At 36.8% G+C, this 70,525-nt stretch overlaps 1 protein-coding gene across 1 annotated transcript; it reads right to left on the minus strand.

Moving 5' to 3' along the window:
* Window positions 1-1,236: 1,236 nt before the first annotated feature.
* LOC131586061 (1-phosphatidylinositol 4,5-bisphosphate phosphodiesterase zeta-1-like) lies at window positions 1,237-49,398 on the minus strand. Its single transcript, XM_058852799.1, has 13 exons — window positions 49,244-49,398; window positions 48,081-48,231; window positions 43,369-43,603; window positions 36,667-36,868; window positions 34,959-35,103; window positions 32,964-33,119; window positions 25,527-25,754; window positions 23,233-23,389; window positions 21,190-21,306; window positions 12,089-12,261; window positions 9,057-9,189; window positions 7,364-7,513; window positions 1,237-3,934 (listed from the first exon to the last, which is right to left on the minus strand). Exons 1-13 carry the CDS (start codon window positions 49,396-49,398, stop codon window positions 3,852-3,854), a joined length of 2,085 nt encoding a protein of 694 aa, XP_058708782.1. The 3' UTR covers window positions 1,237-3,851.
* Between the last annotated feature and the right edge of the window lie 21,127 nt (window positions 49,399-70,525).

Below are 70,525 nucleotides of genomic sequence, written 5' to 3' on the forward strand. Positions count from 1 at the left end.
TGGTTAATAGCTTACTATTCTGGATGGAAGTTTAAAGCAATTATCACAAAGTTGGATTAATCATCATCCTATTTGAAGTGCTTTGCCTGTCAAATAGATTAACAAACTTGTATTTTTTTTTCTATTTCACTAGATATTATTGCAGATTGTATATGACAGAGTCCCAGAGCTCCAAGGCCGTGTACTGAAGCTTGTTGTGAAAAGCAAAGGAACATTTGTGGAACATTCAGCTGAGCAGTGTCCAGTTCAATGAAGAAAAGTGGTACTCCCTGGGAAACAGTGTAATTTAAATGCTCTCCGAGATGATTCAATTATTTGCCCACTCACTAATGTTTCTTTATCCCATTTCCCACGGTACATTTTGTCTCAGTTGCCCTTGAGAATAGGCAGTCATCTGCTGAGCACATATCCTAACATTTCATAATGCTGTTGTCTTAAATGTGCTACCATGTTCCTGCCACAGATTCCTGACAGCGTGAGTTTAAGGAATCACGTGCTAAGGACTTGTAGCAATATGCAGAAGTTCTTATGACAGCAATGAAGGGCTTGGTTTTGTTAATATTAAATAGTACAGTAAAAATACTAAATTCTCAGTGTGTGGGGCCGCATTCTTTGCCCATTAATTCCACTGATGGTGTTGAAACAATGCTGGTAATGATGTAATTTATCATCATTGCATGTGATGAGTTCACCAGAGGACCATGGGATGGTTCCCTGACAATACATTTCCCTACAGATGTCCAGCAAATTTCACATTAAATCTTATCCAATCAATACTTTGGGTTTTTTAAAGAATGTTAGAAGTTTTGATACAATGTCACATTTAATCCAGGACATTAATTTGTCAACAATATGTATCATTGTTTTTTTATTCTGACATCCAAGAGGCAGATATAACTGGTCATTTGTGTGAAGAGAGGAGGGAGAAGCTGATGTTCATGAATAAAGAGATTATATTGAGTGTGAGCTTTCAGGGGGGATTTATTTAAGCTCATGATGCCACAGATATTTGTTCAGCAGTCTTCCCACATTGCACTCCTATGCTGCATAAGGGGTTCAAGTCAATACATGCATTGAATAGATTTAGAGTATTTATATATTAAATAATGAACATGAGTGGTTCCTTTAAGTTCACAGATGCTAATTATGGGCCCTGTTTTTCTCTAATTTGAGGAAGCACTTAAACACCTCTTTAAGCATTTGGCATATGAGCAGCCACAATGAGCTGTCCATTACTGCCAGACTCGTGCACACACCCACTGACCATGTAAATAAACCTTTCCAGGGCCAGGGGCACAGTTTTAAGGCACAGGAGATGTGTTGATTTGTGGTCTGATCTGCTGTAAATTTTAAGTTCCCTTATACTGGGCAGATCTGACATTTGTCCTACCAGGTGGAAAAGTGGTCAACAGAGGGGTAATAATCCCAGAAGTGAAGATAATTGCCTTCTTCTCCCAAAGGACACCCACAGCAGTCGTCAGAATAGAAAGTTGTATAAAGCTCCTGAAGTGGGACTTGGAGTGTTAGGAAATAAAATAAGCTGGAGTTTTTCTCAGCATCAAACAAATGGACTTGATCAGGTTTTATCTAAAAATACTTTCCCTAGTCAAACTGATGTACTAAGCTCCTCCTCAGTAAGGGGAGGTCAGGGGAACTCTGTTTGGATATTAATATTATTCATCTATTCAGAGCTGTGAGAAACTGTAAAATATTCGCCACATGCAAAGGATATTGGCTGGCACACAGAATATCATCACTACAAAGATCAGGACACCAAACATTTTTGTACTATAGGGTCTCATGGGAGACAAATCAAGTGCCTTGTCATTCAAGCACAGAAAACACACTGAGACCAGCTTACAAAGTTATGGAATCACCTGACCTTACATTCCAATATTGATTTTAGATTCCTCTTAGTCTACTGTCTCAGTTTCCTTATTAAAACTATAATGCAATTTTCTAACAGTGTTATTTCCTGTGACATTTTCTAACACTTGTTTACCACATGCCCTGATTTTCCATCTTAGAGCAACATTTAATGAAACAGCATTAGAATAACAATAAAGAAAAAGAGCATTAAAATCTATCATCAGAACTGTCTGTAAACTTAAGCAATATTATTTGGTATTAAAGAAACTTGTTGATATAACATCCTTTTTTTAAAAAAAATCATATTTGAGTGACAAATCTGCCATTAGTTGTGTAACTGTAGTCCTGTGGAAGGTCAACAATGCTTCAGTTCTGAAAGGAAGATGGGAAAATTGTGTCTTATGGGTAAGATCTACACTGATGTTAAGCAAGTAGTTGTCCTCCTAGATTTCACACACATAATCAACCCTTGATTTTTCTAAAACTCTCCAGTTCTCCTCGGAATACTGTGTTTCCAACTTCCTGAGTTCCCGGTAAGATGTATCCTGAGCTCCCTGCTCCTATGAGGAATATGGTTCTTTACAAACTCTCCATGAATTTTTTTATCTTGCTTTAGCAGCAGAACATTCAAGACTAAGCTAAGGAAAGGTACCAATACTAGCATATGATTTTTTTATGATTTTAATTTTTTTCTGAAAACTGTTTTTTCAGGTAAGAAAATGACAGTAGGCACTAAAGAGGAATAATTCAGTCAGAGCCCACTTTTTCCAAATTTAAAGGGAACATTGTATGTATAATTTTTCCTGTCCCCTTGAAAAGCTACAATGGTAAGAGATGTTGTTCAATACAAATAAAAATGCCAAATTCACATGCTTATATCCTAAAAAATTAGCATGATCTCTTATATGTATTGGATTATTATTCTCACTCAATAATTAATCATAAATTTGAAATTAGCTTCAACTGACATTAACTCAATTTTTAAAATATTCAAAAGCATTCAGTGTTTATTAATTGTTTCTAAACATTCATAGAATAATTGAATCACAGAATGGCTTGGGTTGGAAGGGATTTTAAAGATCATCTCATTCCAACCCCATGCCATGGCCAGAGACACTTTGTAGGTTGCTCAGAGCCCCATCCTACTGGTTTTGAACTCTTCCAGGGATGAGGAGTCCACAACTTCTCTGGAAACCTGTGCCAGTGCCTCACCACCCTCACAGTAAATAATTTCTTCCTTATACCCAGTTAAACTTACAGTTTAATTTACAGTTAAATGTAAATTACAGTTTAATCTTTCAGTTTAAAGCCATCCACCCTTTTCCAATCGCTACATACCCTTCTACTGGAAGGTTCTATAAGGTTTCCCTGGAGCCTTTTCTTCTCTAGGCTGAACAGCTCCAACTCTCTCAACCTTTCCTCACAGCAGAGGTGCTCCACACCTCTGATCATTTTCATGACCCTCCTCTAGACTCTCTCCAAAAGATCAACCTCTTTCTTGTGTTGGAGGCCCCAAAGCTAAATGCAACTTCCCAAGTGGGACCTCCTGAGAGCAGACTAGGAGGGTAAAATCACCTCCCTCAACGCTGATTTTGATAGCAGATGTGGGCTATGTTTCCACTTTTTCCATCAGTGGGAACTTCCCCAACCTGCCCTGACTTCCCAAGTGAGGGATCGCGGCTCAGGCCAGTTTCCTCAGGACCTGTGGATGTTTCTCATCACGTCCCATGGACCTGTGCACCTCAAGGCTCCTTAGGTTTTCTCAGACCCAGTCTTCTCCTACAGAAAAACAGCAGTAGGGCCAAGGACAGCAGCCCTTATTTGGGATACCCCCTCCATAATATTCCCTCTGGCTTCACAAAATCATTGTGAATGTGCCTCTCTGGGAATCAGGCCACTGGGGCTGTTGCGAAGCCAGAGATGTTATTTTATTGGAGCAGGGGGCAATCCTCCAGAATGATTTCTTGTGCAGAAAGATATCACTAATAGTACCAGATATGAACAAACAAAGAAGCAGGTTCCAGCTTGATGCCTTCTTTGGATATCAATGGAATGTTACGGTAACCTGTAAATATAATGACACCTTTATTAGCGTATAAACCACAAGCACAAATATTATGATGGAGTGTTTTTATGATCACCAATGCAAACAAGGCATAATTTATGATTCTGTAAGTAGCTCTTTAAAATAAAATGAAATTATACTAGAACTGAATATCATTTGTGCTGGTTTTTCTCATTTATATATATATAGTATTTCAATTCTGGTATTTTTGGTGTCAGAGTGAAAAAGCCCAGTGTTTTGCAGGATGTGATATTTTTTCAAATGGAAGACTTTCAGCCCAGTGATATTTAAACATGGGCAAACTTACATTGTAACATCCCAGGTTATGTGCTGCACACATTGTTTTGAGAGCAAATGAAAGAACTTGTGAATCAGCAGTGATAGCACCTACAGAACGGTGCTGCAGCAGCCATGCACTGTGCAGCTGAGGCAGAAAAAAGTGAAGTGTAAGACTTCCTACCATGACTTCTTAAATGTTAATTTCATATGAGTAATTCACTTTATCAGAGATAAGTCATGCCATCATGAAGCTACGTGTTCATCTGGTTATTGAAGCATTTGGAAAAGCCATAGTTCTCAATTTCAAACATAATTCACTTACCTGCTTAGAAAACAAAACAACTTTTTCTTAAAAATCCCGGCCTGTACTGCTTTATATGACTAAATGTCCCTTATTTAATAACAAGTGACAATGTCACTTATGGTTAAAAAAAATTCTGTGTTTTTTCTATGTATATATGTAAATAATTCCAGCTATTTAAGTAAGTCTGTTTTGTAGAAGTATCCATGTTCTGAACTGCAGTTTTCAAAATCCCTCTTTAGCTGTGTGTGGATGCCTGTGGAGTCTTTGGGAGCCACATTTACCTGGGTTTGGAATTTCTTGCTTCTTTCATACAGAATCATAGAATTGTTTAGATTGGAAAAGAGCTCTAAGATCATCAAGTCCAGCCTTTGACTGAACACCTCCTTGTGAACCAGGGCATGGCACTGAGTGCCACATCCAATTGTTTCTTGAGCACCTTCAGAGATGGTGGTTCCACCTCCTGTCTGAGCAGCTCTTTCTAATAATGGACAACCCTACCAGTGACAAAATTCTCCCTGATGTCCAACTGAACCTTCCCTGGCACAGCTTGAGCCATTTCCCCTTGTTCTGTCACACTACACATAAGTTCCTCTGGTATTTAAGGTTCAGATTCTAGGCAGCAAATATTAAAGCTGGTTGTAGGCAATTTACATTTGAGATCAGTTTTTAAGGCATGCACACAATATGTGGAAGGCTTGGTTGATTTCCTATCCAAAGATACACTTCAAAGACTAAGACTAATTTCTGAAGACTTGTGTTCTAGCCCCTACCTACAGAAGATTCTACAAAGTTTCCTGAGAGAAGTAAAACTTCTTTTTTGTTATTGAAATTGCCCCAATTTGCATTAAATGATTAACTACTCTTGGATCCCATGATAATAGAGTTAAAAATTGAGTTCCTGTCCTGTATTAGTATTCACCATGGCAGATTCATTGGCACAGGGACTGTAAGAGAGGACTCCCCCCTCCTATTTGCCTTTAACCACCCAGGTAGAGAATTTTTCTCAATTTCAGCCCCTCTGAGTATAGCTACAGAATCACTACATGGAAAATCAAATTCTGCTGCAGCTGGACAGCGAGCATTCCTCCCCAGTGGAGTCTACAGGTAGTTGGGAGTCTGCTGCTGGGGAAAGGAAGGCAGTGTGGATATAGATTTGAATCCTTTCAAAAGAAAATGCAGAGGAGGGAGGAAATGGCACAACTTTGCCCCTCTGGCTGTCAAAGAAAATAAAAGATGTAAGCACTGCTCAGCTTTTGGAAGCAACTTGCCCTCAGGGAAACCTCAGGGATATGAATCCTAGGGACCTGGGGACAGTCCTGTAGTACAGATTTAAGCAATTGGAATGCTGAAGACTAAGACTGAAATCCATGCTCACTCTCCAGCATATTAGGCAGTTCTTGCCTTGTCTTCTGCTTGTTGTGACTCCCTCTGCAAGAACATTATTTTCCTATTTCACTGTTTAGAGAGTACTTGGGTACCTAAAGCAAAACCATCGTTCCAGACCTGCTTTCAGAGATCTCAATGTTAAGCATTGCAATGAATGTAATAAATTGTAATAAATGTTGAAATTATTTATCACTTTACCTCTTAGAAGCATTTTATTTATGGCCTCTGGGCATTCTGATAGCAAATTACTTTTTTTATATTGTGTTAAGTGGGGATTGGGGCAATTTGTTTGGCATCATTTATAATTTTTGTACCTAGACTCACTCCCTAGAATTTTAATTATTGCACTGAAAATGTTTCCTCAGAAATCTACTGCTCTTACTTTTCCAAAATATGAATCCCTCATTTGTAACCAAAATTATAAAGACATTAAGCCTCACTGAAAATTTGTATCTAAAAAAGCCTCAATCAATAATTTTGCAAGTACTTGTAAGCAGCAGTGCCTGATATTTGAATTTGTCTCAGATATTGTGAATTGTTAGGTTGAGTGTTCTTTCATTATCCTGAAGTATACAAATAAAAGGAAACGAAAAGGTTATCAGTGTAAAAATTCATGTTGTAGAAAAACAACTGAGCTCTAAGAGTAATGTCATTTTTCTTGTATAACTCCTCAGCCTCAACTAAGAATCACAAGCAGCTTTATGACTTCCAAACATGAGGGAAAAAAAATGCACCATTTAAAATCCTGTTAAGCTTAATAAAAAAGGTGTGGTGCCTGTTGCCAGCTCCAGTGTTTTGCCTTGCCGTCTTTATTCACTAATAAAAGCTGTTTGTTTTGTCAGAAATGGCTTTGGAAAGCCAGTGTAGTAAACAGCCATTTTACATAAGCCTTTCTCCTTGGCCTATTGGCTTCTGTGTCTGCTCTTTATGAGCAGCCTTTTCATTACAAAAGTTCCAGGAACTCTACTGGCTTAACAAAAGAAACTCCAGCAAGAAAAATACCATGAATATTTTGCCCTATTTTTAACCATTGTGCTCCACTCTGAAAAGTTGCAGATAGGTTACCTGAGGGGGTTTTGGTGGTTGATTTTGTTTTAATTTGGTATTGGGTTTTGAACTTATCTAAGTGCACAAAACCACTGTCTTCATAGCAGCTCTGACTAGTCTCACTTCTTGCAATGAATTAAAATACCACCTGAGCAGTTTCCATCTAGAATGGAACACTGCAGTGGGAAGAATCACCTGCCATTAATATTGTTCTGATTTCAACATCATGGATTTGCATTCAGAGAATATGTTTATTTCAAAAACAGAGAGTGCCATTTATTCATTTTGTTACAAAATCGTGCTCTAGAAAATAAACATAGTGCTGAAGTCTCTCAATGCTACAGTAACAAAAAAAGCCTGGAATGTTGCAGATTTTTTTGAGCTGTTATAGGTGGTTGACATAAAAATATTACCTGTATTCAGGCTCATCACAGGTAAAGTGTACTGGCCAAGGAATTCGTTGTTACACAGAGAAATCTCATCCTGAACGCAGAAGCGTATCATTGCCAGTTCTGGAACTTGGATGTTAAAAGAGAATGTTTCATTCCATTTAGGGCTCAAAGCTAATTAAAGGAGAAAAGAAACAGGATTAAAATATGATTTCTTTTTTTTCTACTCTAAAACTAAGCTGCTATCACTAGTTTGAACTGGTAAAGAGTTTCTTTTACCCTAGGTATCTGTGCCCATTTAAACAAATAACTAAACTCCCACTGACTGTAGTGGGGCAAAAGCCTAAGATAGTTGGTGTCATCCCTTAAAAGAGAGAAAAATGAGACAAGGATAGCCAGGTTAAGAACTTCTGCTCAGCTTAAATTTTCCTATAACCATACCAGTTTCATGCTTTTGCCAAAGTTTCTCCTTTCACAGTGTTGGAAATGAATAAATTCAGGTAGTAAAACGTTCACTTGACCAGAAATACAAAAAGAGAATGTGGAACAGGAGGGGTTTCCCTGGTCTTTAGCAATGTTCATACAGGGAAAAGAAATTCAGGGGCTGATTTTAAACAGCAGCTATCTATAAAAAAGAAAAAGGAAGCATAGAAGACAGAGGCACAGACAAAATGAGATCACAGAAAGCTTGTAGTCTGAGACATCAAGAAGATCTGTATTATAAAGATAAGGGAGTGCTCAAAGACAGCTACAAAGAGTACACACTTCACCTGTCAAGCAATTAAGGGATTACTCCTACCAGAGACTTCAAATGAGACGAGTGATGAAGTTACAGCAATTTCTTAAGAAAACCTCGTCATTAAGTTAAGTGGTTAAGGCTGGGATAGGGTTAACTTTCTTCATGTCAACCCCTATGGTGCTGCATTTTGGATTTTTGACTCAAACAGCACTGACTACACCCCAGTGTTTGAGCTATTGCTGAACAGGGCTTCCACAGTGTCGAGATTTCTGTCTTTCTCACTGCAGAGCAGCCTCCCCATCCCAGTGAGGGGGCTGGGGGTACCCAGGAAGTTGGGAGGAGGCACAAGTGGTACAGCTGACCCCAGCTGGCCAAGGGGATGTTCCTTACAAATGGTGTCATGCTCACAGCTGGGGGGAAGGAGGAAGGGAGGGCATTCAGAATTGCAGTGTCTGTCTTCCCAAGTAACCTCAGAGCTCCAAAATGAAGCCTTGTTTCCCTGGGAATGGCTCTACACCTGCCTGCCCATGGGAAGTGGTGAATGAATTCCTTATTTTGCTTTGCTTGTGTGGGCAGCTTTTGCTTTATCTATCAAACTGTCTTCTTCTCTACCCGAGGGTTTTCTCATTTTGGCCTTTCCAGCCCTCTTCCCATCCAACTAGAGGACAACAAGCAAGCAGCTCTTTGGAGCTGAGCTGCTGTCCAGGATGAGCCCACAGCAGTGTGAAAAAAAATAAATTCCACCTTCCTTTAGAAAGGGGGAGTGCTCCCAGCTGTGTGTTTGTGCTTCCTTAATCTACCAGTCTAGAAAAATGGCACACACAGCATGAACTTCTGCTACAGATTTTGTGCCAGGAAATCCTAGTCTAGAGAGAAATAATTGCATTTTCTATAACTCCTTGGGATGCAAAGTTGGTGTTTCCTTATAAAATGTTGTTGTGCTTTGTTCACAGCCTCGAGGAGCAGACTGATGCTCACCATTGCTTCTTACAATACTAGATTTCTTTCTTGTTTGGTCCTCTGGTACACCATAGATTTCTATCTGCACTATGGGGTCAGCTTTGTTTGTCCTTGAGATGCTGCTGGGTGGTAATTGATGGCCACTGATCAGCTGGAAAATTAAAGTTATATTGAAATAACTGTAAGAACGAACTAATTCACCACAGCCATATAGTCACCATAATAGAAATAGCTTTCAAAAGAAATTACTTTAAGTATATGCCAGTCATAAACTGGTGTAATAAACACAGTGGAATCAAGAATATGGTGCTTCCTATCTAATTTACTTATATATATATATATAATTTTTTTTAGAAATATTGTGGTTTAGGAGCATGTTTTAACTAGATCAGATTGGTCTGAGCCCAGTCCAAACTGACCTTGAATGGTTAGAGGGATGGGATACACATAACCTCTCTGGGCTGCCTGTGCCAGTGTTTCACCACCCTCTTTATAAATAAATAAATATATAGATAAATAAATAACTGAAATAATATTTTAAACAATAATTTTCAGGTTTTTTTATTCAATAGCTATACATAAAAATTATATTTTGCTACTGTACAAAATAATCCTATTGGAATCAGCCTACAGTGATTTTTACATTTTCTGCTATCGAGCTCATGAATTCCAATCTGTGTGGAGTGGATCAGCATCAAGACCCACCGTGACATCAGCATTGTGCTACAGGGTATATGTAGCAGACTGCCTCACCTGTGCCTCATCTCTTGCACAGTGTTCCTTAGTATTAGACAAAAACTCTTCATTCAGTGAGCTTCCTGATGTGTTTTGACCAAAATTTCCAAAAACAGGAAATTTTGTCTCAGACTGCCCTGTAATCTGGCACCCAGACTAAGACAGGATTTATGAAAGTCACAACTTTGTCTGCTTTTTATCTATATTTCAGGGTAGCTAGGAAAGAGTCAACATCTGTGCAGTAATCAGCCTTTTAGGAATCAGTATATAACATGTATTGAGAGAGATATACAAGCCTGAAAGCCCAGGTGAAAGATATGACTCCTGACCCTGGTCTCAGGCCTAAGCATCATAAGAGATTCTTATTCCCCTGTCAACCACCCCAAAAATCAAAACCCACAAATCCCACACTTTGCTTTGATATTTTCCAGTGCTTGTAGCACCTTGCCCCAAGAGAAGTTCTAGCCTGAAATACTGAAGAGCAGTGGCTTGGCAAACACTGATGCTCTTTCTTCCTAAGGAATTGCTGCTGCCTTCACCAGGAATCTTTGCAATCACTGATGGGCTGCCCACTAAGGACATGGGAGATTCCTTGCCATTTCCTGAGGGCCATTGCCAAGGCCTGCATGACCCACTGCTAGACCTAGCCTAAGCCTCCCCTGGCATGGGAAAAGAGTGAGTTCTTTCAAGCACACCGTGACCCAAAGCCATAAATCAAATCAATTTTTGACATCCAAGGTGAAGCAGACATACAGAGTGATGTAAAAATTTAGGAAGCACCTTGAACATCCCTATTTCTGCTTCAAAGGCTCTATGCCTCTTGATGGGAATTGTGGCACATTGGGTTAAGGATAAGGAATTCAGTAACATCAGGCCCTATGTGATTTTTCTATTCTTCATTCGTTCATTCATTCATTCGTTCAGAGAGATTTGCCCTTTAGATGTTTTCTATCTTTGCTTTCTGTTGTCATTTCTGCATTCATCTGGTTAGTAACTTTTTCAGCAGAAGCTGCTTTTCCTTTGACTCCTGCTCCAAATTGCTTTTGTCTTCAACCACAATTTCCTGGTTTTTGCTGCTGGCTATGAATGGGGCTCTCTGTGCCCTTCATTCCCTCAGCCAGTGGGATGCCATTGCCTCTCTGCAGCCCGCACTATCCAGCCTGAAGTCTCAGTCTAAAGTCCTCAATCTTAAACACAGCCTTTCTCTTCTCCAGCTCCTTCCAAACTCAGACACTTCCTCTGCATTGACAATGGTTTTGTCTGTCTCCTGCATTACAATTCAGGGTTTCTCCTCATCCTAATTCCAGCTTCATACAAATTAGGGCTAAAATAAGTGATGTATTTGCCTGGCTGCCTGAAATCATCCAGCAATGTCTATTCACAATTGGTATGCTCACTGTCAGGACACTAGAATGTTCTTGATTAGGTGCGTGCATTATGTAAGTATTTTATAATTGTCACTAACTATTGTTTTATCTCTGCTATTTATTACTCTGAAAGAAACAAAATAGCAATTACACACTAATTATATGCTAATTAAATAGCATTTATGCAAGTGGTATTCTGTGTAATCAGAAATATTACTTTTTCATTGGGAAAAGGGACTTTTCTAATTAGTGAACAATTATAACAAATCTACTTGACCTCAAAATAAAGGCCTTATCTAATCATTTATTTGTAAATGGCATGCATTTCAAGTATTTTTGGGAAGTCAATCACATTATAATTTGGGAGAAGTAGAAATAATTCAAAGACTTACTAATTCATCCCTCCTTTCACCCTTATTTATACCATTTAAGGATTATAAATAGTCTTTTATATATGCATAGAAAGATAATGAGACTTAAAAGAAGCATAAAGCTTCCTATCTTATCTTTAAAAATTTCCATTTGTCAATTAACATTATAATAGTACAGGTGGTATTATTGATAGTGAAAGAAATAACACCCAAAGTGCACATTTGAATTCTGTGTTTTCAGTTCAGCTTCCACATGCACAATTGTCTGGCCCCTTTTTCAGCTACATTATTTATATTTATTTGTACAGCATCCTTAAAAATCATGTATTTTTACAGTCTCCTGGAGGCTCTGAACCCCTACATATTTTTAGCAAGCATAAGTGAAATACAGATGGGAAAGCACCCAAGCAGCAGTTGATACTCTGTGAGAGTTTTACCATCTTGTTCAAAACATTAGTTCCCAACAAACAGGAATAGGAATAAAATGGGGAAAAAAATTAGATAATAATTGCATCTGAAATACATAAAATTTGCTTTCCCATTTTCATGGAACAAAACAACACTTCAGTCATCTTACCCTTATTGACAGAGACATTGGTTTGCTGTATCCTCCCACATTTCGGGGTGTAAATGTGGTATTGCGATCCCTCAAGAATACAGGTTTCAGCACATAGCCACAACCACCATTGTCCAGGAATTTTCCATCTTGCAATTCCATTTGTGTTCCCGGTGTTTGGAAGTTTAAGGCCACTGTAAAATTATATCAGTATTGATTTTAGTGAATTAGATTTGATAACATTTTATAAAAAAAAGTTAAAAAAAATTTCAAATGAGCTTAAGATATCTACATCTTTCAATTCATATGTAGGATCCTGTTATTTCCCTTAAATTAAGTGATACTCAATAACGAATTATTTGTGCACAAAAACAGTACACTCTTTAGAACTGCACCCTCTTTTAAGAACTAATCTATAGATCTTTTTTACATTGCTATACCTCTCTTCCCTTTTCTTTCTAAATTAGACCTTGGAGAATATGAAATAAGAGATCCTTCTCTCTGCAAGAACTGAATTCACATCCAAGTTTCTCTACAGCAGCAAGACCCTGCACTCCAAACCTGCTATCAAAGATCTGGTGCAGAAGTCAAAACCTCAGGATTGTATCTAACCTTAGTTATGGTGCAGAATTCATCACAAAAACATCTCACCCAGAAGATTAAGAAGCTTTAGTTTAGTTAGAATACTCAGTGAAAATACATATAAATTTATAGAACTAGAAGCAATTTTAAAAGTGTTCTTAAATTTATGTGAGCACACACTCTCTTGGAGCTTAATCCTCAAGTACTGGTGATTATTCTAAGAATACACCTGACAGATTTTTTCCTTTCCTTGGCAGTTCAAAACATTTTCAGTTTGCTGCAGCACCAATAATAAAATATCACACTTCTCATCAACAGGATATTGTAATTCATGAGATAAAGCCAACATTGAAATAGACCTGTTTAATGAAATTTCCCCCTATTCCAGTGCATTGGAGCTTCTTGTCACATTCCAAATAGAAAATGCAGAAGTCAAATCAGCAATGAATTATGACATTATGAACCCATGACATGTGTTAAACAGAGAATGATAAGAAGTCATTTACTTAAAAGGATGGTTTGGTAGGAATGAAAAAAGAAGACTTTAAGCAGTTCAAGTGACTCATAATAATTCATAAAGAGGACCTTATTACATTTTCCTGGGAGATAATATGAATGTATTGAATGAACATTTGACATAATGCAAAAATCCTTATTGCAAGTGGAAAACACAGAAAATTGTTTTCACTGCAAAAATTACTCATTCCTTCACTGCTTTGATGATCATTTTAAAATATTCTGAAGCAAACAACACAAATAGGAATGAAGCAGCTGGTACAATGGACCTGATATTTATAATATGATATATAAACACATGTTTTTGGTGGGGTTACTTCTGAAGAGCTCTGGTTCCGTAGTCTCAAAACCAATGAATGGGTGGAATACATGAAGTGCTCCCAGAGTGCATCATCTGTTTAATCTGAAAGAAATCCCATCTGTGCTAGCTAAAATTGCTCTGCATCATGAACCAACATGCAGCAAGTAGGAATAACTGGAAACCTTGTCTAGAAAAACCTCAAACAAAACGAAAAAAGCCTCCAAAACAAAACACAACATGCACTCCTGCTTTGATCTAAGTGTTAATGTAAAGACATGATTTTATGTTAATATACACAGGAATTTTGTTTTACCTTTAACAACAGAAACCAAACTTCAGAGTGTTCATATTGCCCATTGCCCACCATTGCCTTTTTTAAACAGGGTTGGTATTTTCTTGGTATGGTTTTGGCAGCGGTTCAAAATTTTCTCTTTATGACTCAACCCATCATCCAGAAACAGCCCCAAATTTGGTGCTATATGATGCTTGTATATTTTAATGCACTGAATCAAGCTGTGCAGAGGATGCTACAGGAGCTGCAACCCTGTGGCCCCTGGAAGTCTGAACTACAGATAAGCCAGGATCTCTCACTCCTCAGGTGAGTCCTAGGCCACACTTTCAGGATACGTGGGTTTAAAAGTGCAACTGAAATTAGGCACATCGAACAGTCAGCTTCAAATAGCAGCTTCCACATGATGAACCAAATTACATGACTGCACATAATGAGACTATTGCTAAATTTACCAAGCTTTATAGGCGACTAAGCAGGAAAATCTGATGTAACAACAGCAACAAGCAAACGAGAATACTTTATATTTTATCACATTAGGAAAATTACTTTTGCAACACAAGTGAAGGGCAATGTTATTATGGGTTGATATCTCTAAACATCAGCACTGTGTTTTCACTTAATTTAATTTGACCTTAAGAACAAGTTAAGAAACGCATGGAACAGTAGTTTTAATTTACTTACTGGTTTCTTTGTATTGCAAGTTTTAAGGTGATTAAGCAAATGTGAGATTTTGTGTCATATTCTCTGAGATGCAAACCTCTACTAAAACTGTTTACAGGGCTCATAGCTGCTTGGAGCCTCCCAGGGCACTACTTTATGGTGCATTGATGTACAATTTTTCTTTTTAAACAGGTGCAGTATAGCCCTAACACTTCTTGAGAAATGGCAAGGATCATAAACTAAAAGCTATGCCCAGCAGCTTGGGCTGAGCAATATCTTTCTGCAAACAATCCTGAACTTCTACCCAGTGTTTCATTTTAGCTTTGGTGAATTCAAGAGCAGAACTGTTCAATAATATTCTTTGTACTTTTGTTTTATGAAACAGTATAAATATAATGCATGTATGAAGAGAGATTTAAACTGACAGTTTATTTTGGAAAGAAACCCAAATGAGCTTGCAATGAAACCATCTGAGCAGTACATAATCTTAATGCATGGTTTTCATGGGGAAGTAAAGGCATCTGAAGTTGAACACGGTGTACATTAAATTTTCTCCTCAGTCCTTTCATTAAGCACCAGAAGAATTTTAATATTGACATCAAAATCAAAGCAGCACAGCAAAACATGGGCTTGGGGAACAACCTGAGCAAAGCAATTCTTCACTGTGATTCCTGCACCTAAAACAGATTTAACTATTCCTAGAACCATGAGGCTAAATCCCCTTCAGATCAGAGTATTGAATACTCAAATCATCTTGCAAAGTACCAAAGCTGCCATGGCAGTCCCAGTAAGCCCCAGGTGTAAATAACTTCATATGGCAAATTGAGGTTAGGAAATAGACTAGCTCCAAAAAATGAGCCAATCCATAATACACAGAAGAATATTATTTTTGACCCCAAACCTCTGTATCACAAGCAGTTAACTGAAGTCAGTTCCACCACTAATTGCAGAACTAAAGACACTCTAAATATTCATACACAGCACCTTCTATAGGTGCCACCATTCAAGACATAATTGATTTGTGGACTAAAAGCAAAAGCTTTGTAAAACCAAAATGAGAATTGTGACTGTGATTTGAAGGCATTGAGGAAAACTGCACATCTTTTGATCCTGCCTCTCATTAATATTCCCAGTGGGACTTTTAAATTGTAATTTTTTATTTTTTGTTCTTTGCTTGCTGGTTCTATCAGCTACATCACAACCATAAGGTTTAATGCATTTTCCCATTTAAATGGGAAGATTTTAAAATAGATAAGGACACATTTGTCACCATTTTTTCTTGAAATGGGTTACTTAATTGCATTTTATGCCATTTAAAAATGCATCTCAAAATGTATCAATTTTATGCCCTTTCAAAAAAACTCATATTCAGAAAGCACTCACAGTGCCAATGTTCCTATCCCCATGGTTTACCTCACTCATTTGAATCTAAAGAGATGTAATAGATCACACTTTTATCAGCCTTCTTGTCTTGCTCTCAGCTCTTTCCAGTTGTCTGTGCTCTTAAAGTGGGCCACTCACAATGAATGCAACGAAAATCTGTGCCTCAGATATCCCAAATCTGAGCTGAATTCCACCCAGCCTGGGAAATGCTATTGCAAACAGGAGCGTATCCTAATGCTCTGGAATGTTGCCATTGCTTATGAGATGATCAATGTGATTGGATTTGAAGCCACTGCTTTCATTCCACACCAGCACTCCAAGCTGGGCACAGACTGTCTAGGCTTTCTTCTCACATGCAGGTCACAGCTGCACTCAATCCTTCACTGCCCAAATTTACAGAAATATTTCAGAAGTCCAGGAAAGATGGAGCGAGACTATTTACAGGGGCATAACAGGACAGGGGGGAAGAGCTTCAAAGTGAAAGAGAATAAACCCGTGAAGAGGTGAGACCCCACACAAACTTTATGAGCAAGGACTTTGGTCTACTAGACCAAAAATAAAGAAAAAAAACCTCTTTTTTTTCTACCAGAAAAAAAATAAAATATATAATGATTGATTTTCCTACAACACAGAGCAAGCTTATATGGACAATATACATTTTGGCATAAAAAGTATCACCTCTCTTCCTGGCAAAAAAAAAAAAAATCAGTAAAACTGTATTTTTTCTCTTCCCTAACAGACTCCAAATTGTATTAATCTTAATGATAACTTCTGGCTTTATTTTTCACCTACACATTTTGAAATGGTTGTTTTCACTCTACAGAAGCTTGATTTATGGCTTACAATGTGAGGGATTCTGCCATAGGAAGAGGGACTGCTCCTCTGAGAGCTGAATAAATGCATAACTGCATGACATAACATCCTTAAAATGTGCAGTCAGTCTTTTTTGTATGGTCTTTGGGCCAGTTTAATACTGTGGCTCTAAAGACACTGTCATTAGAAATGTGAAGAATCCAGTCACACAGTTCATAACTGCTGACATTGCTCCTACTTCATTACAAGTGGTCCTACTGGAAAAGAGATGTCAGGTGATTAAGAGTCCTCCATTGTCCAAGTAAATCTGCAAAGGGTTTAAGTAGAGATCCTCTCTTGTGAGATTCTCATGGGAAAAGTACCTAAAGCATTTCTGATAAATTATCAGATCTAAAAATCTAAATTGATTTTTGCTGTCTAATTAATGTGTCAGTCTGAAAGTCACACTTCAGTGTAAGTCTGAGTATTTTTGGTTGTCATTTGACCAATTTTACACCTGAAATGTTTCCAATATAATTTTTAAAATTTACTTAACTTGTGATTCTTGGCAGAAAAGTGAATATTATCAGCTTCCCTCTCCTGTTTTAGTCTGGAGTCACTGACAGGTTTTAGAACAAGATCAGCAACTACTTCAGAAACAATTGTGTTCCTGCAATTTTTTCCCATCTTCCTTTAAAATTTATTAGACTTCACATAAATTATTTACTATTCTATTGGTTGTCTGCAGTGAAGACAGCTGGAAAAACTGATAAAATGGAATTTCAGTGTTTCTTTGCTTTAAAGTGAAATTCCAGTATCTATGACACACACCAAAAACTGCCTAAAAAGAAGCAGAATAGCCCAAGAGATTTTTCATAAACCTGGCAGTAGAAGCATTTCTGCAGAAGAGACATAAAACCTTCATTCAAAACCACTCCCAGCATTTGGAGCCATTCCAAAGGAAAGTTGAGTGCATTTGGAGAGCTTCAGATGTTGAATCATATTATCCCACCTATCTTGCAGGTGTCTACACCTGAATTAGCAGTACCACTTCACTCTTTGTGAAGACTAAATCAGTGAAATTCAAGGGAAAACATTAAAAAAAAATTAGTCCTCTAGGTTTCACTTCCTAAGGAGGCATTTCTGGACTATTAAAACCAGTAGAAGAGAGCAATAATATAGTTATTGACACAGAACCCAAGCAGGGTCGGGTTTGAGTCATTTTAATTTCCACAGGTGAGGCATACCAAGATCAAAATTAGTTGGTTTCTTTTCCCTTGGTTGCTTCAGAGGTTAAAATCAGAACTAGTTAGAGAGCTCCTTATCACTCCTCTTTTCATGCATCATTTTTTACCATATTTTGTCATATTATTGCACACAAGACTGAACCACAAAACAGATGTGACAAAATTGCCAAGCTGCATTTCAGTGTCACAGTCCAAAATAAAACCTACAGAAAGTAAAAAACCCATCATACAAGTACAACTTTCACAGCAGCATATAAATTTATGCACACCCCAAAAAGCACATATGAGATATTCTGAAATAAAATTCTGAACCTACAACACCATGGTTTTCTCCTGTAAGTTATGGCATGTTTTGGTCATTCCTGCAGAGTGCTTTGGTACATGTAGAACATTTCCAAATGCCACATTCAAAAGGTTATTTAAGTCTTTTTTTATTATGATTTTCACCAAGGCTTTCTTTCATTTTGGATTTTTGTTGTTTTTTTCAGTCTATATAAAACAACTGATATCAGTTTATTTAAATAAATGTCCTGAATTTTATTTCCCTGCATAAATCTTTCCATTTCATTTTATTTCCTAAATAAAAAGGAGACATGGATACATCAAACCAGTTCTTTCCAGTGCCTCACTGCAGTTGTATGCAGGAGGCATACTAATTTTCACAGACTATGAAAAGTGAGGGTTTTTCTCCATAAGACCTCTTTTTTCCCAAAACCTCCTGTTCTTATGAGTCTCAATTTTCAGAGAATGGACAGGGAGTACACAGTGATATCCAAAAGCTATTTTGTGGAAACTCTGTACTTTTTACTGAGCTTTTTAACTTGCCTTCCTCTGGAAATTAGGTTTACACAATTACATGTCTTGTCCTCAGCCCCAAAAAGTCTTGAGCCTGTTGGACCATTTCATCCTGCTTTAGCTGAGTGCCAGGCTGCTCCAAGTTAATATGTTCCAAGCAATTCAGAGAAAATTGCTGGCAAGGTACAGAAGAAAGCACTGTTTTGAGTCAGTCACTAAGGGAAGTGAAGGAGTAACTCAGTTCTCATAATTACAAGATGCAGAGGCCTGGAAGGCAGTGTTATGTGTAGGTTTGAACAAAACCTAATATATTTTCTTTGCCCAGCCAGAAAGGTTATGGATGTTAAAGGAATGTAAGCTTGCAGGTGTGGGGAGGAGAAGGGAGTTAAGAAGGGGAATAGGTGGCAAAGAGAAATCCAAGAGTCCTTTGAAGAGTTTCAGGGAATTGCAAAAGGGATCTAGAGGATTCACTTCTGTGCATGGGGTGTAAAGCACAAAGGCAGGCAGACAGGAGGGGTGTGTGAATTATACAGACATGGGACAGATATAAAAATCAAAAGTCTGTGTTAAATCAGTGAAAGGACATCAGCAGAAGATTCACTGAGATACCCTCACTTTGGGAGTTGCATTGTGAAGAGCTGCTATATTTCTGCCAAACAGCTATCTAAAGCAGATTAGGGAATTAATAGATCTAACATAGCTTGGAAATAATGTATGTGGAGAATTGTTTTTAATCAGCCTATTCCCATGTGAAAAATAGAGGGGTTTTTAAGTGAAGATGCAAATGAAGTGACCAAGAGGGCAAATCTAACCACTTCCTGCAGATTTTTAATTCTTCCAGGAAGGGGCCCAAACCCCCTATGCACCAAAAGTCATATGTTTTGCATATTAATGTTAGACTGACTTCTCATTAAGGCACACTCTGAGTAAACAGCCAGTGTAGTAATTTTGAAAGATTTTGGCGCTGTCTGTGATCTAACAAATGGTTATCCTTTGCAGAGATAAGTGTGGAGATTCGCAGGCTAGAAAGAAAACTAGTAAATTGCAGTATGATAAGACTGGGAGATTAATTCAATTTTAAATTAAGGACCTCTGGCGAGTGCTTTCTCTAAGAATGAAACAAACTTCCTAGTTTTTAATGGCAATGTATAGTTTAGATAGCAATGATAGCACACAGGGAGGGCAGCACCCCAGGTAAATAATCCAGACATGGCACTAAGTGTGGATGAACCACAAGGACACAACATAATCAAACCAATTTCACACAGTATGGTGATGAGAAGATACTTGGATAGTCCAGCACAAGTCCAAATCTGTACTGCAAATAAGCATTTATGAGGACATAGAAGCAAGTCAAATTTATACTAAATAGTAATTTTTGTACTCCTTATGTAGTTACGTAAAATAACAGTCAGGATGGAGAAAGTAACTTGTCACAGAAGATATATGGAGAGCTGAGAAAGGAAACAAGTGGAAAAGGAAGCCTGGAACAAGGGTGACATAAGCTCCAGGGCCCTACAGACAGAATGAAATCTGTGCCTGTCCTTGGATGAGTGTGTATTTCAACATAACAAGGTGAATCCACACCTTTCACCTCTCAAAACGGAGAGCCTAAGGCAAAGTGCCCCGCTCACCCCACAGTCTCCCTCAGGTGGCCTTGGCAAAGACTCAAAGACAGAATATATACCTGGGTACAAAACCTATTCTGCTCTACTTTACCTAGGGCTGAAGAAAATTTAGCAGGCAAACATAGAAATATGTTCTGGAACTGAGAATCTTTTAAACTGAAGAATAAACACGTGAAGGTAAAATTGTCTCTAAAGCCATTAAAAAGGACAAAATGCTTACAGGTGAGAGGTTTTCCAAAGCCTGCTGGGTACAGAAGTCATGCCATGCTTATTTTGAAAAAATTCAAATAAATAACTTTCAATGAAGAAGCAGAAGTTACCACTTTTTTTGTTGCCCAGGAAACGAATATGTTTTGTACTGGAAATTAAAATTCTACATGTATGTTCATCTGAATAAAGACTGGAGACTCCCAGCAGCTCCCAGCTGTCTCTGGATGTTGTGCTGACCAGGAATGTTTGAGTGCTGCCTTGTGTAGCATATCCTGTTCTGGGAATTTTTGGCACTACTATCAATTGTTGTGCTCACATCTGCACCTAAGCAAGTCACAGAGTGCCACTGAAAACCCACAGACCCTTCAGAAGAAACTTGCATTGCTGAGTAATGGAAACTTAAAAATGCTGAGCTTGTTATTAGTGATTTTCTTAATATCCAATTCAAAGAGGTAGTTTAAAGAGATTAATAAAATAGAATAAATGGAATATCTGGGATAGGAAACAGCTATTTAACACAAAGTGATATTTACAATTACTAGTGAGAAAAAACTGGTGGGATATGTGGGTTGAAGGAAAATTTTATATAACAAAAAATTAAAATAATGCCACTGGGGGAAAATACGTAACCTACATAACACCAGAATACTATAGGAAGCAAGAAACTCCTTTATCTGTAAAGCCTAGAATGCAATAGTTTCTGCAAGGATACATACCCATCTGACACCCTACATTCCAGAACTCCTGAGGATTATAATTTGACGAGCTCATTCTTGTTCCCTTGGGGTAAATTCTTGTAATAAATCTTGTAGTATGTGAAATAAACTCTTTAGCTGATAAACAGAAGGATAAAATCTTGGTAAGAAAACCTTTGTTATTAAAGAAATCCTATTTGAACAAATAATAAAAATACAGTAATTTGATCCAGCAATTTTTTTACACAATATTATGCCAATTTATTCTATTTTAACATCATTTTATTTTGAAATATATTCATTTGTTCATTTAATAATTAATTTTTAAACCTTAATATTTTGTGTGTATTTGAATCTGACAGTATTCCTGTATAAAGAAATATATATTCCTTTGTAAGAAGTTCATTATCCAAAAACCATCCCTTCACTGAAATATTCTGTTTCTTCACCTTTTTGCAGGGTAAGCTTATGATTTCTACACTAAAGCCCACTGTATTCTCATGGGAAACTGAGACACAGGAAACTGCACAAAAGTTTCCCCCTTCTATAATAGCTCAAAATGAAAAAAAAAGGGGAAAAAAATCATCTTTAGATGATCTTGGCTTGTTTGTTGTTTGGAGGTTTAAATAAAATGGCTAAATAATATTAGGACCAGGGAAGAGCACGTTTTCAAAAGCCACTGAAATTCTTGTTATATAAGCCTCAGAAGATAACTATCATGTACATTGTTTTTCCTTCTGCTGGCAGTGTTCCCTCCTTTCTCATATGTAAGCATTGACTGCAGGGATGTGGGAAACTTCAGATGACTTCTATCTGCACGATTCCTTTTTAGTGATTAAACAAAAATCTACATTTCCAGGGTCATCTCTCTGATCTCCATTTTCCTCTCACCTCATTTTTTGTTTGTTTAGCGGTTTTGTTTGGTAGAGTTTGGTTTGCTTTGTTGTTTGGGGGTGGTTTTATTGAGGGGGAGGAGAGGTTCTAGAGCTACTTTTCTATCTCCTAGAGTGCTGGAGGAACCAGAGAGAGGACTCAGTGGCTGGAAAATCCTACTTTGTGACACTGTTCAGCATCATTCACCTCGCCAGCTGCTGCCCTGAAAACTAAAACCTGATAATGTTTTCATAGCTTTAGTTACTTTCCCATGGAAGTTCTATAAACAGAAGTTGTTTATCACATTCCTTCTAAGAAACATCTTTTGATGGACGTTTCACACGACCAGTGTGCTTGGGAAGGTGTAACTTAATTATCCAATCCCTGGTCATTGTTGAGAATCTATAAATACTGGGGTCAGAAAATAAAGTTCCTTCTTTCCTGTTCTACCACTGGAAAGTGTTCATGTGAATCATTTTGTGTCCTTTAGCAACAGCCAGCCACTGAATCACCTCCACAAAGTGAGTGGGCATGTGGCAGCCTTCATTGTCATTGTCACTGTCATGCTCGGTGATCTCTGCTTTTAACGCTCCCTCGGGGCTCTCTGCAGGCAGCTGGAGCTCAAACAGCAGAGGCTGCACCAAATGGAGCTGCTCCAGCCCAGAATGGTTTGGATAATTCAGTTTGGCTGGGATGGAAGGTCTGGTCCAGTGGAGCAAGCTGCCTGCTCTGGGGTTTATCCATCCCATTAATGAGGACTCTCTTATCTGCACTTGTCACCAAAGCCAGGCGACTGCCGAGCCAACTCCGCTCAGTTCTCAGCCCAGACATGGGGTGGGGAGGGAGGTGGTGAAATTTATTCCACGCTTTTTCAAGTGCTGACTGCAATTCCTAAATTACTTGATGCAGAAAACAATGAATCGAAAGGCAGACGTACATTTTTTAGACTGTGTTAATATTTGTTCTTATAAAAATACACGGAATTAAAGCAAAGTTGAATTTCAGTTTTCCTCCCAAAGCCAACAGAAATAAAAATATTATGCAAAGGACATATCTAAAACAGTGTTATACAAAGAACCAAATAAAATCAGACAGCAGGTGTTTCATAAAATTTTAACCCTTCAATGCCTAAGCAGTGAAGCAATCATAGCACCAATGTAACTTTTAACTGATTGACTCCAAAGAAATTACCTGAAGATCTTAAAAGTTTTCGTGCTGCACTCTCTCCAATTGAATTATTTTCATAACACTGCTGATGCTGCAGGGAATGCTCAAAGCTCACAAACTTCTGAGATTTGGTATAAACCACGAGGTCTGACAATGCAAGGGCAATCTTTCCCTTTCTCACCTAAACATCATCAGATGAATAATGGAATAAAAAAGTCACAATGATGAGTATTTCATTATTATTAATATTAATAATTCAGAGAAACAATCATTTTGGATGCATAAAGCATGAAAAAACGTCTCAGTTAATGAATCTAATAAATATGACCTTTAATAGTGAGATCTGATCTGCTGAGAGAAAATTGAGGTTATTGTGCCCACGTTTATCACAGTAATCATAGGGTGAGTGGAGAAATCCTTCCTAGCAGAATGTTCTTCTCGATAGCTTTACAGTTTTCCTGCTCCTAAGAGTGGTTTGCAAATAATATAATTTTTCATGGCTTTTAATGTTGCTCCTTAAAAATATACCTCCAACTTTCTATTCATAAATATATAAAGTACTAGAAAAGACCAACAGAATAAACTCATCTATAAAATGTAGAATAACAGGAAAATATTACATTGCGCCAAGAAAATTAATCAAAGGCCTATTCCTTTAAGCATTGCCCTGAAGTTAGGAAAACTCTTTTCTTCTTGATTAAGGTTGAAAGTTCTCTCACCAAAATCTTAATTTAGTCTTGCTCAATTACCAAAATAAGCCAAAGTGACTGAAATTTTACCAGGATCTTCTCTCTTACAGAGAAGCACTGTGTGACCACTTCATTTTCCTCAGCATAACTTCTGAGCTAATTGGGGGCAGTAGCCAGCAGAGAGCTGCTGATGCTAATCATGTTTACATTCCATTAAAGCTTTTGAAGGCAAATTCTCATCCCACAAAATAATAGAGATTGCCTGCTCATGGCTCTTAAACTATGCAACGTTCAAGTGCATTAATTATTCTGGGGCTATGTCCCATGAGGACACCAGGAGTCTACTGCCATGGAAATCCTGAAAAATACAACTCTGGAGGCAGGCAAAGCCAGCAGCATCACTGGGGTATCTTGGCTGTGGATTCAAATGCTCTCCCACCCTCCCATAAAGCAATACAGTGGGACATCAAGGCAAATATTCCAACAGAGTGGGACCCTGGAAACCACTTTCTCTTCTGCCTGGGAAACATGAGCAGATCCTTTTTGTTGCTGCTGTTTAAGAGTCTGTGGAATTCATTCTAGTCTGTTACATGGTCCTACAAATATTCTTGAAACCTATTGTCTAGAGAGCTGGTCCTTCCTGGTCAGAGTCCATCCTTCCTCAGAATTTTTCCTTACTATTTCTCCATGTCAGTTGGAATGAGAAAGAAGAAAAAAACTTTCAAATCATATAAAAAAAAAGAGACACTGCTTCTCAGCGAGAGTGCTGGGCTCTGAGGAGCACTGCTGGTTTAGCCACATTCAGGCAATCAGAGCATGATGTGCAAGAGTGACTGGGTACACCAGGTGCTGCCTGACATCCTAAAAAAGCTGAACAAGGCAGTTTCAACCTTGATGAAGCAACAGATTTTCCGTGGTAGAGAATTATAGTTGGTTAAAAAAACTAAGTTCAATTTGACTTTCAAACACCAAATTTTTACACTTTTTTCAGAAATAAAGTTAAGTCTCTGCATGATAAATCTAAAAACACCTCTTCAGCTCCAGGTGCTGAAAAATGTTCCAGCACAACCAGGAATGTGCACCTAATTTAATGCAAAAAAATCCAGAACTGAAGAAAATAGGAGACTTTATCTATCTTAAAAATAGACTGGAAGACCTGGGGAAGAAATGGTTAACTCTGCCTGTTGTCATCAGGTACTGCTGTAAGTGTTCTCTATACATAGTTCCAGGAGAGCCATGGCACCAACAAAACACATCTTAAATCTACTGTGGGACCGAGAGCCTGGGACAAGCACAAGTTTTGAGAGAGGAAAATGTTGAAGTTCAAGATGGGAGCACAGGAAGGGGTTGATTTTGAGTTGGGTACTAAAATGTGGTCCAGTCTGACTTTTCTTATAAGAGTAGGAAAATTCTGAAACCTCGAGCTAAAAAATGTAATTTCCAAATGCACTGATCTTAGTAATTTTAAAGTTTTCTCTTTAAATTTTAAATTAAATTTAAAATATAAATTATTTTAAAATAACTTATTTATAACAACTTTTCAGTTTAGTCTCTATTTTAAGATAATCGAGTTTCTTTAAAAAAAAAAAAATCTGTGTGTTCTCTATATTCAATTGCAGCAAAAGTTACCTTTGGTTTTTTTTGAGGTGGGGGTGAAGGTCTATGATCTCTTCTTCTTCTGGTGGGACTCCTTGATGGCTGAAGAGGTAACGTGTCATCTGTGTCGTCATCCTCAGACTCAGATTCAGAGTCACTCAGTTCCTCTGTCTCACCACCATATTCAGCATCCATCCTGAGCAGACCTTCCTCAATTGTTCCAACTTTTTTATTTTTTATCAGAACTTTGAATTTTAATGCCTATAGAAAAGAGGTTGAACAATAGTAACTAGAATTACTTAGGTTTTCATCTCTTGGTGTTATTTAACCAATCTTCAAAGTTGTTTATTAAATATAATGATGTGAGGTTGCAAAATGAATTAAAATAGAGTGAGGCAGAAGCCAAAGCCAAAGAAACCAAACAGAATCTGGGGATCAATGTACACAACAGAATGAGCCTATCTAACACCATGACAGGAAAAAAGGCTCTCTGCCACAGGAACCCAGATGCTGAAACTATGAAAAGATAAAAGTAGAAAGCTAAGTAAGAGCCAAAAGTGATAGCCAGGCAAGACATAGAAGGTATATTTTTTTACTTATTTTTTTACTTCTATTTTAAGCCTAAATGTACTTCTATGTGTATATACACACTTAAAGATGTGTCTGCTATTCATTTGGAATGTTTTCATCTATCACTAAGCCTGCAGGAAATTTGTTATTTGATTAATGCCTTTGTGCATATCTCTCTGGTGTACCAAATGAAAACTTTTGTTTATAACTTGTGTTATTTTACAGTAGAACCTTATGCTGGTCTTACCTGGCCAGGGAAACAAAAGTTTGGTGATTTTGCCTAAGCAGTTTCTCTATTTTTAAATAGACGTGTATCAACCTCCATAATATGTAATGTAAAGGGAGAAAAACATCATTGAATTATATTGATTCTAACAGCATGGCTTTCATCTATGGAACAGAATCCTATGAGTATATATTTCACTTCAATTTACAAAACTATATTAATAGTAAAGCTTCTATTATGCAGCAGTACATCTGTACACAGGAGCTGTCAGGGAGTAACAGGACTTACTGTCACTCTTGAATAAAGTGATCCACAAAAATGTTCTTTGAATTTCCTATGCTCTAGTGGAAAGGAAGATTACACTACTGGGAGTGTGGCGGGAAGAGGGAACAAAAAAATTCACAATAAATGAAAGGTAACTGAAATGCTGTGTTTTAAGGTATCCACGAAGTAAATATGAAAGGTATGGATAACAGAAATATATAAAGCCAAAGTTTTTTAGTAGAAACCAGAGCCATAGGCAAGGATAGAGACATTCCATTTATTTCCATTGCAAGCTCCATTGCTCATAATCCCCCTATCGCTTCAGATCTCGTGTTGGTAGTTTGCCAGGGTGCCAGTGGAATGAGACATCCTATGCCCAATATCTATCAATGCCATGCTGCTGGAAGGTTTGATTAGTCTCTCTGCACTGGTGACTCAGGATAAGGATGCCCTTTAACATTGCCTTCATTTCTTATTAATGCACTCTTTTTTTTATTTTTCTCTGGTATTTTTAGAAGAGTTTTAATATGATTAATGCTACTCATGTTTTTTAAGAGTTCTGAATTTTGCTTTGCATGTTCACATTTCCCAGTATCTAAAAGCAATTCTATCCACTTTTGATCTTGTATTTTGTTATTCATGGGAAGACTTCATTCTACAAATAAAAAAAAATAAAATACAATAAAAAAGACCTGGTATACAAGGGAAGAAAAAACTATCTATGGTTACATTACTGCCTCCTATATGCAAACATAACTTTAAGTAAAGAAAGACAATAGTGTGTGTGTGTAATGATATAAAAATGGGTCATGATGTCAATCAGTCTCTAAAATTCTGTTTGCGAGCTGTTAGCAAAAACATAAACATCCTGAGGTAGGAGAAGTTTTTTAAGGTTTGCTTTGTTTTCTACAAAGGTAACATTCTAAAATCATGGTTCTTTTCAGAAACAGTTACAAAAATACTCCAGAGAATTTGCTATTTTTTGGCCAGAAGCAAATGACAATAATAGTTACCCCCAATCACTGAAAGTGAAACACAGAGTGAAAAAATGGCATAGGCTTTTGTCTGAACTTCACACATCTTCAAAAAAACTTATAACAAATGTATGGTTACAAATTCAGTGACTGTGTGAAATCTGAGTTCTTTAATTGGTAATCAGCACTCCTAAACATGTGACACCTTTTTCTCTACATGTCCAGGTCTTCTAAGAGAGCTGAAAAGCCTTTTAATGAGCTGAAAGTCTGAGCATTCACTATAACTTCTCCTTTCTAGTTTTATTATGAAAGGCAAAATATGTTAAAAATACATTTGCTGTTTACTTCTATAAAAACTGCAAGCATACTAAAAAATTCAAATATGTAAAACATCATAGGACCTCCCTAGAGCATAGTGGGACTTCAAGGCTGGCATAAGCAAAAACCTCGAATTGCAATCAACTAGAACAAATATTTACATAATTAAATGAACAAAACCTTTTTCTTGTGCATTCTGGTTAATGGGATGTATAACACAAATCAGCTGAAGTAATGCCAAGTTTCCAAGATAAAAATCACAAGCACTTTGGATCGGGCAAACCCACCTATTGATGACTACAATTAATGTGAAAATTCAGTGCCCAGAAATGTAAGGAACAAACCCTGGATTTGAGACAGAAGTATTAAAGACAGAATAGCTTCTCCTGTTTAAATTGAGCTTGTTGTTCTCCCTTCTTCTCTCCTGACCAGCTGTAGGTGCTCAGTTAGAGGAATATCAAGCCTTGAAAATCTTGCTAAGTAACAAAGTTAAAATCTCTTCTGAGTTTTACATAATATTCTATTTCAAGAATGATACTGCTGCCTTAAATACTGATATAGGGTTAAGATACAACACCTCCTGTGAAGTCTGACACAGGGAAAGGTTTTGAGACAATGACAAGATTTGTTAAGTACAACTGTTAAAAAAACCCAACACCAGCTATCTTTAACGAATCACACTTAGTGAAGTGTGAATGGATGTCTTTGTGGCAGCCTTATAAATCACAGTTATCATCTACAGATACTTTATATCAATACTGTATACTTATTATACAGATATTTTTAATCAATACCACCAGCAAGGTCTGAGCTCTAGGCAAACAAATATTAATTATATCAGGAGCAGCATTTTAGCTACCTCATAGCAAGTTTTCCTACAACACATTTACCCAGTGAGAAGCACCCTACCCTGAAAATTCCATTTCTGTGTTGTGCTCTGTAGTAGACTTCAGGTAAGTCTACTTACCTTAAGTCTACTTAAGGATAAATAGCTGTGCTATAGCTGAAACTATATTCTACATGGGCAACTAAATCTCTGCATGCATTGGAAATAAGTCCAGATGATTGCAGAGAAAGATGGTTACAGGTTGGCTCAGAGTCTTCATTGCACAGATTCCTTACCAAAGTTCAATGGTCCAAGAAGATGCCTTACCAAACAAACCACATGATTTTTATACACCAAATAAGCCATTGACCCAAGACCTACCTGGGTAATGATATAAAATATGGCAATGTCTTGTTTTTAGTTACCTCCTGAAGTTGCTTTACAATGCAAAGAAGCTATTAACAGATAATGACTGTCACATGTTTACCACATTTCTGGGAAAATCATGTTCCCTCAAGAGTGCAATGCCTAAAAATAGTGAAGGAATTAGATGAGTCTTCTGTATGTACTCACTACAGCCTAGAGATTCCTGAAATTTTATGAGAAACAGTATGGATTTTTTTATTATTATTTTTGAGGTCATCACCAAGACATACCACATTCTCTTTTTTTTTTTTTTTCATATTTTTTGTAAAGAATAGATGCCATAGACTGATCAAAAGGCATAAGAGTGACTAGAAACATTTTGACTTGCTAAGAAACAAAAGTATTTCTGATGCAAAGACTTGGTCAAGACCTTTGCATATGTGAATGTGTTGGTCAAAATAAATAGGAATTAATCTCATAAATGAAGCAACAGAATTAGATGTGCTTAATCTTGAATTTCTCACTGAAAACACTCACTGTGTAGAGAAAGCTCTCCTTTTTATACTGAGTAGATAAAGGTGAAGAAAAGTGTGAAGGATGAGTCCTGGCTTATGGAGTTAGCTGGTTTTCCCCATAATAGCAGAATTTAAAATATCCATAGCCCATGAAGTTGTACTGGGGGCCTTCTATTGATCTTTCTCAAGGATCTCATTAAACAGATCCTTTTATTTGGACACCACAGGTTTAACAACCATAGGGAAGCCTTGGCAATCCTAGCCAGAAATGCTTCTGAGACATCACAATGCAGTAATTGATCTTGCAGCTGTGTGGTAAACATTAAAGAGAACTTGTAAAATCACAGTAGTTGCCACTTCACTTTCAGTTAATCACACATCAATATCTCATTCCAACTTTGTGACAGGAAACCTGCAAATAATAAAAGATTCCTAACTATCTGATATATCTATCCTGTCAGCAGTGTAAGGCAGTTCAATGCTCTACAATGCAAAATAATTGAGGAACAAACTTTCATCAAAGCATCAATGTGCTTACATTCTTTTCTGTGTTATATTGGATGCCCACATGCTCCTTTCAATTGCTGTCAGATCTCTTGAGAGGAAGAACACAGCAGGGTAAGTAAAACCTTATCTCTTCTAGCATCCTGATATTTTCTAAGTTCATCTACAAATTGCTGCATAAGGCACTTCATTCCTTCACTTTCTATCAGCACATCACCACGAGTGCTGGTACAACCAGCAGAGATGTCTGGCGCCCGTCACTGATGTCAAATCTAATTTAATGCAGGACCTGACTCAAAGGACCTGTTATTCCAGTGAAGATTAGAGGGAGTTCATGAAGTCTCTTTAGAAGCACCATGATGGCCAAGACTGGGAGCAGAGAATTGTATCAGGTCTGTCGCTTTGGGTAGCAAAACATCTTCTTGGGAAAGAGATGGGACAGGTGAAGCTTAAAAGCAGCCTCAGTTTCTCATGGGATAAAGTTTGTGGGAAAGAAAGAAGTAGTGCAAAAGTCTTCTCCTTCCTCCATATGTAGAGGAGGAATTGTGTGCTGAGATGCCACAGAATACAGGAATTGCAGGGAATTAATAATATCAATATAGTCAGATGGAAGTGTGAATATATGACTGAAGGCAAAGAATTAAAAAACCTTTAGTCCTGAAATTTTCTGGGGTTTGTTTTTCAGATGAAGCAAGTGTTGGGAAAAGCAGAGAGAGGAAGTGTTCAGTGATCCTCCGCTTTTATTTCCTGCGCCTCCATGTGATTTTCACTTAGAATTACAATGGTAGGAGACATCATTGCAAGGTGGTCCAAGGAACCACCTAAGAGTGGGCGTGTTCCTCATTTTAACCTCCTTCCACACACACACAATCATCTCAGTTGACAAAGGTATAGTTCAAGACCTACTTAAAGAAAGAAGCAGAAGATTGACCATATAAAAGAAAATTATTTCGATGGAAGCCTCCAAAACTCCAAAACCTAAAAGGAACCTGTAATTGTCTAATGTTTCTTTGAAGTGTTTGGAGAAACTATGTGATTTCCCACTTCATGTACACACAAAATAACCATTCAATTCTGATCTTGAAGAGCACTGAGGTGGATTTTTCCCTTTTCTTGCTAATGCTCCATCTTGAAAAAAGTGGACCAACAACTTATATAGGTGACAGCTTTTTTCTTTTTCACACTAACTGAGGATCCTTCCAACAAAGAGCATTTCAAATTCATCATTTGTGGTTCTGTAACATCTCTTTTGCACAGCTTGAGTAAAGCAGTCTGAAGACTAAATTCAGAATTTGGTTTTCTCAAATGACAATGAATTTACCCAGGCCTTGAAAATGCACAAGGTCCCAAGCTTTAAAGATGTGATGTCACTAAACTCCTTTTTTGGCTCTTCAAAAAGATGCCAGCCAAAGTCAAGCTTATAACTGAATTTACAAATTCAGTCATAGCTACATATTTCCATTGCTAAGTAAAGTCCTACTGACTTTTCTTACATGCATGATCAGAAAACCTAGGAGAAACAGAGAAGATCCTCATTTGTGTTCATTCTCAAGATAATAATTTTCTGAATTAAAACTTTTGTAATCAGGTGACGACAGTGGCGTTATTTAGGTAATCCTTACACCTTGCACAGATGGGAAATATGTCTCACAATACTTTAATATGTTAAAAGCTCAGGAGAATTAATCTCAGCTGACAGCATTTCCATACACAGACCCAGCAATCCATTTTCAGGCAAAACTCTACAGAGCTGACTCATGAAAACTCTAAGCTGTGGAAATATGAAGTATGAACTCCCTGTATCACAGTAACCATATGGTAAGGGACATATATCATAGAAATTAATATTTTTAAGTGTGTGATTCAGTGATTCCATTTCACTGATTTTGTGCTTGCTTCAGAGGACATATGATCCTTGCACATCTCCTACACTGAATCCAGCCGTGATTTGAGAAGCTTTACAACAAGCCCTCCTGTTTGATAGAGTTTAGATTTTTTCCTAATTGAAAAAACAGTTTTCAAGGCTTCAAAATTATGTTGGAAACCATGATGCAAAAAAATATATTGCTACAATAAAAAAAAAAAAGGGTGGAGAAACATGAACATTAAATATTACAACATTGTTATGGAAATATAAGAGTACGGTAATACTTCAGCACATCTTCTTGCACAGATCACTTCAAAAATATTTTTCCTTGACAAATCCTTAAAAAATTATTTTAAACACCTTTTGTGTGTTGTTTTTCCTTATGGCAGTGCTTCCTTCCCACATTTTCATTTGCATTTTTTTAGCTACTGTAAAAACACAAGGAATAAAATATGGCTATACTGGCAACAGCGAGAAGCTGAAATAAGTATTTTGTATGTGTGCACGTATTTGTGCTACAAAAGACTTGAAAAAAGTTTTTGTCCTTGAAAGAAAATTATGTGCAAAGACTGGAACAAAGGAAATGTATTTGTTTTAGTTTGCAATAAAATTTTCAACACCCATCTAATTGCCTTTTCTGACTTCATGTCCCAGGGGTCTCGGGCCATCCGCTGAGAAACGCTGTCTGAGGGAGAAACACACTGAGAAAGAGAATGGCTTTGCAGTAGCAGAGGACCAAAAAAAACCTCCATCATCACTGTTATTGACAAAAAATGTAGGCTCAGGTTTCCATTTCAATAACATGTTTAAATTTCAGGAATTTCCTTCAATTTAAGCAACAAAAAAATAAATCAGCAAATAACAGATGTATTTCCATGTGTTTTTTTGGTGCAGTTTAAATATTTTTGTTACTACCTGAAGTCTATTTCTGACACAGATGTGATCCATAAATTCAGTCCCAGAGGACTGAAAAAAAAAAATAATGAAGAACCCCACCATCATTTCCATTTCTTTCACAGAGAAAAATGAAAACTTATTACCTCAGGAGAAGGCAGTTCAGTCATATCTACTGCACCACCAATTGGTGTAGTGAGAAGTTTGTCACCTAGAATACTTTTCAAGCAGTCTGCCATTACTTCCTGCTGTTTAGGGCTGCAGTGGTTCTCCAGAGACAGTATAACTGGATAGGCAGATGACTGGAAATATAATTTTAGGATTTTATTATTAATAAATAAAAATATGAATAATTGCTTTTCCAAAATATCTTACAAAAGTCCCCTTGGCCATCTGTATTTACATTCATTTTCAAAAACTTCAGAATATAGATCACTTGTTCCAGGTTAGTAACACAATAAAACAGGTAACATTTGTGGAAAAAAGAAAGCACAATTGAAGAAGAAAAAAGAAATGCACCTTCAGAAAGTTAAAACAGAGCTAGACATATATGAAAAAAGGACTGCTTTGTTTTGGTTTTAAAAGCTAAAATCAGATTCTAAAATTAAAATTGAAAGCATAAATCAGAATTAAATGTCTTTTGCTTTAGTTTATGACAGATTTTTTGACTACTTTTCAAATAGTCTATCAAGACTCTGATAGTCTTCCCAAAGCTTGTTCAGAAATTATTTCCTTTACATGAACAAGCTATGGATATTTTTTATTTTTGATAATACCACAAACTTTTCTAGGGACAGTATACACTTTTCTCATCACACTACTCAAGCAAGGGTAATTGAGTAAAAATTAAAGCTAAAAGGTGAAAAAGAGAAAATTAGTAAAAATTAGAGAAGAACTCAAAAGAAATGCATCCATCTAGACTTATAAGTAAATCTCATAAGTTGCCAATAATACTGGTGGATACCAAAAATATAGTCTGAATGAAATCTTTGCTCAGGCAGAGCCTAAATTGTCAATAAGGAAAACACCATTTTATGTTTTTCCTGTCTTTACATTTGTCTCCTGAGCACTTGCTATTGACTTTTAAGAGAAGAAAAGCTCAGCCTGCATGGACAGCTGGTACCAACCATGACCTGTTGTGATTTTATCATCTCATTGGCACTTGGGCTTGAGAACTGAAGTTTGAATTAGAGTTAAGCACAATATGCTGTGTGTTAGCAAGAAGAGGAAAGTTTTATCCAGTGGGTTTTGAAAAACAGTGGAATAAAATCATGTTTTTAATTTCACTTTTAAAATCAGAGATTAAGTTTTATATAGAAAACAGAAAAAAACCACAGCTTTGATTAACACTGAGAAGGCTATAAATACATATGCATGAAAATCCACATAAATTTATGATCGTGGATGTATATATTCATACACATAATGCTGGCCTGATTCTGAGATTTATCTTAATAGTCATTCAGCACTTCCTTTGAGCAGGAGTTTCACCAGAAGCTTATACAAAAGCCTGAGACGGTGCAAAAACTCTCCAGATTTCAGTGTTTTTCTAGAGATAGGTAAAAGGAACTTTGCTCTGATGGGTCACCTGACCAAAAAACATCAGTAGCTGCTAACATTTATCAGTGTCAACATTCAAAATCAAAAGAGAGGAAATGGAAAACACAGTCTCAAACTCATCTATTATCTAATATTTTTGTCTATTTTATAAATTCACACAGAGGATACAAGACAGACTCATAGCAGCAGAAGAGTAAGTGACAAAAAAACCTTTAAGGGATATAAAGAAGGAGGAAAACATCAGAAAAAATCTGAACTAGGTCTTCAATATAGATTCAGTCCTTGTTTAAATTATGTCAGGTGAGAATTCCACCTAACAAGCTGAGTGAGATCACCTGAATCCTTTGCACTAAGTTTGGTTTATATTCATTATCAGGAAAAATGATTATGATTCCTTTAACTAGATTTTAAACTACATTAAGAACAAATAGCACAATTGCTCTGCAATTAATTTTTAAAATACCCATTGCTCAGTTGCATTTTTTTACCCTGGAGAATTTACAAGAGCCATGTCCCCACTTAGTTAAAGCCACCATCCCATTCTAACCAACTCATGTATACACACACAGATCTGTACGTACCATAAATGCATACTTGTCAATCACATGAATTACAGAGCGAAATGGAATTTTGCTTGTTAAAGTGTGACCATGATACACAATAGGTTCATTGTTGGTGCCATCCCAGCAGTCAATCTCCAGGCAACGGCATCCTTTTAACAGAGCACTTCAGAAGAACAAGAGAAACAATTTTGCAGCCAAAAGAAAGATAGCAAACTTTTTTATACAAGTTGCTGTGTTTCTGATTACAAGCACAGGGATTAATTACAGAAAAAACACCTCATTTTCACCATAAATAGAAATCCTACAGAATTATATGAGACAGACATACTTTCTGTTTCTGCCTATTTTAGGTGTGTGTTATTTAATAAACTTTATTAGACCTTTAAAGAATATGGGATTACCTGCATTATCTTCCTTAATAGGCTAAAAATCAAAGATTTCAATAAAGGAATTTTAGAACAAAGGCAAATTGCCACTTAAAATAAAAGAATAAATATTTTCAATGCTATTTTGTGCTACTATTCCAAACTTGCTTAGAATTTTGAGAATCACTATATTTAAAAATCTATAGTACTTGGAGAATCAGGTTGCACTTGGTCTTTACATAAAACAGTTCCTCTCCCCAGACCACATTTCTAAGAGTGCTAAAGTTTCTGAGACACCCTGACTTTACTGCTTTAATCTGAATATGTTAGTGTCATCCCTTAAATTCTTAGGTTTCTAATATTTGACTTGCAACTAACTGAAACATTTCTTATAAACTGTTTTACTTAATTACCAAGCTGTCTTTTACATCCTGCTTTTCACACATTAACAATATGTCAAATATGCCTTTAGCTGATTTTAGCATTTTCCTCACACATATAGGAGATAAAGAGAGAGGGGGTTATACCTTCTTTGCAATTACTTTCAGCAAGGCAGCATTAACATAATGGAATTTTAAATACTGTTAGAAATTCAGTACTGTTTCTGATGGTTGCAAGTCACTAAAGAACATCAAGAGAGCAACCAAAAAAAAAATTACAAAGTGTTCAGAAAGATGATGATTCCTGCTGCTTTCTCTTCATTAAAGTAGTACAAATAATTCTGGACACATCTCCTCCTAATTCTTAATACATCCTGCCCTCTCAGAGTTGCATTTACTACACAATTAATTTCTTTCTTCCCTGTCTTGGCAATAAGGCATCCTGGTCATCATCCTCTTGGAGTCACACACTGCACAGGTTCCTCTCCCTGCTGCCTACTTGAATGCCCATGTTTTGTTGTTTTTGTTGTTTCTAACCTGCCCACACTGCAACATGCACTGAACACAGATATCCTTGACACAGACATACTCCAACACACATCTTCTACATTGAACAGATCACAGCTTGCCCAGGAATTTTACATTTCTTTCAGGGAGTTATTTATTTTTTGCATGGCATGTTGAGATTAAAAACTGATTTAATCGTGTACTGTACAATATACTATAGATTCCATTTGCTGCAAGGTTGATTTTCTGAGATGTAAGTGAAAAAAATAGATTGCTTCCAGACTATGAACAGATGGTTTGGCAAATATATTGAAAAGTGTACACACAAAATAAAATACCACTCTCATTTCAACTTGTATCTTTGATGGCTTTGTCCCTTATTTCCAAGTAGGATTGTATGTGACTTAGCATTAATTTAAAAAAAAAAAAAAAAGCCAAAGAAAGTTTAAAATATTAAAAATTATGTCTATATACCTGGTATAGCCCCATAAGTGACTGGGTCCCATTAGCTGGTCAGCTATCAAGTAGGTGTTGTGAGAAGATGAAATAAAATAGTCACATAATGGCTGGTTCATATCTTGATAGACGGTCTTGTGCTGGCTTTTAAATATTGAACATTCGTCTGAGTTCATGTATCTTATAAATCCTTCAAATGACAACTGCCTTTTCTTCCTCACTGAACAAAAACAAAAGGAAAAAAAAATAAATCTCTGTTGTGAAGCCACTCTGATGCACTTTCTGAAATTTTTAATAGCCAATTCTGAACACTGCTAAAGGTTATACAGCACAATGCTTTCCTGCAATTTTAAAATTCATACCAAATGTATAAACAACACAAACATCAGATACGTGTGACTCTGGAGCTGAATTGCTGTGGTTCAAACTTCTGAGAGGAAAAAAATGTGTTTTGACACTTTTATTCTTCTATGGACAGCACTAAGAAGAATTTTCAGTAGTCCTAATTAAATATAAATAAAATATTTGTCATTTACTTTGGAAAGTAACATGCCAGACAACGTGTTAAGGGAATCTTCTCTTTTAAAAGAACCAGGATTGTTCTCTAAAAAGTCAGAAATTCTCAATATAATCTTGCAGAAACTATGACTTCTAGCACCAAATGTCTTTGCCAGGGGTGGAAAGTTCCAAATAAATATTGATCAAATCATGTTTAGAAATATTTGAAATAAAAATAGCATTGTAACCAAAGAAATAACTGTCTACACAGATGAATTGCAAATCAAGCCTATTACACTACTATATTTATAACAAAATGAACTAATTGAGTCCATACCAGTGATAGTCATCCCATTTGTTTTGGTTTTGACTGATTTAATGGCAAACAGAGCCATTACACTGCCAGCTACTGCTCTCAATGTCATGTTTGTAATGCAGTCATTTTACAAACGATATAATCTCAAAAGTTAGATTTGCTTCAAAATATAGTTTGAATTAGTGAGGGATTTTGCTCAGTTCTTACTCTAAAATAATTTTATTGTCACCGTTAGGCTAGTAGTTAACAATAAGTAAATAATCCAAGATTATTTTATGTTAATAATAGTTTAGAAGTCGATGTATACAAACTTGGGGACTGGAAATACCAGTAGGAAAACCCCCTTTTCTGCCCTGGTAATTCTTACTGCAGCTATAAGAATCAGAATGTACAAGTTAGAATTGCAATTATCCATCTTTGGTGTGTGACAGACTGGAAGTTTTACACCTGGATGAGAATTTACAGAAAATAATTGTTTCTCAATTACACAGGTCTTTGAACTAGAAAACTTGCAATGTTTTACAATGATAAAGAAAAACAGAAGGGCATCCAGACATCAAACATGCATTCACCCAACAACTTATTCCTAACAGAAGTCTTTCTGAAGTTATTCTTCCAGTCTTCCATTGATGAAGAATCCACAGACAACCCAACAAAAGCATTTCAACTGCTAAATAACCTTGTTAGGAAATTTTTCATAATTAGGAAACAGAAATTTACCCTGAAACTTCCTTGCTGTCCAAAATATTTGTTCTGTTTGGTATTATTCCTCTCCTCTTTTTTCACACTTTTTCTCTTATGAACACTGCTTTTGCACTTCCCACTTTCCACTCCTTTCCTCAAAAAAAAATCCAATCCAGGGCATTTTCTGTTTCAGATTTCTGATAATTTTCGTTTTTCTGCTATCCATCTGTATTGTTAATCTTTCATAGGAGAAAACAGGATACTATTTCTTCATGGAATGTCCTGACAAACTGCTACTCACTTTTACCATCTTAGAAGGGTTTACGTATTTATTATTTTCTCCTTTTTTTTTCTAGTCACTGACAGTGACTAGTTCTTTAGATGTTCCCTTTCTAAAACAAATATTACATTTGATCTTTTCCAGTCTTTCAATTCATCATTCATTTCCCCCCTGTTTTCAAAAGTAACCTTTGACTTGTATTAGTCAAGCTTGTTACAATTTTCTAAGAACTTGGATTTGTCCACCTGTCTTCACTGACCTGATTACATCATTTAAGAAGGTCCTACCCTGTTCCATCCATATTTTTGACTATCTTACTCAGATTAATAATATTAATAATATTACAGAACCGACTGTACTTATTGCATCGGGAATTTCTTTGGTCTTCTTTTAGCTGAGAGATTTGCAGGATGACTTCTTGCAGCCTTGATGACTCTTGAAAAGTGAATCCTATAGATTTATCCACATGCACGTGGTATATTGTTCTATACTTGTAACAACTGGATTAAATTTCTACTGTCTGGATCTTTAAAAAACATTTTGAATTTTTTCACATTACTCAAAACAGAATACACTCATCCTGTATGTTTTGCCTCTAATGAATTACATGAGCTGTCTGGATTTCATTTTGGATTATTTTATTTTTCATGGTCTATAGATTTCTCTGAGCAATTACAAGTAGAGCTAGTAACTATTTGTGTGTGTGTGTGTGTACATCTTTTATGTTCTACCTTTTCTGCATTTATTTATTAAATTAGTGAAAAAATACTGGCTTTTCAGTCTTGCTTTTTTTCTGAATTATTTATGATGTTTTCCTGGCTGTTCTTGTCATCGACAAAAGTTAACTGCAATATTCTCAAGAGAAATTAATGTTCAAGCAAATATGCTAATGACCATAATCCCCAAAAAATGAACATCTAACATTGTTTTGTTAGTCAAGATGTAAGCTCATAGACTTCAGTAAAACATTCAGCTCATGTCTCCAATCAACAGACTAAAAATCTTTGTATTTTTACAGAGCTTACATTTCTGAGGAATAGCCCAGCCATGCTATTTTCTGACCACTTACAGACATTTTCTGCTTCTACATTAAAGGAAATGGGAATTCATCTCCATAACTATTCCACAGTGAAAAGACTTTCATCAAGACCTTACATTTCTCCCCTGGAGGAACCTCAGTCTTTTTCTCCATTAGGACCTTTTAGCAGTAGTTAGTGTGCACACACATATCCATTTGTTGTAGAAAGGGAAGGCAAGAAAAGATTTCTGTCTTCTCGTTGCCTCTTTTTGTTCACAAAGTTCAATGATTTCTTTTGTCTTGCCCTCCTCTTTTGGATAGTGTACAATTCATTTTATTAACAATATTCCTTTATATTGTTTGGGGTTTTTTTAAATCTGATTTAAGATAAAATTATTTTTCTCATTCCTCCTGTTAGGGTAAACTCCAGCTCTGCCATATATACAAATACTGTCATATCAGAGAGGAATTATGGATATTTGAACCTGGGTATTTGAAAAACTTGGATTACATTATACATTATTTTCAGAGTTTATTACATTCCATTTTTCTTATTTACCTTGGAATTTCTTTGAAAATGTTTCTCTTCAGAAAGAAAAAATGGAAAACTATCACAAGATGTTTGTTGCCCTGAAGGCCTTTAGAGTACCCACAATGAGGCAGACAAAACAAGCAAGAAATCACTCTGCACTGGCCAGAGCCTCCTGCAAGACCCATTTCCTCCTGAAGGGACTGAGTACAACCTGCAGCCCTGCCAGGGTCTGGGAGAGGTGTCTGGACTGAAATAGAGACTCAGGAGTGGGGAGGAGAAGAGCCTGAACGGAATGTGAGACTAGGAAATGTGGAGAGAGAGATGTTTCCCATGTTTTTAAATGTATGTGAGTGCTCTTTGCTTCCAGAGAGCTAAATGAGTAATTAAATGTCTATGGTACTTGGGACAGACAGAGTGGAGTGGGTACAGATACATTTGCTGGGAATTTTAGGGGTGAACTCATGAGAAATACTTGCAATCACAGACAAGGGTTTTACTCTGCTATAATGGAAGGAGGAATCTTTCAGTCATTAAAAGGCAGAAACATCATCAGATGGAATTTCATACTATGAAATTTGACTACATCAGTATGAAACATTCATGCTCTAAGGGAACAGTAAAGAGAGAAGTATTTCCTTGACTAAAGTTATAATACACTTAATTCTTTTCTAGTCTCAGTTTATATTCTAGGGAGGCTTTTTCTCCCTTACCCACACTTACAACTGGTGCATGCTGGAATAAAGTATCTATCTGAACAGCAGTTCAGTTTTCTAAGGGTTTATATCTCATAATCACCTTGTCTTGAATTTTTTCCCCGAGACTAGACCTTTACACATCTTTTCATAATCTGATATATTGTGTCTCTCAAATCCAGCCACAGCCATTGTCTTAGTTGAGATTTTTAAGCCATCTTTCTTACTCCACATGATTTTTTATGAAATCTGTGGGAGTTTGGCAGAGATGTCTCCTTTATTAAGTTTGATTTACCTTGGCCAATGGGATCAAATGCTCTCTTCTGCAAATTTGTGCTCTACATTCAGCTCTGTCTCACATACATCAAAAATCCAAAAAAAACCTTCACGACTGTGTGCACTAGGAATAAACTGCGAATGTTTTTTTTTTGCTTCACAAATACATTCTGGATTACTCAAAGTCCTTGTCTGACAGATGCACCAGGCTTATATTGTTATTTACAAAGCAAGCTGTTTTTTTTAAGACAGGATTGCATTTTTGCCCTGTTTTTGTATTGCCTAGCAGGAAAATAGGCAGGAATAGAGTCCTTGAATGGCTCTATATTGTAAATAATACTGGGATGCACTTTCTTATCCTCACTGTGCCTCTAATCCTATCCATGTAAATGAGCAGAATTTTTTTTAAAAAAGACATATATACCAAGCTTAAAAAAAAATTATTTAGTTAGCATGTTTTCTTTAATCTCATTTAATGAGTTGAGTCTTCTATTCAAAGCTAATAGTAAAATGGGAAGATAATGGAATGTTTGGGAAGAATAAAACTGTCATTTGGGTGCTAGTAAGACACAACTGTCAGGTGTGAATCACATATTTTGTGATCAATTCCATAGAAATGGCTCTTTCTACCAAAAATGCAAGGTTTTAGCGCACACGTGAAAAAACCTGTTAGTGTAGTATTTTGACATTGGGCATCTAAATTGTATAACAAGAATGAAAGATTAGTTTATTCCATACTGTCCTGAGCTAGCTACAGTACCTACAGAGAATAAATTCAAAGTTATCTGGCTCAATAGCTTTGAAAATCTCTCTGCAGAAATGTTAGGGATGCACTGGATGCTATAAATGGATTTATTTAAATTAGATGTAAAATGTAGTCATTGTTTTCATCCTAATCTTGACATAGCAGTGCTATCACATTTATGAGAGAATGGTCATTACTATTAGCAAACCTGTCAATCAAATGTCAAAGCCTGGCCTTTTCCCTTTTTGTAAGACACAGGGAGGGCAAGGGTGACAGATGAGTCCAACAGATCATCCTGATGAATAATGTTCTGTAGCAAATTCAGAACGACACTTACACAAAATGGTCTATCACAATACCATATGAATCATCTCTCATGTCAATCATAACTGGAACTTTTCAATAAATATGTTTGAGTGGGAGTATGAATTCACTCAAAGGAGCATGAACAATACAGAGGTTATTTTGTTCAGCGAGATTATTTCCAATAACAAGACAAACAAATTTATCACAGGTGAAGAAACAAACAAGAATTTGTCTCAGCATCTGAAATTTCAACCAGACATTAAATTAAACCTATAGAAACTTCAGTTGATATTTATAAAGGTGTTTTCTAATGGACTGAAGATTATTCATTGTTTAACTGTGCTATAGATTTGAACTTTCCCATCAAAACAGGTAACACAAAATAAAAGGAACCTTTTAAGCTGGTAATTTGAACAATTAGTAAACATTAGCTCCTCTGAAAGAGCAGAATATGTTTAATAAAATACAGTTAAATTTGAAAGGCAGCCTTAAAGAGTAAAGGCATAAGGAGTCACATGTTTTTATTACTGGACAGTAAGTGCCTCTAAATGAAACACCCAATGTTCTTCTGTTTCTCATTGAAAAAGTGGCATTTTCCATTTTCTTCTTCCACCACAGGTCAGCATAGAAAATCCAGTGCTATTATCCCAGAAGAAATATTTTCCCCTTGGGTTTGTTTTTCTTAACCACTTATCAATTCCACCCATTTTCAACGACTGGGAACCAAGGAAACGAAAGAATTGATCATATTCCACTGAATAAAGTAACAGCTTGCAGCAAAATGCAGTTCTATCCTTTTCCTAGCTGTAAATTTTGCCACAAGTTGAAATCAGTGACGCTCAGCAGAAGTGTTACACCCCAACTTGAGGCACCTTTAAATAGGTGAAGAACATGTTACAGATTTATGAAGCCCTCCTCATCTCAGCATTCTAGTGATTCACAAAAGGTGACCAGGCACCTACAAAAATTTTCCACAGTGCCCCTGCAAGGAAGTCAGAAGGACATAAAAGTCTTGTCTGAGGCCTTGAATTTTCACTAAGTGACTCAAGGGAGAGAAGACAGTGTAACGAGCAGAGAAGAAAAATGGCAGATATGGACTTTAAGAAAAACAAATTGAAAATGGTTTGTAATGTGCTGAAGAACAGAATTTGTAGAAGGACTAGAAATAAAAAGATAAAGAAATGACAGAAAAAAGAACAGAGCAGAGAAAGGAGGGCACCATAAAAAGAAATTAAAACACAGGAAGAAAACATAATAAATAGATGAAAAGACATGCTTTTAAAGAAAGAAATATATGAGGTTTAGGACAACACAGTCATTGAGAGAAGCACGAGAAATAAGAGCTAGATATCAAATAGTTAAACTGTACATACCTTCATCAATGGGTTCATACTTCATAATAATTTCTAAGGCAGTTGTTTCATTAGCTTCAGTTTGAAATTGTTCTTTTATAAGAAATTTAAGGAGCTGGCTGTCAGGTAGAATTTTGCCATCTGTCGAGTAAGCCTTGAATAGTTCTTCAAATTCAGGCCTGTGTACAAGAGCTCGATAAATTGCTCTGAAGTCGTCCATGCTAATAATATTTCCTGACTGTTTGTCAATAGTTTTCTGAGGGAAAAAAGCAACCAAAATTTATTAAAAAAAAAAAAAGAAATTAATGAAACAACATGCAATTATACAAATTATGCACCAAACACTCTTTTATAACTGACCATAAGAGTGAGCATCATAGAAGAATCCTCAGGCAACAGTGACTACAATCAGATTACACTCCTCAACTTTTAGATGACACTTTGTGTGCTACAAATATTTTATGTAAAGTAAAATGGACCATATGACACAATTAGCATCTAAATAAGTGCAATAAATTTAGATTTAATGCATTTTTAATATTCAAACACATTGTTGAAAATCTTTAAAATGCTATGCATTAAAATAAATGTGCAGCATAAAACTTATCAAGTGGAAAATATATTTAGTATAATACCTCTCCAACAGCTATTTACACCATATTGTAAATACTGTCAGTCAAATTTGCACACAAAATCAGCAACCAGTAATCTTAAAAATGAAATAAGGATGACCAAATTACCAAGAAATACAACCCTTTCAACACTTCAATAAACGAAGTTTATTGTTTCACAACAAAACAATATTCAAGTTTGAAGACAAGATATTTTGTAATAACCTATGACACCATGTTCTAATCTTAACAAGCCAGAATGTTTAACTTAGATTAATTATTCACACTTTCAGAATTCTTGAATTGTAAGCTTGTTTTCATACAGCTTACAAAATGTTACCATAGTAATTAATTTCTGTGTTTCAGTATAAAAGTCACTAGAAAAGTTAAAAGGCCACAAAAGAATTTGAGCAGAATAATGCTTTTTTACCATTTCTGCTTTTTACATTTTTCACAGGTTTAACAATTCTATTTTTCCTTTAAAATTTTCTACTTAAAATAAGTAACTGCATATATATATATAAATAAGCATAGAAATAAATATATGTCTTGCATATATATAAACATAATATATAAAAATATAAATATAATATATATAATATATAAATATAAATTGCATTTCTATATAAATATAAATATAAATATAAATATAAATATAAATATAAATATAAATATAAATATAAATATAAATATAAATATAAATATAAATATAAATATAAATATAAATATAAATATAAATTTATTAAAACATTAATATAATATAATATAATATAATATAATATAATATAATATAATATAATATAATATAATATAATATAATATTATATTATTTTATATAATATAATATAATATAATATAATATAATATAATATAATATAATATAATATAATATAATATAATATAATATAATATAATATAATATAATATAATATAATATAATATAACCATAATAAGATATAATATGTAATACGTATATTAAGATATAATAGCATATATATAATAATATATAACATATATTCTATTATATAAACTATATATTATATACTATGTATATTAAGATTATTTATTAATATATAATATAAAATATAGTATATGCTATATGCTGTATATTGTATATATGTTATATATTAGTTAATTATGTACTGATTAATTAATTAATATCAATATAGAAATATAAATGTTTCTATCATTTTAGCCTGATTTTTGCTTAAAACCTGCCAAATCAAGAGAAATCTTCTGACAAAATTGCTCACAAAAACCACAAATGGCAATCCACTGCCTCAGTGCTTATGACTGTAAACTGATGAAAATTCTCAGTTGTTGGCTCCTTAAACTGAGATGCCAAAGACACCACGTTCCAGCATCCAAACATCCAAACATGGCCCTTACTATGGCTGCTTTGGCTTCCACAGAAATGTCTAGAAGCAGGAAATTGCTTACTTGAGCTCTGGCTGCTCTTTGATCAAGAGATTGGATTACTGCTAAATTAGATTGGTTTTGAAGCCATACCATGAAAGCCAAAAGTTTAAAGATCCGGTGCCAGTTCCTTCCTATGCAGTAAAGTTCTTTCTGCACTTCTGAATAAGTACAATAGGAGTAAAAATATATTAAATAACTGAAACGAGTACAAAATTAAATTTCATGAGGAGTTCTAGTGAAAAAATCTTACAAATGAGTACTTCAGTGTTTGCTTTGAGTTTGCAAAAGAGAATAATAATGATCATTATTAACAGAAATCACCAGCAAGAAAATATTTCTGTACAAATGCTAATTATACACATTTCATTACTGCTGAGAAATTCCCCATCTAAGGTTGATTTCTTCCATCCAATTTTTAATGTTCTTAACAGTGCTGCAAATTTGCTTATAACCATTAAGCAGGAAAAGAAAATACCAACTTCTTTTGAAAATAAACAGTCTATCAGGACTTGGAGGATGTTCACTTAGTTACTGGCACAAAGAGAAGCTGGACAAAAAAGTAAAGTTTCTATTTTAGCTGCCTCCTGGTGAAATACAGGCAATAATACTACACAAAAGAACTCTTCAAATTAAAGTCATAAAAATCATGTCACTATAAAAAGATATTGTAAATTTTTGGGGTAGGTTTTTATCATTCCTATTTTTATTAATGCACATCAAATTTTTGCTGTTCAGAAAAAGAAGAGACAAAGTCTTGAGAGAAATGAGATGAAAATTTATTATTCCTTAAAACCTTAATGTTCATAATTCTGATACTGCTCAAAAGAGTATTACAGTAAAATAAGCTCAAAGAGAACAGAGAAGAAAAAAGCTGATTATTCCTTAAAATTAGCTTTCTATAAAATGTATTTTGCTATGTAGAACCATTAGATTAACTGCTGATGTGCAGTTAATTACAAAGATGTCAGTAACATCCAGAATGCTTTGGATTTTTACATATTGTTTCGCTGATGAAATATTTGAACCCCCCAAACTACTGAACCCCTGTAAATCTTTCTCAAATAGCATAGGGCACCTAACAGTACTGCTATAAATAACTAGATCAGGCTATTGGGTATAATATGTTGTTAAATACAACTAGATCAGACTTCTTCTTTGCAGGTCACTTCCCTCAAATCTCCTTTTCTCTTCCCACAGCTGACCATCTCTCACATTCCTGCCAGAAACTAAAGTAGGGGGAAGATAGAGGAAACAACGAGAAATATCTTTAAGTTCTCAAGAGATCCTCTAGCTTTGAAACTTTCTCCATGCAGTGAAAAGTTCAAAAAACCACAGGAAGCCTCTTCAGCCAGGGTTGAGCCCATGCTGCTGGTTCTACCTTGGCTTGAGAAGGCAAACAATGAGAGAGGAAGACAGGGTGAGGAAAGCTTAGTGCCTTCCTTCTTATGACCTTTCTGACTTGCCATAGTTAATTGTCTCTGCCAAATCAGGACAAAATTTGCCAGCTGGTTGCAACATTCTCAAAAGAATCATATCTATAAAGGTGAAAGTAAGTAAATATACATGTATTTATATAAATATATATATATATTTATATATATATACACACTTGTTTTCATTCCCTTAGGGAAAAAGCATTACCAGACAGATGGGGTTTTTTGGGGGGGAAATGATGTAAAGGGAAAATCTTAGATATTTTGAGTCATTACATGAAGAAAATATGTATCCAGTACTCATTTGTTAGTATTTGCTCACTGAGACAAGATCTGCTTGGCAGTAGTTTGCTTGCCTACACTAAATGAACTTAAGTCCAGCTTCTAGCTGTATCATGTCATCTTCACAGAAATATCTTAAAAACTGCCACCTCTCAAGGCCAAATCCATTCCCAGGGAGTTAGAGAGCGATTCCCATCCATTCAGGCACACCTCTTAAATATTACAGGAGAGGTATAGTGGAGAAAGGAATGAATGTGTGCTGGATCTAAAGCCTGGACAGCTCAGAGAAATCCCAATTGTCCTCCTGGAAAGAGGATTTTGAGAAGATTGCTCTCATGGCTCTGTCCAGAATCAGACAGACATGTCTGGGCTCATTAGCTTGACCAGAGAAGCTGAATAGGATGAAACCAGAATGCTTTAACTTTTCTCAAGCGCAGACATGTTACAAAAAAAAACCTGGGAATCCAAACCAACATATTTTCCATCTTACACTAATTTGTTGTGGAGAAAAGACAGAGTTATGTGGGTGTCAGTCTCTCCGAGTAACAAGCAGTAGGACAAGCAGGAGTGGACTCAAGTTGTGCCAGGCTATTAGGAAAAATTTCTTCACTGAAAGTGTTGTCAAGCATTGGAACAGGCTGTCCAGGGAAGTGTCTGCGTCACCATTCCTTGAAAGTACTTAAATGCTTGCAGATGTGGTGCTTAGGGACAAGTTGCAGAGGTGGACTTTTCAATGTATTAATGGTTGGACTCAGTGATCTTAGAGATACCTTCCAATCTAAAGGCTCATGATTCAAATTCAAACCCTGGGTTATCTATTTTACACAGACATGAAAGACCTGGAGGAGGAAAATTCTTTGCTGATTTTGCACACCACACTAGCTTGAAATACATTTCCCAAAAAATTAACTTGAAAAAAATCAGCAAACATATGATGTGTGTAACTGAACTTCTAAACCATTCATTGCTTAATGGACATACACCTTACCTTGAAAATATGTTTTAAATGGTCTTCATCAAATTTTATTTGCATTTTTTCAAGCAGCCTCCTGCAGCCCTCTAAATCAACATTCCCATTCTTGAAATCATTCTGAATTGTATTCCAAAACCACGTATGAGACGTCAGGTTAAGGAAGATTCTGGCCAATTAAATTGCCTTTTAATGGAGGGGATGAGGGGGAAAAGTTTAATTTCATTAAACCTAAGAAGATTGTGCTTCCCTTTCTTCATAATCTAGAACATCCTTGCATTCTGCCCTCTGAGAATGCAGCAGGCCCCAAGGTGTGCAGGAAGAGATTTCTGCTCTGTCCTCAAAGTCCCAGAGAGCAGTGACAGAAGGGCCGAAGGGAGGGTGTGATCAAGGGGTGGTCAGGGTGCAAAAAGGGCTGCAGTGAGAGGAGGGAAACGTGGGGAAGCCGAGGGGATTCAGCAGGCTCAGGGAATGGTGGGGAGTGCCAAGAAACACCAGGGAACGAGTGCTCCCAGCATTGTGCCCACCCAAACATTATCAACCGGCCCTGGCTGACAGGACTGGCTGCCCCAGGCCCTCCAGGGCATCCCCTGTGTGCCCAGGCCTGAGGGGAAAGGGCCATGTCAGGGGCATCCCAATGGCAGCTGTCACAGGGCAGGGAGAGCAGAGGAAGAGGAGAAGGTAGAAGAAGAAAAGGATATCTGTTCTCATCCATGGTGGCTGTGCACCGCCTGCTCCAGGCCCCTCACTGCAGTGGCATAGCCGAGATCTCACTTGGGCTCACAGTGGGCTCCTCATGCCACTGTGACCTGACAGAATGGCATGGAATGTTCACTCCCCCATCCTTCCAGTGTCGCTCCAGTGTTGCTCTGGTGATGTCACAAACTGCAGGCGCCCAGCACAGGCCCCTTCCTGCCCCCGCTCCACCACCCTGCCACCATCCTGTGCCTTTTCCTTCCAGCACAAAGTGTCTCCAGGCCCTGCCCCTGTCTCCCACCCATTGCTCCACCACTCTGCCACCATCCTGTGCCTTTTCCTTCCAGCACAAAGTGTCCCCAGGCCCTGCCCCTGTCTCCCACCCATTGCTCCACCACCCTGCCACCATCCTGTGCCTTTTCCTTCCAGCACAAAGTGTCCCCAGGCCCTGCCCGTCTCCCACCCTTAGGATATCCCACACCCACAGCACGTGTGCTGGCAGGAGCTGTGTGGGGCAGAGCAGGCCTTTTGCAGCCAGCCGTGCCAATGTCCTCCAGGGGAGCTTGGCCAGCTTGGCCGAGGTCTCTCTGTCCCGGTCCAAGGTGACAAGCTGGTGAGGCAGAGGCTGCCAGCACAACATCTTCCCCCAGATAACCAGGAGCACTGTGCTACCAACCCACTGCAGAGACCTGGGGGGAAATCCCTTCTTTGGGCCTTGGGGAACCAGCTGGCTTCACGGCACAGGGTGATGGTGGATGTTGAGAGCTGTGGGATGCCACCCCAAAGTGCTGGGAGGCCACCCAAGCTCCCACTTTCCTGCTGGGAACTTCTCTGTCCTCAAAACCAGCCTGGGCAAGAGCAGCTGTCCATGTCCTGCTTTGAGGCACACCAGTATCAGCCTTCAAATCACTGGGACAGCCCTTGGAAATCAGGCTGGACTTACACCCTGACTCCATTTCCCACTCGTTTTACAGGAATTCTTCCCCAGGCAAACTGCTTCGAAGTTGCCAGCTTCCGTGTAGCTGTCAGCAAGCCTGAGTGAGACTCTAAATGTGACAGACCAAAGGCAGTTTGCCACAGATTTTATGAAACTTGTGAAAGCTGAGGACACTAAGTTTTGTATTGACATTCTGGAAAACATTCAGGTTTTGTCAGAGGATGTATGGGACGAAAATCTGTCGAGGAATTCCCTGTTACTCACACTTTTATGAAGTGGAATAAACTATGGAACAATCAGCATCTGAACACCAAGGTCTCCAGTGCTGAAGTGCCTCAATGCTTACTGAAATACCAGCTTTGATACGATGGCCTAAATAAAAAATGGGGAAAAAAAACAAAATGGAGTTGTTTAATTGATTTATTTCTGGATCACTCAGGAGAGTACAGAGACTTCCATCAGTCAATCACCACTTTAAAAATAATTCAGGTCTGCGGTGACTGGAAATAATTTGTTTGGTTTTTTTTTTCACTTTCTTCATGTACTTTTCAAGTACTTTACCAGGGATGGTCAAGATGTCAAAGGCAGCACAGTGCTCCAGCTGAGATAGCAAGCAAATTCTTACTTTCCTTCGCAGTTTTAACCAAAATTATATTCACTTTTGTAATTTCACACCAAATGAAGCATTGATTATAAGGAATCTAGTAAGGAAGATCAGCAAAGACATTGGGACATTATATCTAGATTTTTTTTTTCATTGCTACTGAAACCTTGTAAATTCAGCCTTCAGGCTTTGCTTGTGCATATATCTCTCAATCCCTTATATAGATACATGAACAAAGAGAAGATCAGGACACTGGAGGAATAAATTTCTTATAGCTAGTGCAGAAGATATTTCAGGACTGACCAGGGATGTAGGCTGGGTGTTGCAGCATTAAAGAATAAAGAAATGCTATTCCTCTCTCCCAGTATTTATTACAAAGGTCAAAGGAATGCATGTGATTTTGGTTTACTTTCAAACTATGATAGTGATTATTTCCTAACATTTATCACAGATTATTACAAATGCCTACCATCCTTGCTGTTTTCTGTAAACATAACTTTTAATTGGAGTTTCAACAGAAACAAAGTTTAATTGCAAGAACTACTGTAAATACTACACTTTAAAAAAAAAAGGTGTAAACATTCAAGCATTATTCTTGCACATATTAGATGTTTTCATTGTAAGCATAAGATTTTGCTGTTGTTCATCATAGCTGGTGGGAATTGCAGTGCCACATGGGTCAAACACACCCTTTTGTAAATACTCATTTGTGGCTTTATAGATTCACTGCTGACTGACCATGATTGCTCTCATTGTCTTGGTTTTAAAATGTCATAAAGAACTATGCATTGATATGGTTTCAAGGAGAAAAAACTGTGTAAAAATAGGCATCTTCAGATTACTCTTCTGATGACAAATGAAGATTTTGCATACTTACTGCCCTCTGATTTGGGAGGTTCCTTTCTCTATGTATCTGGATATGATAATAAATATCCCAGAGAAACCAATGCAGTTGAATAGAGAGAAAGATGGAGCACAGAGAGCATTTTCTGTGCTCCCTCCGTTCTTCAAAGAGAGCTGCATTACCTTTGGGTCATTCTCTTTTCACCCCACAGCTGCTACTGAGATCCATCCAACACCAATCCAACCCTTTAGTGCCTATTTCCTGCTGGAGACCATTCAATGAACAAGTAGCTGTCTTTACATGAAATTTGGTTGAATAAGTGATTATTTCTTTATTGAAAGTAGGAGTAATTTTATTAAAAATGTTATACAATACAGGGCTACTATAGTGAAGATGGCTTATTGGGAGTGTAGTTTATATCTTTATATCTGCAGTACCAGAAAATAGACAAAATTTTGGCCATAGATGCAAGTGCTAACAGAAACAGATATAACACTAGAAATTCTGGATTGGAAAAAAATCACTTTTTTCACAAATATTGAGCATGAACAAATAATAAGGAACAACAAAGAATGATGAAAAAGATGGAACAGTTAAATGACTTTCAGTTTCAAGATTTATTCCACCAGATCAATCCCTTATGTGATATGATTTTGCAATACATTGTTTTGTTCTGTAGAATTAAATTCTGTCAACTTTAAAATGCTGTTTCTATATAGAAAAACTGTAGCAATGAGTGCAATAATAAAAAGTATTTAATATTGTAGTATCAGTCTATCAGTCTACCTTTATGAACTTCTCATTTTCTTTCAATTTCCTTTCTCTAGAAAAGAGGGGATCTATGATACCAGAATTTGTAACAAAAGCTGCTCAGAAGGATGAAATTTCAGCAGAATAAATGTTCTGATGTCACTGAAAATGCCTACTCATTTTTAGCAATGCTATGAAATTAATTTGAAGAAGGTAATTACAAAACAGGCTTTGCCAATTTTCCCTCTACATTCTCCAGGATGGGCTTTGATTTCTTTTCTTTTCTTTTCTTTTCTTTTCTTTTCTTTTCTTTTCTTTTCTTTTCTTTTCTTTTCTTTTCTTTTCTTTTCTTTTCTTTTCTTTTCTTTTCTTTTCTTTTCTTTTCTTTTCTTTTCTTTTCTTTTCTTTTCTTTTCTTTTCTTTTCTTTTCTTTTCTTTTCTTTTCTTTTTTTATTTTTTTTTTATTTTTTTTAATTTTTGGAAAGTGGAAATTTGAGAAAGAATAAACATTATGAGAAGAAACTGAAGGTGTACAACTCCATGGAAAACTTCACTGAACTTTTATTTATACATTTTTATGGCTCTGAATGTCTTTGAGACTTAGTTGCAACTGCTCCCTTTTTTGTCTGTAAGTGATTTTTTGTTGCATAGGGAATATGCCAACTTTCATTATTTTTATTCCTGAAATTGCCTCCTGTTCTCTCTAATGCTTTGAAAACCATTCACATTCTTATAGCTGCTTGTGAACCCCTCGCTTTTATTTTTTTTTTCAGTTCCCTGTATTTTAAAATTTAATGAAGGATTGACATGTATAATATATGTATATTTATATATACAACAAAAACAAAAATTCAAATTTTCCATTGCAGTAAGGAGTTCAGCACACCTGGAATTGAAGCTCTGTCCTATTTACAGTCATAGCTCCACTGCTGGTAAAGACTTGCTTTGTGCCTGCAAAAATAAATTTTTTATATCATCAGGTATCTTTTGGTTCTTCTTATGTTGGGTTGCTCCTGAGTGGCCATGGATCTTTTTTACAGGGAGAAGATCACCCGCTCCATAAGTTCAGAATAGCTTTGCACAGAGATGTAATTTTATTTCAAAATAAAATGGGAATTTTGTTAAAACTCTGCTCCTCCATTTTCAGGTTTGCAGACTCATTGGAATCACCAAGTTGGTACAAATGCACCTGAGGCAAACTGGCTCAAATTTTTCATTTCTGATAGTAATTTTGAATCTGTCATTAACTGTTGCTGTAAAGAAAATGATCATTTTTACTATGCCAGTCACATTAGAGTTTAGCTTGGACTTCATTGTCAGCTTATAGCTGCATTAAAATGAAAAGACAGCATTTGGACTGAATATTTAATGTTCATTTTAAAGTTTGCTTCATGTTTTGCTACCACTACAGCAGGTGGAAAACCTATCAAAATGAAAACAGTGAAACAAGCTTAATGGTTACATATTCAAATATATATGTGAAAAAAACTGATTTATTTTTCGTTTCAGAATAGATAGATAAATCTGTAACAGGCAATAAAGACTCCAGTTATCTGTTGGCAGAAAGCAAAGTCTATCAATATTCCTAGTCACCAGAAGAAATTAATGTTTTCCTCTCTACATTTTCCAAAAATTCTTTCTTTGCTTCATTCATGGAACAGAAAAGACAATTTTTGTAAAACAAAACACCTTGCTTGTATGTCTTCCAGCCTGTAGTCTGTACTAAAATCTCCACTGTATGCCTAAATTCCCATTCCTTTCCAAATTGTGAGAAAGAAAAGAAAATATGATTTTAAAACAGAGGAAATAAAAATGAAGGAAATCCAAAGAACCTTCTGTCAAGTGTCTCTCTCACTGAGCTCAAACAACCAACACCGTGGTGCTGCAGCTATAGTAAGACTAAATTCAAGGATTATTTTCCCTTCTACAGTAAGAATGGTTTAAAATGTTCCAATAAATCTGAAAAAGCAGATTTATTACATGCCAAGTGCAGGATATTTTCTAAGTCCGTATGTCAGTATGCCATTCCTGGCCAAATATTGGTTTTTATAGTCCTTTTTAATGAAAGCTGCAGAGTTATAAAAAATGTGGAGTGGTTTAAAAAAGTCACTATTTCAAAAAAAACAAACCTGTTTTGAGCTATTCAAAGCATAATATCCTGGGATTCTCCAAAGTTATGAGACATGTTTGTTATAGTACGACTTTGGGATTGCCACCATACAAAACTAAGGGAACAAGAGACAATAATAACAATAACAATAATTATATCAATAATAATATCAATAATAATATCAATAATAACAACAACAACAACAACAACAACAACAACAACAACAACAACAACAATAATAATAATAATAATAATAATAATAATAATAATAATAATAATAATAAATTACCCATTCCATATTAGATCATTAATATAGTCCATTATTCTTGAATGGAAAAAGGAACTACTACACATCCTTAAATTAATGCCCAGAAAATATCCTGAGACACATTATTAAAGGGATGGACAGCATCTAGATTAAATTAGAGACAACAATAGTTGGTTCTTAAAACCTGAGGCAGGGATTAACATAATTATAATAATATATATAAATATATAATTAATATATATACTATATTGCACGTGTGCAAGGCAGCCATAATCCCAGATGAAACTCTTTGATAGCTGATGCAAGTTTCTTTCACAAAATGAAAAAGAATTAAGAAACAAGAAATTTTCTATCCTGGTTGAAGTTTAGAATTACAAACCTACATCCTCAAGCACGCTGCTGTGTTCTCATGTATGACAGCTTTCTTCTCTGCAAAGATTCAAGATCTACCTACACAGATCACAGATGACAGATGACAGATCAGTGCAGCAGCCCCTGGCAAGCCTACAGCTTTTTAGGTGTGCTCATCTTCACTGGCAGAAAGCAAAGGATCAAAGGTCTTTGCTTGTTCAGCTATTCATTGCTTTTTCTTAAATATATTTTGTTTATTCTTAAACACAGGTTTAGGAGCCTGAGGAAGATAAAATATTGAGTATGGTGCTGCTCATGTAATTTTACTGTTACCTGACTTCTGAGACACAACCAGCCCACCAAGGAGTTAGACTTTAACCCAAATAAATTGATCAGGCCATACTAAATCCTACACATTCAACTAAGTTGAAACTATGAGTATGTGTTCACAGTCATTCATGTTCATGGCTGGAGATTGTCACAGGGGCTCCTTTTGGCATTAATCCTCCAGTCATTCTACCTGGGCACATGGTGAACTGCCCATTTCATGTGGCTCATTTTTGTCCACCTACTCACATTTATTTCCCTTGTTTAATGTTTAATTTAGGGTTCTGTTGGGACAGGAGAGCATACTGAGGAACATATCCCACTATGGGAATTCAATGGCTGAAAGAGTCCAAGTTCCTCTAAAGGTTAAGAAAAATAAATACGCTACAAGCCACTTCTCTTGGAGTGGGGAATTGGCAGCTAAACCTCCTAGAGACTGGTATCAGTTAAAAAAGAAAAAAAAAGTTTCAATAAACATCTTTAGTTTCAGATAGAAACTGTTTCTGAAACAAGATAATCAAAGCAAAGATGAACACATTTCTTGGGGGGGGGGGGGGGGGCGGTATTTGTAGAGTTTTGTGAGTTTTACCCTGCAATGAAGATACTGTTAATAGGATTTCCTCTGAGAAACTCACAGAGAAGTAAACACTCCTGTACATGCCTGGAACAGCTGTGTTGTCCTTTATGTACCATTGACTCCATTGATCTTGAAGCAAATGTCATAGATAACTTCTCTTTAGAATCAGGCATGTTCCAAGCCATCGAGTTTCCTTATGCTGTTTTTCTTGCTTTATAGCATTCAACAGATGAGAAAAAGTGAGTTTTTGTTTCCAATTCTTACGAGTTCATTAGTAAATATCTTTTACAAATCCCTGTGATTATTTTTGAGAAGAAAGCAATTGCCAGCTCACTGAAGATATTAATTTTATTTAAGAACTATATTTCACACAAGAATTCCCTTTTTCAACTCACTTTAATTACATAGTCATTAGAGACAGATATGAGAAGCGCAGCTTATTTGAAGTATTTATTATTCATTCTTGTATTGTTAATGAAGTAATGCCTGAAGCGCATCTGCAGTAAGAAGTCACCTTCTTGTTCATCAGTTTTTCAAGTCCATAAAATAAATGTGATTGCTTCAGGTACTGTATTACACAGATTTAATACCATTGCTTTCCATAGTAACATCTACATGCAGATTTATTCTGTTGTTCTTTCTTCAATAATTAACATTATCTGCTAATATATTCTTGCTCAGACCAGTTCCTTTAGTAATTATCATCCAATGCTGTATGTATTCACTGAGCAGCTATAGTTTATTCTTCCTTTTTCCATCAAAAGGTCATTTTAAAGACACATCCACAACATGCCTTCTATGATCTGCAAGCCCTGCAAGAACCAAGCTGTTGTTTCAGCCCCTGGGCTGTAGTTCCATATGCCTAAATCCATTATAAAATCTGGATTTATATCAAGCCAATGAAAAACATAATTAACATTTTGGTATTTGGTGTGCAATAATTTATTTTCTGTTATCAAAGTTACATAGGCTGCCAAATGTGTGATACAGATTATGGGACAAACTGTGCTTAAAATGCAGGTTCTTTCAAAACAACCTGTTATTTCCCATGAAGTATTCATGGGAAGAAAGAGATTAAAATGCATAGGCTCGATTTTGCCTTCAGCTCTTTTCTGGCTCCTCTGTTTAAGTCCCAGTTCAACAAAGTGCTTAATTGTCTGATTAATTGCAATTATGTGACTATTTCCACTGAGAGGAGTAGTATGATATAGGTACCATGATGCTACAGTTGGTTAAATTTCATCATACAAAATGAAGGACTTGATAAAGAGGGTACAGAGAACAACAGAAATGTGCCCTTCTTTTGACTGTGGACTTTAGACCTGGCTGAAGAAAGTTGCTACAGACCAATTTCCAGTCCTTTGCTTAAATCTATTTTATAGCTTTATTTACACGATTCTGCTGCATTTTTTTCGTATTAAATATAATACAAGTTGATTCATTTTCTTTAAATTAATACTTCTAGATCCAGAAATGTTCTTAAAAGTCTAGAAGCTTTGGTAAATTAAATGCTAAGTATTTATTCTTGCTCTAGTCAGAAACACAACATTCAAGTGAAGAGCCTTGTCCATTTAAGCTCTGAGCAAGAGTGTTCAATGTCTCCTGAATTTGAAGAGGTTCTGTTGGAGGCTGAGACACAGAATGTGGGCCCTTGTTTCTGATATTTAGTTCTAAGATCCAGAAAAACACTGAATTTCATGCAATATGAAATTTATGAGCATGTTTTCATGGTGATACATGAAAACAACTGTTAAAGTTAGATAGAAAAAGCTAAAAGTGTGAGTGTGTAGATCAGAGAGTTTTCTTAAGTCACTGGGTGAAAAAGTTAGTTTAGAGTTTAAGTTAATTTAGGAAGCAGAAGGCAAGATGGAGGATTTAGAATGTTGTCTCTTTTCCTTCTTTCTTTTTCATTTTCTTCTTCTAGAGGTTTTTGGGTAATTGTATGTGATTGAATAGAAAACGCTGCAATGCAGCACACAGGTGATGGGTCATTGGGTCATTAAGAAAAATAATACACGTGTCTATTGTTAATTGGATAAGAATGAGTATAAAGATAAAATAATTGCGTAGTTCGAGGCCATTTTGTGCCTTCAAAGCCCAAAGTGAGCCACAAGGCCATTCTGTACCATCAGAAGAAAATGAGCCAGATTGCAGTGAATTGAACTTGTGCAGAAAGTCTGGAGAGACCTGCCAAGTTTTGTGATAACATCCTAATAAACACGAGAAACAAGATCCTAATGAGCTTGAGAGCTTTCTTCAAACCCAGAGAACTGAGATAAGCAGGTCTCTCCACGAGGGAGGATCCCAAAGGAGCTCAGCCCAAAGGGGACTGAGAAATCCGGGAGGAAATAAAAATACAGAAGTGCAGCAGAATCAAGAAAGAGAAAAAAGAAACAAAAAAGAAAAAGTTGCAGGTTCAGCTGTGTGCTTCAACTCATTTTTCCACTGGAGTTCCCTTACAGCTGTAGGAAAATGTTCATGTGTCCTACAGAATGAGCAGTTTGTGGGCATGAATGGAGCAAGATTAGCATCACTCCTGACATAGCAGGGAAGTAGCTGGAGAATGTTCTGGTCATTTCTTCTGCACCAGGAAGATGTAAAAGCAGTTTTTTTAAAACTTTCCATACTGCTTTTGTGGATTCAGAAGAGTGAAGTTCTGTTTCATTTCTATGAGGTAATTGACCATTGTGTATTGGGAAAGTAAATACATGAAGCAATGTGAGCTGATGAGATTCTACAAGAGTGTGGGCTACTTACTTGTTTTCAGATGACAGGGAGGAGATTAGAAATTAAATTCATAATAAGGGTGAAAAAAAAAAATTGGATTTTTGCTTGCCATGGATCTTTAGTTTAGAATTTTAGGTTGTCCAGTAGTTGGGTTTTTTTAAAGCAAGATTTATTATAAGAATTTCCTATAAAAAGGGAATTTCTGCCAATTTTCTGAAGACATAGGACCAGACTAGAAGAGGTGAAAGCATTTGTAGATTTACCCCTGCAACAGAGTAGGTAATTCCAGTGTCTGATTTCTACTGATATTGGCACAATATTTTTATAAGCAAAAAGTTGAAGTAGAAACAAAAAGAACTCAATATATTTATCATAAAATTCTGCAGTCAAAAGTGACTTTGATGCCGTCTGTTCCTGTTTCATTAAGTTCCTCATAGGCAGCATAATCCTGATAATTTCAATTCCCTAGAAGAATATTCTCTATTTCATTTGCTTCTAAAGGACCGAATTATTAACCATGTCATATTGTAAAATTGCCATCTAAAGACTTGATGATGTGCTAAGTAGAAAGGGAATTGCCAGAGGCTGTAAGCTCTGGGTCAAAGGACAGTTGTTTGTAGCTCATTAGTATGATGTGGTGAAATCTGAAATTATATTAAATGTTTGTTTAAGATGTAATTAGTGAACAATTTATGCATTTTCAAGTATTCCATGCAGAGTCTCATGTAGAATCTGTAATCTCATATCAACAGTGGCAGAAATGCTTTCTTGGGTGCATTATTTGCTTCATTCAGCAGCAGGAAAACAATTCAAAAGTCAGAATATATTGCTCAGCATGTTTGCTTCTTTTTTTTTCTTTTTTCTATTTCTCTCTTTACTCAGCTGTGCAGCCCTGACTGCCAATATATGGTTTTACAGGAGAGCTCAATTCAGTCTGTTCTGTTCCCATTCTGCCTTTTGAAGAAAATTCAAGTACAGGCTGAATTAGCCTCATGGCTTTGGGCATGTGTGGGCCAGGAGTCATTTTCCAGGCTGCTGTGACACAAGTGCTGGGTACCTCAGAGGCTCCTGCTCAGATGCACAGGCTAAAGGCTGGGTGACCTCTTTCCTCAGTCTGCTGAGAAGGAGAATAAAGTCATCACACAGAGCACTTCATCTGGACTCCTTGTTTTGATGTCAGGGAGTGTGGCATGAAATAAGAGATTGCACTTTCTCCCAGGGAAGTTGGTCTTGGTGCTGTCTCTCCCCAAGCACACACATCACCTGAGCTGCAAGCTCAATTTAGTGGTTCATCCACCCCCTTCTTCCTCCCTTTAAAGCAAGATCTGGGTGCACACATTCACACCTAACAGCAGAACTCTTCTTCAGTGTGTCAGGTGGAAAGGATTAAGAGCCTGTGTTGGAGTCAGAGGCACAGAGAGCGTGCCCTTATCTCTGATACCTGGCTCTGACATCCAAGAAAGCACTGATTTCTTATAACATCCTGAAAACAACTGTTCAAGTGAAATAGAAAAGCTAGGGGTGTAAATGTGTCAATTAGAAAGTTTTCTTAAGTCACTGGGTGAAAAAGTTAAAGTTTGGAGTTTTAACTAGTTTAGAGAACGGAAGACAAGATGGAGAATTTAGGGTGTTATCTCTCATCTTTCTTTCTTCTTCATCTTCTTCTTCCAGAGGTTTTTGGGTAGTAATGAGTGATTGGATAGAGAATGCCACAGTGCAGCTCACAGGTGTTGGGTCATTGGGACACTAAGAAAAATAATTTACTTGGCATTTGTTAATTGGGTAAATGGACATATGAAGAACCTTGAGCAGGATCTTTTTTGGCCATTTTGCACCTTTCTATCTTAGTGCACATAGCTCCTTGTACCCTGTGTACATGTAATGCTGATAAGAGAAGAATAAACAACCAAGTCCAAACAAGAGAAAAATCTGCCTCCTTCTCATCAACTTCAGTTCAAGGGGAGAAAGAACATAATCACGAATGCCTAACAGAGACAATCCTGTTTTCCACCAACACACCAAAAGAAAAGAGCTTGGCAAGTAGCCTGGTGAATGAGAGTACCCACATCTGAAAATGAAAGAAATGGAAGGAGGCAGAAAAAAGTCTAAGTGTGCTGGGGGAGGAAATAGTGTTTGTCCTTAGAGTACAGTAGTGCCTGTTTCTTTAAAAAGACTCAGAATACAGTAAATGAGGGGCTGATATGCTTCTATCAGACTGTTGAAATAAGGATTTTGGATAGCCAAGTGTGAATCTACATTTGTTTGGTATTAAATCCTTCTAAAATCTTTGCACAACTGATCTTGGTACTGGGATATCCAAACCCTGATCAGCCTAGTTTTTGAACCAGATTCATTCCTGCTCTGCCTGAAGAGCTAAAACCCAGGCTAAGGAGGTTCTATGCACTATGGAACTACTGCAGCTCAGCTGATTTTGGAATTCATGTTGGATCTCTGAGAGAATCCCCAGTTGTGCTGCACAGTACAACTGACATTGCTACCTCTGGGGTCACTGCAAACTGGTTGTGGCCATGAAATGCCCCATATAGGACAGGACAGACCTGCCAAACATATTTCAGGGGAAGAAAAAAGCCTATAGTTGCATCTAAAATATAAAGTGTATGTGTGTATATGTATATAGATAGATATTATAAAGCATAAAGAGCATGTGTGTGTATATATGTACACACTTTGAGATGAAATAGAGCCAATAAAATTAGAAGACCTAAAAATCTCTATTGAGATATTTTATGTATATATTTATAGTATGCTCTAATTCCCATACAGGATGCAAGTTGCAGTCGCTAATTCAATGTTTAATGCTGTATCATTGAAGATTCAGTCTATGAAATAAGGTTGTAGTGGAAGTAATATTTGAGGAATTATTGAAAAATAAATATATCTAAGCAAAATGAACCTGAGTGCACTGGGTACATCTGTATTATGCTACACATGTCAGGATAATAAAAGCTTTCCTTTGAAAGAAAATAATATAATAATTAGTTGACAGCTAAACTTTTTCCCTGGCTGCCAGATAGTTTTACAAATATGCAGTTTAAAATAGTGACTTAGCTACTGTATCTAATATAATTATAGAACATTGAAGGTTTATACACAGAATTCATTGGTATCTGCATACTTTTTTAAAAAACAGCAAATACTGTGTTTTTCAGTATTACAGCCTTGGAAAATGCTATCTGATCACTTAAAAACTTGGACAAAAACCAGTTTTGATTCCAGGTCACTGTAAATATCTCTAAAAGTGGAGTTATTATGTATAAACTTGCTATTACTCATGATAAAAATCTATCCCACATTAAATCTATCCTGCTCTCATACTTAATCTGTTCCTACAAAGACAGTATTTATACACATCAGGATTGCTTTAAACATAATATTTGATTTAAATTTTGTTATTTATATACAAAGAATATTGAAATGCCTGAGTTGTGTCAAATCAAGTGAAATATCACTGAGAGTAAATGTTGCTAAAAGCTTTCAGACTTAGTAAAGGCTTGTGTATGAAATGAGTTTTGTAGCTTTGGCAATGCCCATGTAGAAACCTAGACAAAAGGTATGTAACTATTTATTGAAGACATGTTTATCCTGCATAAAACATTATAATAATAATATATAATAATATATTATAGAATACAATAAAAAGTCCTGAAAACAAACATTACTTGTACCACTATATTCCTGTACCCTGCATCCATCCTATGGGAAGCCCCATCCTAATGAATTGCTGCAATGCTGCAGAAGCACCTGCAATTAAATACACAGAGCAGCCAATACAATTTGGCTTCTTGAGCAAGGGCAAACAGCTTCAGGAGAATCAGTTTCCACCCATGAGGGGAATAAAATTGTGCCAGGTCATAGCTCAGTCTTAGGTGGGAGAGGAATGAAGCCTGCCCAGATGGACGAGGTGGAGTTCATAGTGGAGAACTTAATGGTCACAGTCCCACAAGTGCTGGCCAGGGGGGAGGTCTTCAGACACTCCACCAATACTGAGCAGATTGTTTCCAGCTTTAGGAAGAATATCCCCTGAAATTGCATCTACATGACACTGAGCAGGCAGAAAACCTCTCCTTTTTTTTCTTTTTGGTACTCCTCTGACAGCGAGCTGCACAGCCTAGAGAAGCGGGAATTAAGTGAATTATGGTGCACAGGGGTAAAAAGCTTGTGAAGGATAAAAGAGGGATGACTAGAGACCAGAAGTTAAAACAAGGGGAGATGGAAAAGGACTGGAAGAAAATGGATTTTGTAGAAGCAGACTTGCCCATAGCTCTGGAAGAGTACTCTGCATTTTGCTGTGGTTCAGCTTTGAATTTATTCTGCTGATTCTATATAATTCTAAAATTCAATTCATAATAACCTCCTATTCACTATAACCACCTTTCTTATGGGTATCTCCTTGTGTCAATACTATCTCCATATGTCAATTTGCTATGACATTTTCCTTGGTTTATCAAAGCGACAGACATTGCACTCTGCTTCAAAATGATCTACTCTTATGAATAAAGAAGTACCGATATTTTCCAAGGTTTCAGAATTCTTGTTTTGATCCATTGCTCTTTAAAAATTGTGTCTAAATTTTCTATTCAACGAAAAATATGTTGAAAGCAAAGCAGTGAGATGTTTACCTTTATGTATTTCTACTTTCTGATACACTCTTTAACTGCTCAATCACACATTAGTTATTTTCTGCTTGCTTGGCTGGTGTGTTGCTTAGCTTGGTTTGCACAAATTTTCTCTTTTTTCATTAACTTATTTCATTCACATGGATGAATTTGGGATACAGTTTACACTTTCTCTTCCTTTTGACATGTTAAGAAAAAGAAGAAATAACTTCATTTTGAGGTGGGCCACTTTTAAAATAGATTAAAGAGATTGTTATTGCTGTACAGCACAACAGAATAGCACAACTTCGCATCTCTGACTTCATCAGCAGACTATCCACCCCAATTCACTACATGTGACTGTTTATGTCGTTGTGTATTTGAATGGTCACTGCAAATTTTCATTTCTGTCATCAATTAAATGGAATATTGCAGATGGAAAAGAAATGAAGTTAAACCACTAGACTTTCAGAAGCTCACACTCTCAGCTTTTAAGTTATTGGATGTTGGTTTCCAGTCTCAAGAAGATGGACTATGTTTCAGGAAATCGATTTTGTTCTCATTTAAGCCAAAGGACCTTGCTATTGCTGCATATCCTGCTCCTTCTTCAGAAAGATTTATTACAAAAGATGTAGAAATTCTGATGAGTTTCCCTGAAAATCTAGATTATTTGAAGGCAAACTCTGTAGTGTATAACCTCACTGTTGTGCCAGTGTCTTATCACAGAAATCCCTAAATGTTGCTGCATGTCTCCTCTGTATTAGTGGGGTCTGTATTAGGGCATTCACAGAATTGTGGAATCTTCTGCTGTACTGACTGTGGCTTTGGCTAAACTAGAAAAATCTATATTCCCTCTAGAGATTAAAATCTAAAACCTGTAAAGACTGAAACATCTATTTTACACAGTGTTAAAAACCACACATAAACTTCACAGATTGTTAGGTCATGCACTACAGCAGAGAAGCAATAAGTTCCCTCTTCTCTTTTAAACAGGTGAGCTAAGTAAAACAAATTTTATCACCACTATATGCCTTGCTATGCTGCCAAATATATCCATTTAGGGACATGGAGGGAAGGAACTAGAGGTGAAGCTACACTCTTTACACAGAATAGCACGGAGGCAAAAGTTATCACAAAGAAAGCAGGGGTGCAGCCCCTGGCCCCAGGTCATGCTCTGAATTGCTGTGAAGCTCACTCTGAACTGATCAGCAAGCTGCACATGTCCACCCTGTGCACCTCTCCTGCTTTGCCAGCTCCTAAAGGGGGAAGCAAATGCATGAACTCTGACCCCAGCATCGCTTTCTGCTGCTGTTTCTCTGCCCAGAAAGTAAACAAGGAGTAGGAGTGCTCACAGAACCTGTCCATGGGATTTGATTATATACTGGAGGTACAGCTGAGAAGTCTCCATTACTGTTTGGGAAAGGTCAGCAGTAATCAAAGCTCAGAACTCTTAAGGTAGGAATATATTAAAATTTTTCCTCCCCTTTTCCCTCCCCTTTTCCTTCCCTTCTTTCCTCATACTGGATACAGCCTATAACCACAACCTCTTCTACAGTTCATTATTTCATCTCCTTCATAAAGGTATTCTGCTGTGGGCATTTCTACTGCACTATAATTATTATTACACTGGCAATCTGACTTTCTCTTTTTTTTTTTTTTTCACTTTTATTTTTACCTCATAGTGTTACTGGAAATGTTTTATCTTCTGCTGGTTTACATGATCTTTTCAGCAGTGGTCAACAACACGGAAGAACTTTTTCCCTGGGATAGCTGAACTGGTAAAACTTTTCTTCACCACCACATAAACAGCACTGAACAACTCTTGTTAAAAAAATAATATATCCTTTCTTCTGCTTGTTTTTCTGTTGCAGCAGGCAATCTTTGTAAGTGGTGCTAGACACAAACTCTGTCTGTCATCGAGAAGAAATCAAGCACATCCCTTTCCTTGCAAACCTTCTCCTTTCCTCACATTAGCACAGGGACACACAGATGGTAACAATTGCATTGTCCCATCTCCTACCACACACATTAGGGCATTTATCTGACGAGTCTTGTGGCTCCTTGGCAGGCAGGTTAACACACCCAGGAGGGTTTGCACAACTCCTCGAGCAGGGTGGCCATGTGGCCTCTGCTGCAGCTTGTCGTGAAGCACCAGCAGCCTTTGGGCCTCTGGCGTGCTGCTGCTCACTCCTGCTTTTGATTGAGCAGGGTTGCTTCATTTGTCAGAGCTTTTGCAATCCCCTCTGCAGTTGTCTTTGTTACAGACTCTGTTTAAAAGCCCTCCCCCTGCTCTTGCTGAAGAATTCTGGTTTTCTTTTTTTCATTTCAAAGATTCAGGATTACTTAATTTCTTTCTGTTCCAGAGAGCTCCTGGTTTTCTTTCAAGCTTTTCCCAGCAGCCTGATCTCACAGAGATTTTTCTTACTCTCTTCCTAGTACGACAGTAGTATCCTTTCTTTTTTGCTTCAAGATGTTTTAAGAATAATGGCAAAGCTTGGATGTTAATCTCTTCAAGCTGCAAGGCTGACACATGCCTCCTTGACCTCTCGAAAACCTGAAAAATTAAAAGAGTTACATGTTTAACGATGTCAGTAGCTTGGTTGATGAAATTACCATGAGCATACTGAAATGTCATGAAGAAAGCAAAACAAACAGGGCTTATCTGGAGAAAGAAAGCAGCTGATCTAGCAGAGCAGCAGAGATATCAGTCCAGAAAATGAAATCATCAGCTCTGGGAAGCAAAAATGGAACGCCAGGAGCCAGTTGTAACGGAAGGCTGAGTACAAGAGAGAGAAGAATGGTGTCAGATGGGCATTAAACATAGAAAATGAGTGGGCAGGGAGGAAAAAAAAGAAGTGATAGTCAGAACAGACTGGAGGGAGGGAAGCCTCGTTATTCACAGCACGAATCTGGGTCCTCTGGGGACCAGCTGGAGGAGCAGAGTTCTGCAGAAATTATCACAAGAGAGGACAGGTGCGCAGCCAGCCTTGGAGAGAAGATGCAGCCTTCGGGGAAAGGCAGGCGCAGGGGACAGGTCACCCTGTCACAGCTTTTACCTGTTTCTGTCCTCTGGAGAAGGAGCAGAAGTGTAAATGGAGGAAGAGAGTGGATGAGTTAAAGGGGAACGCCAGGAAATGCAAAGATAAGGAGGAGGAAGTAGGGTTCAAGGTGGAATACGGGGAGCGCCATTTCAGAGGAAGATAAAGAAGAAGTTGAGAAAGGAAGGCAAAATGGGAAGGTAAAAGCTGGTGGGAGCAGCAGAAGAAGGTAGAAAGGAAATAGAATCAGAAAATCATACAATTGTTTAGATTGGGAAAGACAAGATATTCTCCATATGCAGAAATCTGTATAAAAAAATTGAGATGAAAGTTCCTCAGTACAGAAAATATAATTCAGAAAATTAAAAGCATAAAGATTAAAGGCAACTACTACAAATCAAGCTGGCTTAACCTTTGCTACAAGCTGGGACAAATGGAAATAGCTGGGGAAAAAAAGAGATGCATTAACAGCAATATTTAACCAGGGAATTACAGCCTGTGTGTGATGTGTGAACCACAAAGTGTTTAATGAAAGATAACCTTGTTTTCAGCTAATACAACCCTGCCACACAGGGCTCCTGCTTCCCCTGGAGAAGAGAAATCCACAAAAATAAAAATGAAGATTGGAAACCATTTGAATGACAATAGGATATGAGAAAATAAAATGTATGACAGAACTAAACAAGCATAAAACCAAGCACAGATGAGCAGCTGAGATTACGGCAAGACAAATGACAGTGGGTTTCTGGCTATAACAAAGTGACCCATTGCCTTAGAGGCTGGAACACTCCCCAGTTCAGCAACTGCTGTCAGTGATACTTGGTGACAGAAACTGGCTCAGTGGAACATTTTTAGTTTCTCCTTCACAAGTTCTTTCTTCTCTTGTATGTTTATTACTTATATATATATATATATATATATATATACATTTGCATGTGCCCCTTTTTTTTCTATGAGAAATGCCTTTTTTATCACTAATCTGGCATTTTCTTTGATGTAACTTAACATGTGGCAGAGTACAAACAAAAGATGACATGGAGCAAAAAAAAAGACCAGAAGGAGTGGTAAGGGGAGAACACTGGAGCAGAAACTAAAAAAATTCAAAGCATATTAAATTCTCCTGAAATGGGGGATATGGTTGAAGTAGGTTCAATAAAGTAACACAATTTTTCTTTAAAAAGGAGACAGGGCTGATGAAAAGAAAGATGAATTAAGGTAACTCTGAGTACTGCAGGACCAGAAGCACCAGATTGCTAATGAGAAATCCTGTGCTATAGCTTTGAGAAAATATTGTGCTCTTGGAAATACTGAAATATTTGAGACATGGCCACTGTATAACTGAAACCTAGAAGAAATCTTTCCAAATACTTATAATGTTTGAAAGCACTGATGATTGTGTAATTTTCAAAATCAAATCTGAGATCAGAATACTATAGGGACCAAGAGACCCTCAGAAGTTGGTTGCTAGAAGTGCACAGCTTTAGCTTGCTAAAGATTGTCAGAATTGGCTGCAGAACAGAGCTAGATCTGATTACAAGTCTTGAAAATGAAACCAGCTGATGCTACAGAACCTCATCACAAAATGAAGAAGCAGAACAGGTCTGAATAGTCAGAGATGAAGTCTAAAAACTGCAGTCAACCAGCGTGAAGTTTCATGAAGCAATGGAAGAAACTGGTTGGAAGAAAATGCACAGTTAAATTAAATAAGAATAAAAACATCTTGTAAAAGCTTTCCAAGAGTGACTACAGTTGTCTTTGAAAGAAATACTCTGTATGGGAGGCTCTTTGTGGGGACTGTCCAAATGGCAGCTGTGTTTCAGGTGGGATTTGTCTCCTCTGACTACAGCAGTTTACAGTAAAGGTCTCTGCTCCTGCCTGGGAAGGAATCCCACCACTGTTAACAGAGTCAGTGTAGCCAGTCCAGCTCAAGGTGTGATTCAAGTGAGTGGATATAGGTCCCTACATCAGAATAAGAACTGCTCCATAGTCTACATTAACTGTATTGACTATCTAGACCAGCCCATTGCTGCTGTAAAAGAGGCCTTGGAAGACACCTTCCTTTTCTCAGGAAAATCCAGCCCCAGTACCTGAAATCCAAAGAGTTTGAGCTGGACACAATTTTGCAAGCCAAGTTGCAGAAACTTTTTTTTTTTTTTTTTCAGTTAAATAACTATTCAGCACGAGTAGGTAAAAGTCATGTCATGCAGTGAACAAAATATTCTTACTGTGAGTAAAATGTAAATCAGATGTAAGGGAAACAAATGTGAAAGAACAAAACTCTGTCTTACCTCCCGTTGGGAGAGCTGAAACTATGGAAGAACAGCAGTTCATGAAGATAAAAGGAAAGAGATGTGCACAGAAAAGCTGAAGTATACAAAAAATACAACAACAAAAAAAAAAGAATAGAACTTCTAGTAAATAGATTAGGCCAGATAGAACCTGCTGAGATGATAAAAGGTGAGTGCTGTTAACAACAAAACAAACCTTGAAACAGATACCAGCCCATATCTAAATATAGCCAAGGAAATTTTAGATCAACAAGTTAAGATATGGCTTGGATTTGCTTATGTTGCAGGGAAAATTACAGGCTAAAAATAGATTACTTTTCTTGTTCTGCTGTAACACTATTAAAGAACATCACTGGTAATCTTATGTCTAGTCCATAAAGACTGACACACGTATTACACCAACTGTGGTAATTACAGAAAATGGCCCATGATTTGATTAAGATGTTAAATGGCTTGCAAAAATAGTATCACTTAAAGCACTTCATGGCCAAGGTATCCACAACATCATGATTTTATGGAAAATGTCATCCAGATTGCAACAAGGGTGCCTACCAAAATCTCAAGGGTGAAACACAGTATTATTTCACCCTGCTCTGGAAAAAGACTGTCAGCTGCTGAAAGTTGAATGGGAATAGCTTAAAATTCATTATATAGTTGGTATTAAACACAAACATACTTCAAATTCTTACTAGCCCCACTGAAAAAAAAAAAAAAAGAGGGAGGGGGAGAATGAATGCATATGAGGAAAGGTATGAAAAAAGACCACATAAAAGACCACATAAATAAAACCTTTGCAGCCACAGGGCCCTGTATATCTCACATAATGCAAACCACAGGTGAAGCTCTTCCAGATATTCCACATGAAGCTCATTCTTATTTGTTCAAGCAATTACTGAACAAACAAAGGCAATTCTTTGGCAGAAACTCAGGTCATCTTCTTCTAGAGCAGAGAAAGCTTCTTCATCTCCTACTGTTTGAAACAGAGCAGGTTTTTGTGCAACTGGACAGCAGCAGTGAAAAGAACTGTGTGAAGAAAAGCAGATGCTGAAGTCTACCAGATACTGAAGAGATCTGTGAAACAGAGAAGCCAGCTGAGAGACAGGGAATTTATTTGTGTTGCACTGTATATGATTTCCATCTAGATGATTCAAGTGAGAGGGTTATTTGAGAGATGAAATACCCTGGCTTAAGTCAAATGGAGCTAGCAATGGCCAGTTGGAGGAAAAGTAACATATTGAGATCACCGCACTTCCCTCACAAATTATTTCCTTCTTAATACTATTTTAAACTAATCCTGGCAATAAACATGATATTAAAATGTCATTTTTAACACTCTGTGAACATCACAGGCAACTATTGTTATAGTAGGCTTGAGGGCTTCCTAAGCAAGAAGGCTGTGAAATGGTGTGAAAATAAAAAAGAAGGTTCCAGAAAAGTAGCTGCTCATCTTGAAAAGTAGCATCTTCAATCCTTTTTGAAACACTGAATATCATAGCATCACTAAAAGAAACCTGAATGTCCCAAAGAGGGCATCCATCATTTCAGGCTGGAAGATTCTCATGTAACCTCACACATGGCATGGACCATACAGTGAATGAGTCTCTGAAAAAAGGCTTGCAACAAAAAAGTGTATAGACTTTTTTCAAAATTACACTGAACAGGCAAGATGATTCTGGCAAGATGGTGCTGGTTCAGAGAATAATAACCCCTTTTTCTTTTCTGGTGTTGTCTGCCAGGGAAAGGCAAATTTCACACTTTGGCTTTGGAGTTTGTTTTGTATTAGTCTGACTGGATGTTTCAAAGAAAATGGCCTCATATTAGGATTCACTGCCATGAAGGAAACAAAAATTCTACACAGCACAGCTAGACCTGGAAATCATTAGTTGCAGATAAAAAAAAAATAGTTTTGAGATGAGAACAACTGCTTTTCCTGTCAAGCACAGATTGCAAAACTTATGAAGCTGTAAGATACCACTCGTTTCTACTGCCTGAGTGTGCACAGGCTTTGGTTGTGCATCTCCCAGTGTGTGAGGATATCTGGTGCTGATGGCAGGCAGGCTAATGACCCAATGCTTGTTCAGTCACATTGATGCTTTAACCCAGAGGAGGACTCCTGTGCCACTGGTACCAATGACCCCCCGAAAAACTTTCAGCCTCCAGAGCAACCAGACAGGAGCCCTGGACAGTCGTCAGGCTCTTTATTTGGAGTAAAAGAGAGGATCCATTCTAGCAACAGAGCTGTCTGCAGAGGCTGTGTTCAACAGCTTTTTTCCTCTTTCTTATTTCCTCTGACCTAGGCTAATTGCTTCTTTCATCTGCACAGAGATATC

The sequence above is a fragment of the Poecile atricapillus genome, chromosome 18 (genome assembly GCF_030490865.1).
Source record: "Poecile atricapillus isolate bPoeAtr1 chromosome 18, bPoeAtr1.hap1, whole genome shotgun sequence".
NCBI classification, from domain to species: domain Eukaryota; kingdom Metazoa; phylum Chordata; class Aves; order Passeriformes; family Paridae; genus Poecile; species Poecile atricapillus.

Coding starts and splice junctions, on each gene's coding strand:
- LOC131586061 (XM_058852799.1), bottom strand. CDS start 49,398: ATGTTGTGCTGGCAGCCTCTGCCTCACCAGCTTGTCACCTTGGACCGG. Junction 33,120..34,958: donor TTGACAAGTATGCATTTATG/GTACGTACAGAT, acceptor TTATATTTCCAG/TCATCTGCCTATCCAGTTAT. Junction 9,190..12,088: donor CAATGTCTCTGTCAATAAGG/GTAAGATGACTG, acceptor TTAATTTTCCAG/CTGATCAGTGGCCATCAATT.